We start from the raw sequence: 72,089 nt of genomic DNA, 5'->3' as shown, positions 1-72,089 counted from the left end.
TACATGAGAATAAGCCATATTTAACAAGAATTTTTTTTATTATAAATTAAAAAAAATATTTCTTCAATATTCTTGTGTACTCCTATGTACTCTGGACAATGATAATGGTTGCCGTTGTCTATGAAGTTTAAGAATTTGAGTTAGCCATTTTTTTTTTTAGAATTTGAAGTGAAGTTCGTTGGGGTTAGGTGAACTCTATAAAAATTATAGTGCCACGAACTTGTTTTGCATAAAAAAACTCGTATTTGGGGAATTAAAGTTGAAAAATGGGGTTATCGAAAATAATAATTTAGTGAGAGGGTAACAGAACCAATCGATTGAATTAGTTAAACCCAGATTACTTTTATGATTTCAATCGATTGGATAATATGACCAATCGATTGAATAAGAAAAACCCCACATGCCTTGCGAAATTCAATCGATTGTGTATCAATTCCAATCGATTGAAGTTTGGGAAGCCTGAATTTCAATCAATTGGTTTGTGCATCCAATCGATTGAATTTCTAACAAACACGATTTTTCCAACCCAATACGTATGTAATTGGATCAATGATAAAATTATGATCGATTACGATTGCAAAATATTTATTAGGATTAATGGAAGATCTAATTTATTATTGTTTTAATTTTTTATTCTCAATAAACATGATAGATGAATGATAAAAAAATAATTTATAAAATAAAAAATAGATTTTATAATTAAATAATATATAAAGGACTAATTTATAATTAAAATTTGATGAGTTTGGAAAACTCTAAATTAAATTAGTGATGACTAAACATTATTAATATGATTAATTGTAAAATTATTAATTTAATTTTAGCTCATATGTGTTAATTAAATAATTTTGCAGTGCAGATTTTGCTATTGGGCCGAATATTAGCAAGCCTAATATGTTGAAGAATTTAAGCCTAGTGTAAAAATGTTTAAGTTGTTATGGCTGAAGCAATAATTTGTTAATTGGGCTAGAATTATGTTGAACAAGCCCAAAACAATTGTTGCCCCAAGACCATTAAAGCTTGGTCCAAAAATTTGATGAAGAGAAAGCAAATCTGCATGCTTTGTTCGGTCACCTCTTTCTCTTTTTAGTTGGAATTCAAATTTTTATGAAATAGCCTTAATTGCCTTGGTAATATGAGAGAGAAAATGCAAATGTGATTTGATAGCAATTAAATGTGAGCTACACGTTACAAGGCAGAAAAGAAAGGGAAGTGGATTTTTAATTGAATATAATTGATTTTAATTCTTTTCTTTATTTCATTTGGAAGCCATTTCTTTCTTCTCTCTCATTTCTCTTATTGCCTTCGGTCACCTCACTGTCAGAGAAGGAGATGGTAGAAGCAAGTAATCAAAAGAAAGGAAGCAGAAGCTAGGCATGGTAATGTAAACCTAACTATTTTCATTTTCTTCTTTAATTACATTGCAAGTTTTTCTCTGTTCTCTCTCCTCTCTCTTTCGGTCATATTACAGGAAAGCATGGAAGCTAAAGCTAGCTACCGAAGAGATGAAGATGCAAGTAACAAGACCATCACAATGATGGCAAGAAAAAGAAAACTAAAAGTATGTAGTGGCTGAGATTCTCACCAAGAATGGTAAGATTTGGTGAGGTAATCTCGAGCTCTTCATACCCAAAAAGAAAGAAGAAGATCTCGACCAGCAAGGAGAAGATCCTTGAAGAGGATGGCTTGTCTCTGATTCTGCTCAACCACCACAGGAGGTAGCTACAGTGGCTACGTGATGGAAGAGGCAGAGATTGGAGCAGATAAAGCTATCATCATCATGAAGCATCAAGGGCCAGAAGTTCATCTTGGAGAGCAAGGCAAGGATGAAGGGCTCGAATTGATGAAGAGTGGTGACCAAGGAAGGACTAGAGGTAATTACATATTGGGTTTTGCATGAGTTATCTCTTCTCTCTCTCTGGCCGAACCGGTTCTGACATGAAGAAGAAGAAGATTGGCTTGGTTTGTTTGGTTTCAACCTTGGAGGCTTCTCCCTATAAGTATGGATGAACAGTCAGGGTTTGATTCAAGGAGTGAGAGTGCAAAGCACAGGGTTCTCAGAGCTACCTAAGCTAATAGAATTTCTTCTCCTTTAATGTTCTCATTTTGTAATTTTTCTGTTTAATTTTGTCATGTCTTGAGTCTCATGGAGAAAGGCAAACAGTGAAGTTTGTATGAAAATATCATAGATGTCCTTAGAGTTCCTTTGTACATCTGTGTTGTATTTCATGATTCTGTGGGAATCCCCTTGTAAGTTGGGTTAGCACTTTACAGTTGAAAGCTTGGCAGTGACCAAGTCAAGTTCAGTTTGGGATTAAATTCTGGACTTGTCCCGGATAGGAAGGGTAGTTCCCAGGGAGAATTAGTGTATGTAATCAAGAATGATCATAGTGAAATTCCATCATTATTGTGATAGAGACTGGATGTAGGCTGCCTTACACTTAGCAGCTGAACCAGGATATATCTTGGTGTAATTCTCTCTCTCTTCTACTCAATTTCTGTTTCTGCTGCCCAGGAGATAAAACTGAAAATATCTCGTGCTGATCGACGAGACAAAAAGAAAAGTTTCGTGGCTAGGTACGAGACAAAAGAAAAAGTCTCGTGGCTAGGTACGAGACAAAAGAAAAAGTCTCGTGGCTAGGTACGAGACAAAAAGGCAAATAGTTTCCAAAAGCTTTTTCAAGACCAGCAAGTGTTATTGAGTAAAAAAGGGGGCTAAGATTCAACCCCCCTTCTCTTAGCCACTGAAAACCATCAATTGGTATCAGAGCTTGGTCTCAAAGAGATCAAGCTTTGCAGCTTGGAGAAAAGATCCAGATGGCAAAAAACAATGGCTCAAATCTGCAACAGACCTCCTCTTTTCAATGGGAAAAACTACACCTATTGGAAGGAGAGAATGAAGATCTTTGTGTAAGCAGTGGATTACAGACTTTGGAAAATTATCCTAGAAGGTCCTCAATATCCAACCATCACAAGTGCTGAAGGAGTTGTCACTCCTAAACCAGAAGCAAGCTGGACCGAAGAAGATAGAAAGAAGGTGGAGCTCAATGCCAAGGCTATCAACTTATTCAACTGTGTTATCAGCTTCGAGGAGTACCGACGGGTATCACGATGCACAACAGCAAAGAAAATCTGGGACAAACTTCTAGTGATTCATGAAGGTACCACCATTGTAAAGAAGACCAAGATAGACATGTTGAACAGAGAGTATGAAATGTTTGCAATGAAGGAAGGAGAATCTATTGATGAACTGTTTGAGCGCTTCAACATCATCATTGTCAGCTTGGATGCTATGGGAATCAAGCATCCTGAATCTGTGCTAGTGAGAAGAGTGTTAAGATGTCTCACAAAAGAGTAGGAAACAAAAGCATTAATGATTTCTGAGAGTAGTGATCTTGATTCCATGACATATGATGACTTGAGAGGAAATCTTCTTGCTTTTGAAAAAAGATTCAAAAAAGAAAGAAATTGCTTTTACATTTGTGACTAACCCCCTGGATGATGAATCCAGTAATTCTAAAAATGAATTTGTGTTGTTTGCCAAAAATTCAGGAAAATGGTGAAGCTCAAGGAGAGAGGCAAATGAGGCAGTTCAAGAAAATAAAAAAAAGATCTCAGCAAGGTGACTTGCTACAACTGTAAGGAAACGAGGCACTTCAAGTCCGACTGCCCTAAGTTGAAGAAGGAAGAAAGGCCAAAGAAAGGAAAGAAAAAGGGTCTGATAGCATCATGGGAATATCTGGAAAATGATTCAGAAGACGATGAGGAATCCGAAACCTTGTCTCAACCATGTCTTATGGCTGACCATGTGAACAGGTAATCATTCCTAATCCTAACAATGAATCTCTTCATCTTATGATAGATCATCTTTCTGAAAAAAATAAGATGCTTTTTGCTGGATAATCAAGATCTTGAACAACAAATCATCATTCTTAAAGCAGAAAATAGATTTCTCAAAGAAAAACTAAGGGAGGCCAAAACTGCTTGTGACCTCGTTGAAGAAAATAAGCAGTTAAAATTCCAACTTAGAATCTGTGAAAATGACCATTCGGTTATTGCATATGTAAATTGTTTTAAAGAAAATGAAGAGTTACTTAAAGAGGTCAAAAGACTTAAAGAAGACTTAGCCAAGTTCACTCAAAGTTCTGAAAATCTGAATCAAATCTTGCCTAGTCAAAAACCTCTTTATGATAAAGCTGGCTTGGGATTCTATAAATATGTTGAGAAACCACATTTTGAAAACATTGCTTCATCTTCAAATGATACAAGATTTCAAAACCCAACAAGCTTTAACAAAACAGCGACTCCAAGATTTTGTAGATTATGTAAGCGAAATGGACACTTTCCCATTCAATATTTTTTTGGTGAAAGGATGATAGGTGATAAGGTTTATAAAGTTATTTTTTATTATAATGGCTTAGGACATAAGAGATGGTTTAACGTAAAAGGATCCAAGAAAATTTGGATACCTAAGGTCACTTAAGCTTGTTTTGTAGGTATTCCTAGCATCCAAACGGAAGGAGAATATGTGGTATATGGACAGCAGATGCTCTAGGCATATGACCGGAAAGACAACCTTCTTCATAAAGCTTGATGAATATGATGGAGGATTTGTCACTTTTGGTGATGATGCTAAAGGAAAGATAGTGGCTGTTGGAAAAGTTGGTAAAAGCTTTTCATCTTGTATAAATGATGTTCTTCTTGTAAATGGTTTGAAATATAATTTACTTAGTGTAAGCCAACTGTGTGATCTAGGTTTTGAAGTTACTTTTAGAAAGTTTGTGTGTTTGGTTGTTTGTGAAAAATTTGGGGATATTTTATTTGAAGCTAAAAGGTGCAATAATATGTATGGATTGACTCTTGAGGACTTGAAAGAACAAAATGTAACATGTTTTACTTCTATTGAATCTGAAAAATGGCTATGGCATAGAAAGTTAGGTCATGCTAGCATGTACCAAATTTCTAAGCTAGTTAAGAAAAATCTGGTTAGAGGAATTCCAAATATCAAATTTGATAAGGATCTTACTTGTGATGCTTGCCAATTGGGCAAACAAGTAAAATCTTCTTTTAAACCAAAAGATGGAATCTCAACCAAAATGCCATTAGAGATGTTACACATTGATCTTTTTGGTCCAACAAGAACTTAAAGTTTAGGAGGTAAACACTATGGTCTAGTGGTGGTAGATGATTACTCTAGATTTGGTTGGGTACTTTTTCTTGCTCATAAAAATGATGCTTTTCATGCTTTCTCAACCCTTTTCAAGAAAATTCAGAATGAAAAAGATTTAAAAATTGCCCATTTGAGAAGTGATAACGGAAGAGAATTTAAAAACCAAGACTTTGAAAAATTCTGTGATGACTTTGGAATTGCTCATAACTTTTCATGCCCTAGAACCCCTCAACAAAATGGGGTGATTGAGAGAAGGAATAGAAGCCTTCAAGAGATGACTAGGGCCATACTTTGTGAGAATGAGATTCCTAAATTTCTATGGGCTGAAGCTGTAAATACAGCGTGTTACATTTTGAATAGGACAATTATTAGAAAAAGGTTGAAGAAAACCCCCTATGAGCTATGGAAAGGAACCCCTCCCAATCTTAAGTATTTTCATGTTTTTGGATGCAAATGATTTGTACTTAACAATAAAGAAAATCTTGGTAAATTTGATCCAAAATCCTATGAAGGGATGTTTGTTGGATACTCCACCACTAGCAAGGCCTATAGGATTTATCTCAAAGAACATAGGACCATAGAGGAATCCATACATGTTACTTTTTGTGATTCTAATTTAATTCCCAGTACTGTGATAGATAATGATTCAGATTGTGAAGAAGTTGTCAACAAGAGAACAAGTGAAGAAAATCCCAAGTCTGCTCAAAATGAAGAATCTGCCAGTCCAGTTTTGTCTCGTCAAATTGGAGGAGACATTTCCATTTTGTCTCCTGAGCCAGCACGAGAAACTGAAACAGTGAGACCCCCAGAAACTCATCAAAGCATAACACCACTCCAGAAGCCCAGGGAATGGAAGTCTATGAGGGGTTATCCTCATGACTTTATCATTGGTGATCCCTCTCAAGGTGTAACAACAAGATCCTCAACCAAAAAGCAATCCGAACCAAGCAATTTTGCCCTCTTGTCACAAATGGAGCCCAACAATGTCAAACAAGCTCTTGAAGATCTCTCATGGGTCAAAGCAATGCAAGAAGAGCTTGCTCAATTCGACAAGAATGAGGTTTAGACACTAGTACCTCATCCGGATGGTAAGAAAGTTACGGGTACTAAGTGGGTCTTTAAAAATAAACTTGGCGAGGATGGACAAATTGTTCGTAACAAGGCTAGATTAGTGGCCCAAGGTTACGATCAAGAAGAGGGTATAGATTTTGATGAGTCTTTTGCTCCGGTAGCTAGAATGGAAGCAATTAGGTTGCTTCTTGCCTATGCTGCCCATAAGGGTTTCAAAATATTTCAAATGGATGTTAAATGTGCTTGTCTTAATGGTTTTATTGATAGAGAAGTGTTTGTAGCACAACCCCCGGTTTTAAAGATAAAGAATTTTCAAACCATGTTTTCAAGCTTTCTAAGGCTCTTTATGGTCTTAGACAAGCTCCAAGAGCTTGGTATGAAAGGCTTAGTGCCTTCTTGTTAGAAAATCAATTTCAAAGGGGTACCACCGACACTACTTTATTTATTAAAGCATCTAATGATGATATCCTCCTAGTTCAAGTTTATGTGGATGACATTGTGTTTGGATCGGCCAATGAGTCATTGTGTGAAGAGTTTGGAAAACTCATGACTAGTGAGTTTGAGATGAGTTTAATGGGAGAGCTAACTTTCTTTCTTGGCCTCCAAATTAAGCAAACTCCTAGTGGTACCTTTATTCACCAAGGAAAGTATGCAAAGGAACTTATAAAAAAATTTGGCCTAGAAAGTTCCAAACCAATGGGAACACCTATGCATCCAAACACAAAACTTGAAAAGGATAATGATGGCAAAGATGTGGATGAAACAAGATATAGAGGAATGATAGGTTCACTTATGTACCTTACCTCCTCTAGACCGGATATTGTTCAAAGTGTGGGTGTATGCTCAAGGTTTCAATCTCACCCAAAAGAATCTCATCTTTCAACTGTTAAACGCATCATTAGATACATTAAGGAAACTAGTGATTATGGCTTATGGTATCCTAAATTTGATGATTTTTGTGCAGTAGGGTTTTGTGATGCAGATTATGCGGGAGATAGGGTGGATAGACGAAGCACATCAGGCATGTGTTGCTTCCTTGGAAGCTCACTCAACATGTGGTCAAGCAAAAAGCAAGCCACAGTGGCTCTATCCACAGCTGAAGCTGAATATATTTCTACATTTGCATGTTGTGCTCAATTAATTTGGTTAAAAACGCAGTTGGAAGATTACAAATTAAAGATCAATAGTATACCCTTATTTTGGATAATATGAGTGCTATTAACATCTCAAAAAATCCTGTTTTACACTCAAGAACCAAGCACATTGAAATTAAATATCATTTCATTAGAGAACATGTGCAAAAGGGTACTATTGATATTCAATTTTTAAAATTTGAAGACCAACTTGCTGACATTTTTACAAAACCCCTCTGTGAAGACAGATTCTGTACTTTGAGAAATAGTTTGGGAATGATAGAATTAAGTTCTGTTGAAAATTTGTGAACTTTTTGATTCTGTTTGATTTTGTCTCGTAGGAAAGCAGGAGACAAATTTCAGGATGGGTTGAACGGGCCATGATACATGGGGAGACTGCGCTGACATTAATTATCTTATCTTTTCAAGTCTTTTCAAATGGTGATGTAGTTGCATGTTTTGTGAAAAACTTCCTTGGGTACGGTTACCAACACTTCCTCTCTTCCCTCCATTAACTTCTCCTCAACTCCTCAGTTTCCTCCACTATCTTTACTGTTTCTCTTCCCTCAAAAGCCTGAAACTAACCAAATGAGGAAGAAAACTATTGCTAAAAGGCCTCCTCGTGAAAAAGTGTACAAGCTTCCCACAAAGCCTTCCACTCGCTCCCAAGACCGGACCTTTACCCCATCTCCTTCTCCTCCTACCTCTCCTCCTCGTTGTGACCCCATGGCTCGGACCAAAAATACTCCAAGATACCCTGCCTCTGCCAAGCCAACGCCACCACCAAAGACAACGCCCTTCAAACCAGGCTCCTCAAAACCTGGTTCTTCAAAGCCAAGCTCCTCCAAAGGCAAATGTCCGGCGGCTGAGGAACCAGTTCCCGAACCAACACAACCCAAATCCAAGTCGGTTCCTGTGCACTCTCAACGAGGTAACACTCGAGTCCCTCTCAAAAATGTTAAAGAACCAGACATTGGACCTTTTGATCACAAAGCCCATTTTTTGACCTCTCACTCGAACTATAATCCCTATAGATTCAAATCTGCCATGAATAATGACTTTTATGATGGGGTTATCAAGTATCGTACTCTGTGTCCCTCTTTTCTTGCTGATTTGCCATCTTTGAAAAGAAAATGTTTTCCATTTGTTGATAACTTGATTTTTCTGGACTGGAATCATCTTTTTGACATCAAAAAGCCTGTTTATCCCTTGTTGGTCAAAGAATTTTATGCAAACATGACTTATCATGAAGGCACTGTTCACTCATATGTAAAGGGCAGAGATATTGTACTAAATAATGAAACCATCAGTGATTCATTGAAGTATACTGATGTTGGTCCTTGTGCTTACACCTCGGTTAAGTGGGATGAAGGAGTTGGTATTTTTTACAATGATGCTTTGGCTAATATTTGTGAACATGTCTCCTTGATTGATGGCATTACACCCACTCACAAAGCCCTTGGATATGAACGTGCTCAGTTGCACAGAATTGTCAACCACATCTTACTTTCTCAAAGTGGTTCATATCAAAGGGTTTCCTACACTGATACTCTTGTTTTATATGCCCTTCTTACCAAAACTGAAATTTCATTTGCATACTTGATGGTTAGATATATGTTTGACTCTGTTAGGAGTGAAAAGGACAAAGTACTTCCTTATGGCATATTTCTAACTTGCATATTTGAGTATTTTGGTGTTGACTTGACCAATGAGAAATATCAAAATAGACATTCATACCTAAAAGGGGGTGGTTCAATGAAACAGCAAAAAGGACCTACTAGATCTGAAAGAGTTGTCCTAGATGATAAAGATGATGACTTTGTCCTTGAGGATTCTCCTGCTCCTTCCACTGAGGGTACATCCATCTCTACTGGAAAGAAATCTATCTTGCTGAATGTGGTCAAAGATGTTGTTCAGGAGTTTGTTTCTCAATCAAATCACTTGATTGCTATGAGCAAAGAGCAAAGGAAGCTGGCTAGCAATCATGAGAACTTCCTAAAGAAATCAAGGGATAGAGTAACTGTGTTCATATCCTTCATCGATAACCTTCAAGAGGATGAAGACCCTGCCACTGATGTTGAAGAGGAAGCTAATTCGGAGGAGAATGGTTCTGATGCCTAGAATTTGTCTCATGAATTTTGTTCATTTTGCTACTATTGAATTGTTTTTCTTCTTTTATTTTGGATGACTGTAATAACTCTAAATACTATTGCACCTTTGGTAGTTTAGTTCATACTTTGCACTGTGAACTGACTCTTTTCTATAGGTTTCAAGACATTCTTTTTGTTGATAATGCTTATTGTCCGCCCTTGATGACAAAATAGGGAGTAATATTGAAATCACATGATGAATCTTTTGGCTGCCAATATTAGTTTGATATTGGGCTGATTATGTGGTGTTGCTTATTTGATATCCCTTAGGCAAGATAAATATGTATAGCTCTTTATTGTGCTCTCTTTAAGTGTAATGTAAAACAGGAACAAAGAGGAAAGCACAAATCCAGGGGGAGCTAATCTTGAAAAGGAAAGGGGGAGCAACATAAAAAGCAAATGACAAAAAAAATCAAAGGGAGTTTCTAAACCTTACTCAAATTCATTTCCTTTTGATTATTGCTTAAATCATGTTTTTCATCAAGGGGGAGATTGTTGAGTTAAGAAATTAATTAATAAAATTGATGATGACAAACATTTGATTAGTGGGCTAATCACCCAATTAGTTTTGATTATTTTTGATAAGTGATGCAGGCCAAAAACAAGTGTTGCAGCAGCCCAACATCAAACAAAAGATATCTGCTAATGGGCTGAATGGTAAGTAAAAATAAAAACAAGCCCAAGTCATTCATCTCAAGCAAAATTCTTCAAAGAAGCAAAGGCAAGGCAACAACGGGCTGAACTTGAGTAGAACCCGATCCAAGCCCAAATTGAATTTCAATTCCCTCTCACTTGCTTTCACCAAATCAACGTTCCTTTCTTCTCTGTCTCAGTCAAATCAGAAAATCAGAAAAGTGAGAAAGAAAGAAAGAGAGCTTAGTTCCTAAGCTAGTCATCAAAGAAGAAAGAAAGAGAAAGACTAAGTTTGAAAGGCAGAAGTCTAATCATCCATTTCAAACCAAATCAAGCTTAGGTAAAGGTTAAAGGTAACCTATTTCTTTTTACATGCATAAGATCTTCTTCTCTTCATCTTCAACGTTCTGCCACTCCACTTTGGGTTATATGGAAAAGAGGATTTCTGTTCTTCACTGCTGTGCATCAACGGTTGAAAATATGTCTTGGGGACCAAGTTGTGTTTCAATGGTCAAGATTTGGGTTTACCATTGAAGAAATCTTTTTCTGGTGATAATGTGGCTTTCGGTCAAGATAGGGAAGTCAGAAGCAAAGTTTCCATTGTGAGGATTAATGGGAAAAAGTGAGCTTGTGGGTTAGTGAAGCATAGTGCTCAAGGAGTTGACCTAGGAAGAAGAACCAAGCAACATGCAAGGAGATAAAAGAAGCCCGCTGTTCATTCAGAAGGCAAGGAGAGATAACCAGAGTATTGAGGTTTTGTTCTGAGAAGTGTTCTTTGAAGAAGTTCATCTAGCTGGACAGTGTTTCCTAGTAAAAGGAGCATTCCGCCAGTATGAAGGACTGAATCAGAGACTTGCAAATCTGGTTTATCACATAGCAAAGAGGTTGTTGATGAAGTCAATCTCCTTCATGTTTTACAGATTGTAATGTACTTTTCAATGTTTATCTTTCTGTAATTTCTTGTGAGAAAATGCATTGTGAGGAAACTCAAGTAAAAGCCATGAGTGGAAAAAGGTTGAGTGAAACACTTGAGAGAAAAGCCTCGAGTTATTTTCTGATTTCTTTAGGTATGTCTATGTCTTGTATCTTGTACCTGTGAGGTATCCCTTTCTTAGTTGGGTTAGCACTAAGAGTGAATAGTTAGGTATTAGCATAGCCAATGTCAAGTTAGGTTAGAACTTGAGTGTGAAAGGATTGGGTCAATCCTGTGAAATTGGTGTATGTAATACGGTTAACTATAGTGGAAATTTCTCCATAGTTGTGGAGGAGACTGGATGTAGGTTGCATAGCACAAGGCAACCGAACCAGGATATATGCTGGTATTAGCTTTTCTCTTCTCTGCACTGTTCTATTTTCTGATATTCATGAGACAAAAATAAATTGTCTCATAAATTTCCGCTGCTGAGTTCAAACAGAATCAGAATTAAAAGTTTGATTAAAAAGGGTCATAACAGCAACTAAAAGAAAGGCATAGATTCAACCCTCTTCTCTAAGCCTACCACAACCTTCAAGGATATATCTTGGTATAATTCTCTCTCTCTTCTACTCAATTTATGTTTCTGCTGCCCAGGAGATAAAACTGAAAATATCTCGTGCTGATCGACGAGACAAAAAGAAAAGTCTCGTGGCTAGGTACGAGACAAAAGAAAAAGTCTCGTGATTGGGTACGAGACAAAAAGGCAAATAGTTTCCAGAAGCTTTTTCAAGACCAGCAAGTGTTATTGAGTAAAAAAGGGGGCTAAGATTCAACTCTCATTCTCTTAGCCACTGAAAACTATCAAAATTAAATAAGAACTATTTAACAGTTATTAAAAAAATTTAAAAAATATGTTTTGTTATAGGACCATGCATTTAATGGTCCAAACGTTCTGGGACCATCGAATCCTTTGCCTACCTTTGGTTTTTTTTTTTAATCAACTCTTTTCATTTTAAAAAAGTTTGATAAGTTAAATTGTTACTCTCCCTTAAATGAGCTTCTTTAAAAAAAAAACAACTGTAAACTCTAATCCCGATTTCTTATTTCCTAATCTCAATTCTCAAGCCATTTTATTTATGGATAATACTAAAGAGACAAAAAAAATCAAAACTTAATTTATTTAACATTCATTAATTATTTTTTGATTACTAAACATTTTCGTTTATTTATTTGGTTGTGATGAATATTCGACCAAACTTGGTCAATCGAACTCCACTAGAAAGCCTCTTGATAGAAAACGATAGATTTGACCATTGAAAAGTAAGATTCTCATAAGAAAGCCATCTTAATTAAAAACCAATTGATTTATTTATTTATTTATTTATTTATTTCAGTGGTACTTAAATGACTAAGCTTAAATTAAAGTCGAATCAATTGAAGGTTTCATCCTTCTTTTAGGTATAGAAAAATTTTAAAATTTTGGAACAGTAGTTTTCTCACGCATTGTAATGTCTACAACCCAGCTAAATATTAGTTGAATCAATTCTTTTTAATGAAATAGCATTATGCCCTTTTTATTAGAAAAAGAAAGAGTATATTTAAGTATTTATAACCAAAGAAAAATTATTACGTGATTTGAGGCCAATTTTTTAGATATAAAGAAGGATTGCGTGTAATTCATGGTAATGGTTAATTAGTGTGTTTTTCTTTGATATGAATTTTAGTTTTTTTATTTTAAATAATAAATTGAACCCTTAGTTTATAGAAAAATAAATTTTGTAAAGATATTTGAGAATTAAATTTTTTAAGTTCCCAAATTGAAGGGTCTTATTTGTGTTAAAATATATTTTTTTATTGTAAAACAAATTGGAGGTTTTGATTTGCATATTTAAAATTTTTTTAATACTAAAATAAAAATCTAAGAGTTAGATTTGTATGTTCAAAATAAATTTTAAAAAAAAATAAGTCCAACTCTCAAATTTACATGTTAAACAAAAAAATAATTAATAAAAAGAATTAAAAGTCGCAAATCTTACCCTTAGATTTGTGCTCCAACACCAAAATTAAAAAGTGGTGATTTGATAGGTCTAATTTGAATCTTTTGGCAAACTAGGGTTTACCAAGTCATCTAAGTATTTATTAATACCAATTGACATGGGGTGCTTTGGACTAAGCGCGTATATGTATAATTTTCATTCTTTTGATTTGTAAAATTCATTTATTAATATACAATATATTATATTCTCTTAGCTTGTTGAGACATTTATATAAACCAATTAAACAAGTTACAACTCCATCTTGACATAGACACTTGCTGAATTAGAATCTTCAGAAAGAGAGACACAAATAGATTGAAGAATTTGTACTTTGAAGGTCATGGCAATTGGGTTCATGGAGGTGCAGCTTCTCAAAGCAAATGACCTCAAAGTCACTGATTTTTTTGGTATATGATTGATTGCTAGTTCCTTTATTTTCCTACTTTAATTGCTTCAATATATCTGCTTTAATTGCTTCTGTGTGTTCTTCATCTCTATTCCTTATATATAGATAATTGGAATATGATCAATTGTTCTACTTAGGGACTTAATTGGTTGTTTTTAACCAAATTATATATACCTCACATGTTAATGTAGTGTTCCTAATTTCTTTTTTGTGCTAATTCTTTCCCTTTTAATACTCAAATGGATGGTATTATTTAATAAACATTCTGACTATGTTCAAGTTGTGAAATTCTAACTATGTTAATAAACATTCTAACAAGTTCTTTAAATTTATTTTGTGTGTTTAATAGGCAAAATAGATCCATATGTTGTGATACAATACAAAGGACAAGAGCAAAGGAGCACAGTTGCTAATGGTTAGTTAGATGGCATATTCAAGTTCATTTTAACTTCATGCCTAAAAATCTTAAACAATTGCTATTTCAAATAATGAAAGTATATTCTAATTTTATGATATGAATGTATTATAATTCTATGTGCAATTTCTAATAATGGTTTGTTTGGAACAGGGCAAGGAAGAAATCCAACATGGAATGAGAAATTTATGTTCAGAGCAGAGTACCCAACTGGATCTGGAGATCAATACAAGCTCATTCTCAAAATCATGGACAAGGACACTTTTTCTAAGGATGATTCTCTTGGCCAAGCCATGTAATATTTCTATCACTTAATTGGAAAACTATCATTTCTATGGCTTTATTTCTTGTGTATCAATTTTTACATTGTTATTCAGTTATATTTTTGTAGTTAATTAGCGGTAAGTTTGTCAAATACTTCTTATTCGATACAACAAAATAGCATCATGATAAGGCTCACAAATAACTATTTTCAGGTTTGACTAAGTTGTTTTAGGAGTTAATTATATTAATTTCTTGCTTTGGGAGGGTGTTTTTATCTTAATTGTGTTTATTGTGGTCTATATATACCTATATTTAAAATAGGTTTAATTATTTTATTGGTCCTTATAGTTTCGTAAAATTTTCAATTAGGTTCCTATATTTTTTCCTTTTAATTGGGTTCTTGCACAATTTTTTTTTTTTAATTTTAGTGCAAGGACTTAATTAAAAAAAAATACAGAAATTTAATTAAAAATTTTGCAAAACTATAAGGAACAACAAAGTAATTAAACCAATATTATGTTTGTTTTGACAATTTCTACTAACCTGACTTTTTTAAGTGTAGTTTGTGAATCTTTAACTATTAAGAAAAGATGACGTGATATTCTAAACTTTTTATGTTTGTGTGAAAAAATTTTACATTAGAAAAACCCTACTTATGCTATATTATTCATTATTTAAAAGAAAAATTTGTTACTCTATGCAGAATCTATGTTAAAGATTTATTGGCCCAAGGGATAGAGAATGGAGGTGCTAAGCTACAAGCTCTCAAGTATAGAGTAATTGATGAAAACAACTCATATTGTGGTGAAGTTGATGTTGCCATAACTTTTACCCCAAAGGTAAATTAAACCTCAAATTCACTTGAAATAATCAAATTTAAAAGCATGTGTAACGATATTAGTTATTTTTATTATTTTATGGTAATGGAATTGATGGTATTTTCTTATTAGCTTGACTTTTTTTTTTTTTTGATGATCTTTTGGCATAGGTGGAAGAGAAATTTATTGGTGAAGATATTGGAGGATGGAAAGAAAGTTCCTACTAGCAAGTAGCAAGGCTTAAAAAGTTCCTAACTTAGATGTTCTTAATTCTAGAATGGTTATTTATGTAATAATATAAGATCGTTCACTTTCTAATACCATGTTGTTTTCATTCTTTTTGACAAGCACGGACATGATAGATAGATTAAACTGTTTGTATATGTATCATTTCTCTAATTAATTTATTCTTGTCATTTGTCATTTCGTTTCTTTGGTATTATTTTCAACTACCTATTCAAAACCCCCTCAATTAGCGACAAACCTTAATATATTATTATATATTCCTTTATTTTTAAAACAATTGTCAAAGTTGTTTAAAAGCACATATTTTAAGAAAAAGAATAAATATTCGCATAAAAAGAAATGAAACAAATGAGTTTTACTAAAGTTTGTATGGATAAACAAATATTTTTCTCTAATAAATGAAATTATGTAATTTTTTTGTCCAATTATCACAATTCAAGAAAGTTCGTTAGTAGGGAATTAAAAATATTATGGTGCATTTAGTTTGTGTTTTTATTTTTTTCTTAATAAAATACTGAAAAAAGCATGTTAAAATGAAAACATATGTAATAGCTGTTTTCCTTTTTCCAAATTAATTATCATAACTTAATTATATTAAGTACTATGCAAATTTAAAAGCACAAGCCGTCTTAGCTCAGCGGTAGAGCGCGTGGCTTTTAACCACGTGGTCGTGGGTTCGATCCCCACAGATAGCGCTTAATATATTTGAATATTTTATTTATTCAAAACTGGCTCTTACATTAATGGATTTCATGTTCATATCACCACCACCACTTCATTCATGGCTATCATGTCACTACCTCCAACTTTGAATTGCAAAAAGTGTTCATGGGATTGCCATGCAATGCAAAATCTTAAACCCTAATATGCTTGTTATTATTCCCAACTGTCCCAATCCACCGAACAATCTTTTTAATTTTCTTTCTCTCTTTTTTATTTATTTAATTTTTCAACCACTTTGAAGCAAGTATATCCTCTCCAATTTTATACCTAACAACCAATACTTTAATGGCAACAACTAAAGAAATGATATAAATCACTTAGCACCCATTTCATTTATATAAAAGCTTCTTGATAGTGACCAACATTACACCAAAGAATACCCACCTAAAGTAAAAGTCAAAGCTATCTGCGTTGACTTTTTTTCCCCCTTTATTGATGTTAGCAAATGAAATTCGAAGACTATCTAATGGAGAAAAGCCAAGAGCCCCAGAAAAGAAAAGAGCTTGAGAAAGAGGTTAGCAAGTTCTTCAATATGTAGCATCTCTTTATTTGTTATTAATAAAAGGATTTCGCTAACCAAAGTGATTAAGAATTCTAGCAAGGGAAAATTTGTTAATTAACTAGTATCCTTAGTAAAACCTTTTAATAAAATGCATGAAAAAGAAAGGAACAAATAAAAAACAAAGATTGAAATTCATTTGAACATTTTTTTTCTTTTTCTTTGATCAATTAATTGATAATTACATTCACACCCTTCTAGGTTGTGATATTGCAAGCTCAGTTGAAGGGAGAACAAGCAATGAATAGGGTCTTGCGTTGTGCTCTTCAAGGACCTGTTTTCTCTCTTCCACTCATTCCCTCTGTTTTTCCACCTCAGGTAATTAAAAAAAATCAATATATATTAATTAATGTACACTAATTAATAGAAATATTGTTTTAATTTATTTTTTTAAAGATTTATTTTGGAGAGAAAACAAATACTATATGCAGGTTCATGAGCTTCTTGAAGAATTGGCAATGGTTGAGGAGGAGATAGTTTTGCTTGAAAGAAAAGTTAAGGAACTAAAACTAAGATTGTACCAAGAGAGAGAATTGGAAACAATGCAACATAGAAGGAAGCTTAATAATAAAATATATAAGAAGCAGTTCCAAGGGTCATCAGAATATGAACCAATGATTACTGAGCATAGATGCAGTTCACATAATTATGAAGTCTTCACCAAAGGGAGAAAATCAAGAGCCTCTCTAAGTTCATCATGGGATATACATAGCCTACTTTCCATGCCAAGAAGGTCAAATGGTAAAAAAAAAAATAATAAAAAATCACAACTAATGACCTCTTTAATTTGCATGTATGTATGGGGATATGGAGAGGATTAAACTTATACATGGATAATCGAAATTAAAAATCATTAAAGTTTAGGGTTATATAATCATTTAAAAAAGTCGCACAATTCTTGTGTAGACACAAATCTAACATGTCATTCTTAGGTACGTTTAAATAAATTTTTTTAAATAAAGTTTACTTTACAAGTGGCTAAAAATAATGTTAAACTTGTGGTTGTGCAAAGCACCTCAACATTTATAATCTTCTAATGCATAAAATTTATTTTTCTAGAAGCAAAATTCATGTTTTTTTTTTTTTAATTATCTTTAGTATTGATGTAAGACTTTATAGGCCAAAATTTGTTATATTATCTTTACTTTTTTTTTTTATCAAATTTCTGACCATATTGTTTGGGATATGGTGGTGCTGTAAACAGAATATGAAGCAGCAAGAAGGAGCACTCAAAAGATTCCAAGACAGTATCCTATACAAATACAAACATCCATTGAGAAACCAAATGAATTGTCAGAAGAACTTGTGAAATGTCTCATAGGAATTTTTCTTGAATTGAACCGGGCATCATCATTGGACAGAAACAGAATAGAAGAATCTGAAACTGTGCCAAGACTCATTACTCTTTCATGTATGAAATCTACAGGGTTCATTTCAAAGACCTCATTCAGCTGCAAGACACCTTCATTCCATTCAAATGGCAATGCTTCTTATTATGATCCTTATGGAACTTCTTCAGATTTAGATTGCACTGCAAGGGATGTTGGACCTTACAAGGACTTGATTCAAATCACTACCACTTCATTGGATATTGAACGTTTCACTCACTGCTTACCAGCATTCAAAAAATTGAGGTTGGTTTTGAGTTTTCTTGGCTTTTCAGTAATCACAAAAATTTTGAGTTAATTATACGCAACAAATTAGCTTCATTTGATAAATTGATTTCATTTTTCATGGTTGTTTGATAAATTCATTAATCAATCATGTATTCATTAAGGTAAACACAAATAAAATCAACCACCCGAATAGAATATATATGAAAATAAGTTATACAACACATATTTATATACAAATATATCGCTTTCATTGATAGAATTGTTTGTGTCACCTTGTCATTAAGACATGTGAGCAACTTTGTCAATGAAAAGGAAGTCTAGTAACAACTTAATGAATAAGTCTAATGGAGCAAATTTTTTTGGATATATTGGATAAATATTCAATCTTTCAAGAACTATTTTGTTAACGAAATGATCTCTCAAGGGCTATTTTGGTACTTCACTTTCTCTTTTTTTTTTTTCCTTCTAATCTATCCTTCCTCTTTCAGGACCTTGATGCACAAGTTATGTGATGTGGATTTAAGTTTCTTGACCTACAAGCAGAAATTGGCATTCTGGATAAACATATACAATGCCTGCATAATGAATGTACTGTAAGGCATTTCAAGCCTATATTGAACTTACACTTTACATAACATCTTTGTGGTAAATCTTAGAATCTTTCTGTTTATGATATAATTTCAGGCATTTTTGGATCATGGCCTTCCTTCTACAAATGATAAACTGTTGTCTCTTATGAATAAGGTACACATCAAATAGTAATAATAATAAATGGTAATTGAGAATTTTCTTTTCCTTTTTTTTTTGGCAAGTTATCAAGCAAATGTTAATTATCTAGCTACATGTTGTTGATTCAGGCAGCAATGAATGTAAGTGGGATAGTACTCAATGCTCTGGCTATCGAACACTTTATTCTTCGACATCCGTATGAATCAAAACAGGTAAATTTATAAACCCTAAATCCTAAAATCAATTTTTCTGGTCACTAAATACTCTACTAATGGAATATGCAAATAATAATGAAAGGAGAAACAGAGAAAGTGTGTAATAGATTTTAAATTAACAAGCCAACCCCTCCCCCACCTCATTTTAAAGAATATCATTTTCATAAAATAAGATCAATACAAGAAAATTAAACACTATTATATAGAAAAAATAACATTACTCCAACAACGAGTTAAATCTCAATTTGCCCTTGAAATTTACCCCGATACTCAGATAACCCCCACAATTTCGTTGACTCCAATTAGAACTCCCAAATTTGTAATTGTGGCTCCAATTTGCCCCTGCGATTATCTCTGTCACCAGAATGCTGATTTGATGTAATTGCATGACACGGTGGACACTACTTAAATGATGACGCATTGGTTTCGCGCCCAAACTCTTTGGAAACCACGACGTTTCAGTCTTTTGTGGGTTAAAATTCTCTTTCTTTCCACTACGACGATCATAAGTTGTCAAACATCAAGAAAACCCTTACACTACGTGGTTTTCAAAGGGTTTGCGTCCGAAACCAATGCGCCGTCGTTTAAGTAGTGTCCACCATGTCATGCAATTACGCTAGATCAGCATGGAAATGATCGCAGGGGCAAACTCGAGCCATAATTGTAAATTTGGGGGTTCTAATTGGGGCCAACGAAATTGTGAGGGTCATTGTCAGGCCAAATTTTAGGGACTAAATTGAGAATGTAAAGTAGCAACCAATATTTTATTTTTAAATTATTAGAATGTAAAGTTGGGTTTAGTTCTGAGAATAGGACAAGACAAGATATTGATAACAAGATACAAAAAAACAGAGACATAAAAATTAGTATTTTTATATTTTATTTGATAATAAATTAGAATAAATTATGAAAGTTTAATTTATTCTCATATTTTATTCAAAAAATTTAAAAAAATATAATAATAAAAAATATAATTATAAAAAATATAATTATAAAAAATTAATAAAATAATAAAAAATAAAAATAAATTGTATTTTTTGTTAGTGTCTCTGTCAGGATAGATACAAAATATGAAGACCACCTCGACAAAGACATTAAAAATGTCTTTTTCTTAAAGACATTTATATGTGTCATGATATTATTGGACATCTTTATTAAACCAATTAATAATTTATTTTTTAATAAATCAGGACAAAAATTGATTTATTATAACAACAATAATAAATCCAATTGTCCGCATTATAATTTTTAGACCCAATTTGATCCGATCGATTTACACAATCTAAACCGAATCATGTTTAAATTTTTTGATAAAAAAATAAATATATCCCTGATTTTTGTTTTTAAACAAAACAAAAAAAACCATGATCCAGTGGGTTATATAAATTAGTCGATTCAACCGGATCTAATAACAATTGAGTTTATTGTTATTATTATAAAAAAATCGATTTTATTTTAATTTGTTAAGAAATTCAAAAATAACCAGTTCATTAATACCTCTAATAATAATGTGACACATAAGTGTGTTTACAAAAAGATGTTTTATGCGTCTTTATAGCAGCATCCTCCTACGAAATATACTAATTCAAATGTCTCTGCACACCATATTTCTGTATGTCTCTTTTTCAATGTCCTGTATATGTTAATAAACTCAACTTCAAAAATTTTACCGAATTGGTAGTTAATCCTACTTTTAAACAATTAGGATTTAAGATATTGGTCTCTATAGTTAACAGAAAGATTAGCAGGGTCCCGTGGACGAGAAGGAAGTGTTATTGCGACATGCTTATGGTCTGGGGTATCCAGAGCCCAACATAACTTTTGCTCTTTGTCGCGGCACTTGGTCGTCACCGGCGGTAAGATTATGGTTGTCCCCGTCCATTATTTGAATAAGATTGAATGAAAGAAAAATGTGATGTTTGTTGTAGCTAAGGGTGTACACAGCAGAGGAAGTGGTGAACGAACTGGGGAGGGCAAAAGTGGAATACTTGGAAGCTGCAGTGGGAATAACAAGCAAGAGGAAGATAATAGTGCCAAAGCTATTGCAGTGGCATATGGAAGATTTTGCGGATGACATGGAATCACTAATAGAATGGATATACAGCCAATTGCCACGTTCAGGATCATTGAAGAGAGCCATGATGGAGTGTCTAATAAGAGAAACAAAGTACCCCATTTCTAAAATGGTAGAAGTCCAATCATATGAATCTCAATTCCGATATCTCCTACCCATTTAATGTAATGTATCATATCGCTTAAATACAACCAACTAACCTTATGCAAATAAAAAACTCGTTTGCATGCCAACTATATTTATTTATTTTCAGACGTTAAATCAACTAGAGAATGAACCTAACTAAATCTAACTTGAGTAAAAATTAGGTTTGTATCATATAGGATTTGGTTAAATTCTAAGAAAATTGGTGATTGTAATCTTTAAAAAAAAAGGTAAAAATTTTATCACTGTTATAGTAGAGACTGGATGTAGGTCACATAGTACATAGTAACTGAGCCAGAATACATGGCTATGTAATTCTTTCTTCTCTACTCTTCTTTTGTTGTCCATCAAGACAAAATAAAATTATCTCCTATTTTATTAATATCACAGAAGTCACAGCAACCAAAAGTAAAGAGTTTACTTTGTTTCTAATCAATCATGAAGAGACAAATTAAAATTATCTTCTAAAATATTAACTTCGATAGACTCACCAACAAATAAGTTTTATATCCAGTTTGAAGTCAAATTAAACAAAGAGGAATGCTAGGGGCCAGCAACTTTTGGGATTTATAGTCATCAAATAGCCATTAATGAGGCTTTTAATGGTGTGAGATTAATGTGAGATTTCATCCAATGACTCATTCTTCTTTACTGGTTACATGCTGGCCAAAATTTGATAAAATTGCTAACCCCTAGACTTTTCCTTAAACAAAATTTAAAAAATGACCATAAATTCAACTTTGTTTCTCAAAACCATTAACATACCTTTAATTATTATTATTATTATTATTATTATTATTATTATTATTATTATTATTATTGAGCTGTATTTTATTATTGTAACTATTTTGTGTTTTCTAGCTATTCATTGTAACTATGTCCTAGCTTTTTTATTATTATTATTATTATTATTATTATTATTATTATTTACAAGGAAAAATTTGAGATACTTATTCAAATCCAGCAAGATAGAGTAAATATTTATGAACATATATTCTGGTGAAGAGAATTGCATAGTTGCCACTTAAGGGGGCACTGTGTAAACCACCTCATTGTTTTTGATGCAGCAATATTTCATACAGTCAAAAAGATTGAATGCGCAGCATGGACAACCATGAACTGTAACATAAAAATTACGTAGTTAATTTCACCTTATATCTATATATTAGTGACATTTTATGTGTATTTGGACATTCTCTCTAATCTACTAGACAAAAATATAGAAATAACAGTCTTTATACTTTCATCAAATTTTTAATTAAATTTTTATAATTTAAAAATTTGTAATTAATTTTTTATAATAGATTAAATCTTTTAATTATGTCATTCCTAACTATTTTTTGGTTAAAATTGTAATTATTTTTTTGAAATATTTATTTCTATGTTTGATATAAGATGAACTATAAAATACTTTTATATTCTAGCTAGAATTATTTTGATTTTTTGAAAATAAAAAATTAATAAATTTCTAATTATAAATTTTTATTTAGTATAAAGATCGAATTACAAACTTTTAAATTATAAAGACTTAATAAAAAATTTGATAAACTATAAGAGCTAACAAACTAATTAAATCACAAACTCATTTTTTATTTTGGAAATAGTGACAAGAAAAATATAAATTAAGATTTTGGTTTTTAAATTTTGTAAAAGAAACAATGAAAAAATAAAATAAAAAAGAAAATATTTTTTCATAAAATTTAAAAATATAGAATGTTGAAAGAAAATATTTTCCAAACTAAATATGCCATAATGTTTTCTGTATTTTGTAGAAGTGGTTATAGAAAATATCTATTTTGTAGATTTTTATCTCAGAATAATAATGAATCTAAAATTAAGAACACATATTAAGACTTTACCTCCATCAATATCATGAATTACACGAGCCTCTACAATTGCCTTATTCAAAATAACTATGAATACAAAATGTAAGAGACATGAGATAGTAGAACCAAAGCTTCATTCGTTTTTAACCATCATGTTGATCGGACGCAATTTCTTCTCTTTGTAAACCTTTGATATTTATAATTTGGTCATTCCATTATTTCAATGTAACTGTCCAGCATATTAAAATATTTTATGAGCAATAACGCATCTCTGAGTTCGTGATGGACTTTTAATAAGTTTTAAACAATACGGATGCTTGTTTTTTCTTTTTGATAAAAATAGTTTATGAGAATTTTATGGAATAATTAAGTAATGTTTTTATGATGCATGCATATAGTTGAGCTCGTGATGGTATGTTTAAAAAATGGGGATATCTTTATTGAGAAACTTCTCTTATGAAAGATTTCTTCAGTTATGTCAGCTATTATAACTTATTATCGTTATGTTTGTTAGCTAATTATAATTTTAATTAGTATGATAGTATGATACCAAACATAATTTAATGATTAAGTAATTGTTTCGGGTTATTATAATTGGTATGTTGAAAAACTGGATTTGGGTTGGAAGTATGTATGATGGAACTATGAGTGAGTACTTTATGTTTTATTTAACAAAATATGTTTTGCCTTATTCAAAATAACTATGAGTGTTAGTATATATATACGAGGTCACTGTGACAAAAGCTTATTGTTAAGTGAACTTGTGATTAGTGAGAGTGAGGAATTAGCTTGTGTTAGCTCTTGAAATCAGATGTGCCAACAAAGTGGTTATTCGCCACATGATCTCCAGCCTTCAGGTTCGCAACTCCTTCACTCTCCGCAATTCTGTTGAAATAAGTAATAAACTCATCAATTAGAAGTTGGCCAGACTTAATCACAGAGTTGCTGCTATATTCAATGTTTAAGTGATATTAAGAAAGGTTGGATTTGACTCCTCTAGAGAGCAGCTTTTGGATATAACAAAATGCAAATCCCTTCATGGATACACGCCTCTAAATTGTAGATGAGAAGATCTGAGGTTTTATATTTAAGATGCGAATACATGTATAAACTATTTATAAATCTAAACTGATAAAATTTTGGACATCTTAAGCAGTCAGGGATCCATTTATTTGTGGGTAACTGCGTTTAATTGAGTGTGCAGTGAGATGAGAATAGAAGAGAAGGAAGCTTAGCTGCTTAGGTAGGGAAAAGAAGAAAAACCAAACAAAAAAGAGAGTTTATATTATGCATGAGGTTGATGCAAAAATAGGAGGAAAGGGTGGAAGGAAATGAGTAAGAAAAGAGATAGAGTTTTGGGAATTGAGGTTCATTAGGAATGGTTGCATCTATGTTAAGAAGAGATAAGAGAGAAAGCATATAGAGCAGAGGGAAGCACTACACTATGCAGGAAACAGTGAATCAAATAATGGTTCCTTGTAAACAAAAGTAACACAACATAATCTTCTACAGGTTTCTGAAATGAGCGCTTAACAGTTTCCTTCTCTATTGGCCAATTTTATTTAGCTGCTTTCATAGGAAGCTATTATTCTTTCTCTATTGGCCAATTTTATTTAGCTGCTTTCATAGGAAGCTATTATTCTTTCTGGAACAGAAGAAGAACAAAGAAGAAAGAAAAAGTTGAACAAAAGGGTTAAGAGTATAAAAAACTAGCCAGGGACTCTTCTATTTAGTGTTCTCATCGTAACCTTGTTGTGTATTTCTGTAAAACTTTCCTTATTTATATAAAGTAAGGAACAGATTCTGTGAATTGTTCATCTTTTCAAATATTTTGTTATCAAGGAATTTTGTTGTCTTTCAACCATTCAATTATGTTATAACCACTACATATATTTCATGCATGAGTTTAATAATCACTATAACTATTAATTAACTAGTTTCTCATTAGAGCAATGCTAGGGGCCAGCAACTTTTGGGATTGGTAGCCATCAAATAGCCATCAATGATGATTTAATGGTGTGAGATTGGTGTGAGATTTCATCCAATGGCTCACCTTTCTCTGCTGGTTACATGCTGGCCAAAATTCAATAAAATTGCTGGCCCTTTAGACTTTTCCTTCTCATTATTTGAAAAACCATATATAAAGTACTTATTTATTGTATATTTTCTCATCTTTGAGTCTTTTTCTTTCCTCTTAAAGACTAAAAGATATTCTGTCCGGTATTTGTGTCCCACACTTATATTTTTCATTTTTCACAATTTTGTAACATCATATCATGTATTCAACATTACACATGATTCTTCCCAAAATCAAACATGTGAAAATTTACCCATGATAAAGGAAGGAGACACATGGGACAGAACAATTGTTTTCCCTCAACAAAGCACAGTTCAACTATAGCAAATTAGACAATTTAACTCATATCAACTATCCTTAAATAGAATGAAATGATGAAGACATGAAAACTCTTAAAAAATAGATATCTGGCTGACTGCCCAATGTTAATAAAAAATATATAACCAAGTTTTCCCTTCCTTTTTTTTAACGTTGCATATCTTAACAAACTCCATCGACTAGTAAATAGAATACGGACATGGTACCAAAATCAAGTCCATTTTGTTGACAGAGACACAAATGCAACATAAACATTGTTGCTACCATAACCACTGCCTCTGCATCAATGCAGGAATTGCAGCAATGTCAACCAATTTTTCCAACAAGTTTCTGCAATTACAGTTATATCTGCCAATTTTTCAGTTATCCACAAAATGCAGTCATTACAAGCCATATATACTCAATTATTATTATTATTATTATTGAACTGTATTGGAAAATTTTGTAAGAGCAATGATAATAGAAGATACAGTTCACTTAATTGGCCAAAAAAACGAATCAAATTCTGTTTTCTTTTCCTTTGTTCTACAAAGATACACTATCTCTATGAAATCAGTTTTAAGCCTGAGATTTGAATATGTTTTTTTTTTCTTCTCTTTAATTTATCTTATTTGTAATATTTTCAAATCTTGAAATTAACTTACCTTTTTTAAAATCAGAAGATACTGATTGATTGAAAGATTTAATTTGAATTTGTCAAACAAATTAACATAATATAAGAAGAGGTGCTTGATTGAATGAAGTATACACATTAACGTACACTTTCCAAAACTTGTGCCCACTCACTTTCTCTTCAATCTTCATTGCTAAAGAAAAGAATGGAAACGCATAGAGCCAAACTACGCTGCCAATGGTTCCCATGCAGACCACGTTCTTCATGCAGCGCAAAGAACAAGCTGAAAGAGCTAACTCCTTTGGTTACTGTTGATTCTGATGATTCTACAGTTGAGTTGGTGAAGAATTTCTTTAATACAGCATTTGCTATTTCCTATTAATGTTGTATTTGTATACTCTTACCATGTTTATATCTTGCTTAGTTTTCTCCCCTTTGTTTTGGTCCACTGTGCAATTCCTTTTTTCTTTCTCTTTTTTCAAAAGAAATTTTAGATTCTATTCGCACAAAACATTTTGTTTCTACAGTGAATCTCAAGTCAATGAAACACCCACTAACACCACAAGCACAAAAGATGTAAGTCAATTGCATTCTTGAAGTTGATCTTAGCAAATTATCACAAAAATCACAAAGAAATAAGATTTTTACTTTGATAAGGAATTAATAAATTGAAAGCTTTCAACCTATTTTTATACATCTAATGTGCTGAATGTAAAATTTCTTCTTAAGATTCCACTGATGGGAGCAGAATTTTGGGACTTGAAGATTGGAGTTCATGGAAATGGCAATCCATTGGGAAGCTTGATCTGTATATTGCAGCTGCTGGGATAAATTCTAAAGGGTATATGTGCAACATTTTCCATTTATTATTTCTTTCAAACTGTTCAAATTTTGATAAATATATTGAGGTATCTGATTTGTTTGATAAACTGAATTTGGCCAGATTACAAAAATTTAGGCTAGAGCGGTTATCCTTGTTTGATACTGTTTTCAGCAGGTTAATTTCTTTTCATTTCTTTGCTTTACATGAGCTTTGGTTGTTGCTTCGGTACCAAGGTTGTCTTGCCATGTAATGTACTCTCTTGCTGCTAATCTTCATTCCTTGAGTAATGGAAATTGATGAATTATTGCTGCTATATAGGCCATGTAATTGCAGTGCTAGTGAGGGAGAACCATCAAGTAGTGCTGCACAGGCAACCATTCAAGGACACACTGTACTTGAAGCTCTATGAGGATGTAGCAAAGAAACACTGTGAAATTGATCAACTGTGTATATATTACCATTAATAAATGCATTTGAAATTCAGAAGTAAACAACCCCCCCCCCCCTTCTCTTCTTTTCTCTCTCTCCATTTGAAAATTCATGATAATAGTCATAATATCATTACAAGGTTGAAATATAATCATACTATTAATGTATGTACTTATTTCCCCCCTTAATGCCATATCATTTATATACTTGCATTATGTAGCACTGCAGCATACTATACAAGCTGTACTGTTATTTTAATATGAATTTTGAAGTGATCACATAAATTGACATGAGCCACAATTTAAGGTTGGGATGCAACAATGATGAGAAAATGTATTAAAAGATCATCATATCGCCCTCATGAAGCTATTATTTGAAGAAAAGATGCTTCCTGCTTTTCCAAAGAAACTTTGACCTTGTCCTGACTTGTGTTCATCCTCGCCAAATAAAATCTGGACCACATAAAGGTCAATGAACTATAATTATACTCGCAGGTCACATTGCATTAAAATTGAATTCTTTGTATATTACTGCACAGAAAAACTCTTAAGAAACTTCTGGTTTTGTATTATTTAATGCATGTATAACATCTTTTGGTTCAGGTTTTTATTTTTTTATTTTTCACTATGAATTAGTCATCATCATTTCCTTGTCCTTCCTCTTTCCAATAATTTATGCTTCTCCGAATCTCCCTCTATTTTATATAGAAAGTGGTTGTATCCATAAGATCTGGCAATTTAATCTGGAACTAAAGCTACTAACCTCAAGATCTGCATAATCGGGACGGTTGATGAATTCCTTTGCAAGCAAATATCTGTCTGGCCTATCCTTGTCATCACTGAACACTTTCCACATTCTGAGTGTGATCAAAACGCCACAGGAATCAAACAGCAGATCAATGTGGTTAACCAAACAATTTAACATATTGCCTACAGCATGAAATTTGACCAAATTTGAATAAACAAAAATGACAGAATTGGAATATCTTCACATAAGTATCCTGCAGCACATATATTACAGCCCTGTTAAGAAGAACTAAGAAAAGGAAAATACAAAAGGACATAAATATAAGTATATTTTCATGTATTTATGACAGAAAAAACTAAATAAGAGGATGAAGCTTTCTGTATGTATTCATAAAGTTCTGTTTCAGTTTGCACTCAAAAGATTTCTCACAAACACAAAGGATAATGATGAGTTTGGAAAAACTCCAAATTAATATTTATGATGACCAAACATTATGAATATAATTTATTACAAAATTAACTTTGGATTAAATGTTGATTAAAATAATTTTACAATACAGGTTTATAAATGGGCCGAAATAAAAAGGAAATGTTGCTAGCCCAATGATTAAAATATTCAGCATTAATATGAAGTTAGTTTCTTATGGCTGAATGAAAAATATATCACTTGGGCCAGAATGAATTCTTGTTGATCCAAGCCCAATTGTGATATATGCTACAGATCCAATGCTTAATCCAAAATCCATCAGGAAAGCAAATGTTATCATTTGCCTTATGCCTTTCATCGAATTTCATGGATGAAATAATTTTTGGGCCAGTTGTGATTATCAATGTTACAAGCCCAAAATAAAAATGATTGAAGGGAAGCATGTTAAGTCCGAAACCATGAAGCAAAGAAAACAAAGCTTCGTTTGCTCCCAACGGATCCAAGAATTTTACCATGCAATGGATTCCAAAACTCATTAAATTGTCATTTATTGCATGGGAAATATGAGAGAGAAATTTGCAGCTGAATTGATTGATTGCTATAGTGCTACATGCCACTCTAGCAAGGGAAGTAAAAGCAACTCATTTTAATTAATTTATTCAAACACACTTGATTGCTTTTCTTCATACTTTCTTCTCTCTCATCTCTTTCTTCTCTTCGGTCATTAACCAGGAAACCATGGAAGCAAAAATGAGCTACCAAAGTAAAGGAAGAACTCTCTACAAGACCATCATGATGATGGCAAAAAAACATAACAAAATAAAAGTATGCTGTGGCTGAGATATTCATCAAAAATGGTAAGATTTGGTGAGGTAATCTCGAGCTCCTCATACCCAAAAAGAAGAAGAAGATTTCGGCCAGCAAGGAAGAGATTCTTGGAGGCATGACTTGTCTTTGATTCTGCTCAACCACCACAGGAAGTAGCTAGAGTGGCGAAGTGATGGAAGAGGCAGAGATTGAAGCAGATGAAGTCATCATCATCATGAAGCATCAAGGGCCAGAAATCCATCTTAGAGAGCAAGTCAAGGATGGAGAGCCCGGATTGATGAAGAGTGATGACCAAGGAAGAACTAGAGGTAATTGCATGTTGGGTTTTGCATGGTTATCTCTTCTCTCTCTATGTGGCCGAACCGGTTTTGTTTCTTGGAGAAGAAGGAGTTGGCTTGGGTTTTTGGCTTCAAAAGTGGAGGCTTCCCTCTTCTATAAAAAGAGAGAACAGCCACTGTTTGGAGCAAGGAGAAAGTTTGAGAGTGCAAGGCACAGAATTCTCAGAGCTACCTAAGCTAATAGTTTTCTCTTCTCCTTCAATGTTCTCATTTTGTAATTTTTTTGTTTAATTTTGTCATGTCTTGAGTCTCATAGAAAAAGGCAAACAAGTGAGGTTTGTATGAAAAAGCCATAGAGCGGAAAAAGGCAGAGAGTGCAAAATTAAAAGAAAAAGCTATAGATGTCCTTAGAGTTCCTTTGTACATCTGTGTTGTGTTTCATGATTCTATGAGAATCCCCTTGTAAGTTGGGTTAGCACTTTACAGCTTGTAATCAGGATTGATTATAGTGAAATTCCATCATAGTTGTGATGGAGACTGGATGTAGGCTACACTACACTTAGCAGCTGAACCAGGATATATCTGGGTGTAATTCTCTTTCTCTACTACTCCATTTCTGTTTCTACTGCACAGGAGCTAAAACCAAAATATCTCGTGCCAAGTGACGAGACAAAAATAAAAAGTCTCGTGGCTAGGGACGAGACAAAAACAGAAAAGTCTCCTTAAGGACCGAAAAGTGTAATCAAGCAAAAAAGGGGCTAAGATTCAACCCCCCTTCTCTTAGCCACTGAAACCATCAGATAAGTATATAGTACTATGCTGCAACATAGAAAATTGAATGGAAACGCTATAACGCAACTAACCTATAATGGCCATAACAGAATTACCTAACTCAGCCTAATCATCCCTTATTACTAAAATGCAAAAGTACCTGCTACCACAATATTTGCCATATGCACTTCATATTTTTAACATAGTAATTGTTGTTACCATAACCACTGCGACTGCATCAATGCAGCAATTGAAGCCATGTCAACCAATTTTTCCAACAAGTTTCTGCAATTACAGTTATATCTGCCAATTTTTCAGTTATCCACAAACTGCAGTCATTACAAGCCATATATACTCAATTATAATAATAATAATAATAATAATAATAATAATAATAATAATAATAATAATAATATATTATTATTATTATTATTGAGCTGTATTGTTTTATTGAAATATCGAAAATTTTGTAAGAGACATGATTCTCCTCCTAAAACCAATGGTTAATTAAAAGGGGGAAAATATCAGTTACTCAAAACGACCATGTGTTGTTCAAAACTCTAATTTCAGTGACAATTGATGTCTCTGCTATCATCAACAGTGGAGTATATATGATTTTGAACCTTTGTGTATAAATCTTTCACCTATTGACAAACACAATTTTTAGCTTCACCTATTGTTGTTCAAAAAACTCTAATATCAGATTTGATTGAGTTTAAATTACATTCCAACCCTTGAATTTGTTCCCCAGTTAACTATTGTTCGTTGAATTATGGAATTAATCATTTTCTTTTCACCTAAGTTCACAGGGTTTACCAAGATGCATGAGATGGCAAAAATCAGAGTCTCAGCATGAACGCCCAGTTAAAATACATATATATATAAAAGAAAAAAAAAAAGAAGGGGCATGGTAAATGGCCCTCTTTCATTGTTAGTTTTTACGAACAATTCCTGCATTCCGAATCTTCAAGAGGATTAATTTAAAACAAACCATTTACATGATGGAAAAAATTAGCCACTTTTTTTTTCTTTCATAAAATCACCAAAATCATATTTTGTTCTTGTCTAGTACATATTGTAATCAATATTTTCCATTCTTCAAAAAAAAGAAAAGGAACAGGAACAAAGGCTCTAAACAGGTTTCCACAATTGCAATAATAACAAACTATAAGAGCAATGATAATAGAAGATGCAGTTCATTTAATTGGCCAAAAAACCGAATCAAATTCTGTTTTCTTTTCCTTTGTTCTACAAAGATACACTATCTCTATGAAATCAATTTTAAACCTGAGATTTGATTATTCTTTTTTTTTTCTTCTACTATATGATTTAATTTATCTTATTTGTAATCTTTTCAAATCTTGAAATTAACTTATCATTGAGGTCCCTGAGGGTGTCACTCCTAGAATTACTCTGCAGGGCTGGAATTACAGTGAAGGACACACTGTACTTGAAGCTCTATGAGGATGTCGCAGAGAAACACTGTGAAATTGATCAACTGTGTATATACTACCATTAATAACGAATCAAATTGGCCAAAAAAAAAAAAATAGTTCTACAGAGATATACTATCTCTATGAAATCAATTTTAAATCTAAGATTTGATTATCTTTTGTTCTTCTCACTATTTGATTTAATTGATCTTATTTGTAATCTTTTCAAATCTTTAAATTAACTTACCTTTTTTAAAATCAGAAGATATTGAATGATTGAAAGATTTAATTTTAATTTGTCAAACAAATTAACATAATATAAGAAGAGGTGCTTGATTGAATGAAGTAGACACATTAACGTTACTTTCCAAAACTAGTGCTCAACTCACGTTAATCTTCATTGCAGACTACGTTCTTTATTGCTTAAGAAAAGAATGGAAACTCATAGAGCCAAACTAAGCTGCCAATGGTTGCAATGCAAACCGCGTTCTTCATCCAGCGGCCATTCTACAGTTGTGGTGCCGTTCTCAAGCAAGAGGAAGGCAGCAAATGTCTCTGGTTACTGTCTTGAATCTGAGGGGACAAGTCACGGCATGAGAGAAGGGGCTAACGAGGAGGAGAAGAGGATGATCAAGAAAACAAAAGCAGACTGTTTTATTCAAAATAAACAGTTTGATTTCAAGGATGATGAACTTGAAGTTGTTGATATTCTCTTTAACCTCCCCAGGAACTTCTTAGAGAGAGTTAATTTAGAGACTTCAAGCAGTGCTGCGAATTCAAGCCCCAGTGCCGACCAAGAACAGGTTTCAAAGGAGTCTTCCAAGAAACCAGTCAACCAAGCAAGAAACAGCCCCAGTGCCGATCAAGAACGGGTTTCTAACAAGAATTCCAAGAAGACCGTTAGCTCATTGGATTCTCGGTCCATGAAAGAATCAAAGAAACCAGTCAACCAAAACCAAGAACTCTCTGAACTGCCACAAAACTTCAAGAACTTGATAAGTGATATGGGTGGCAGCAAGATCACTCTGCTTATCGAAAAAACTCTCTATCAGTCTGATTTGAATCCGCAACAAAATCGGCTTTCGATACCGTCACAGCAGGTCAAGGACAAAGATTTCTTGCTTCCCACGGAACTAGAAATTCTGGAGGAGAAAAAGGGAATAAAAGTGAAATTGATCCAACCCTCTCTGGAAATCACTGAGTTGACTTTGATTAAGTGGTTCATGCACAAGGGACCAGAGTCAGAGAAAGTAAGCATTTCCTATGTTCTGAGATCAAATTGGGTCAAAGTTGCAAAGGCTAACAATCTAGAAAAGGATGATGTTGTTCAAGTTTGGTCATTCCGAGTTGACGAGAAATTATGCATGGCAATTGTCAAGCTTTGATTTTGTTTAATTCTGTTTTTCTGTAATCATTTTTAGCCTAATTTGCTAATTGCGGGAACTATGTCAGATAGATCCCAAATGAACTTTGTTAGTTTTTTCTTCTTTTTGGCTGGAATGGTTAATAAAATTATCTTTATTACAGTTGGAAGAATCAATTACATGTTTTTATGTTTTTTTTTTAATTCTAAAGTTTATTTGTTTTACATTTTCAATGTACTGTTATATATACACTCAAACTACATTGATTATAATGGGTGTGGTTTAAGTCTAGGATTATTGATCAATTCGATGGTTGAGAATCAGGAAAGGATATGTGATTTCATGATTAATATGGGAGTTTATTCGGAGATTTGATTTTTGTTTTCCTTTAAAATATGATTTTATGTACGTTATCTTTAATATTCTCAACTGTTGGTATTAAATTGTCAAATTTTAAATTAGAAGATTAGATAGAACTGATTGATAGATAAATTTGAATTTAATTTCCTAGAGACGTATATTTAGTGTTTATATAAGAGGTGCTGGATCCAATTAAATATACACTTTTCCTTTCTAAAATTTTTGTTCAATTCACTTTCACTTTATTGCTAAATAAACGAATGAAAAACCATAGAGCAAAGTTGCAAGAGGTGCTAAAAAGTACAAGTTTTAGATTTAACAAAATACAAATACATTCATGGATACAAGCATCTAAACTGTGGACAAGAAGATCAGTAGTTTTATATTTAAGATGCAAATACATGTATAACTACTTTTAACAAGAATAAGGAGTCAGTTATGACAGTTATAACAGATTTCCTGTTATTCTGTTTTTCGCTAACAGAGTAACAGTTACAACTCACGTTCTCTTCATTGCTAAAGAAAAGAATGGAAAAGCATAGAGCCGCACTACTTTATACAGATTCAGTGACTTAAACCACAAGTAAACAGTCTAACAATATAACATAATGTGTAACAAATTCGTAACTAACAATCTTGATTTTCTTTAACTACAAGCCTAACCACATTCTTTTTTATCTATTACTCTATGATCCAAACAGGGTTTAACAAAATACAAATACCTTCATGGAAACAAGCATCTAAACTGTAGACAAGCAGATTAGTAGTATAAATATCTATTTAAGATGCAAATATATGTATAAATACATTTGAATCTAATGACGTTAATTTATTTATTTATTTATCAATGGTTCAAATGCTACAATTTAGTAGTGAAAAGAGAAAAGGAGTAGTTACAACATATAAGGAATAACGAGTTAGAAGGGTAGGAGTCAGTTATGAACTTATGACAGTTCTAACAAATTTTCTGTTACTCTGTTTTTGGCAAACAGTGTACACACACTTTTTCTCTGCCTTTTACCTCTGTTATTTACTGTTATCCCCCCTTCTTTTTTCATCAAGAATTCTCATTCAAAACTCAAAAGTTCCGTAACAAAGTGCATTTCACAAATTAAATAAAGAATCCTAATAATTAATGGAGAAATAGAATCCACGACTTGACAAAATAAGAAATCAAAGTTAAAGCCATATATACTCAATTTTTATTATTATTTTGTTTGTGCTGTATTTCTTATTGAAATATAAAAAAAAATACATGATTCTCCTCCTACAACCAATGGTTAATTTTAAAGGGAAAAATAAATATCTGTTCTAATCGACAATGTGCTGTTTAAAAGATAAAATTTCAAAGACACAAAAAACTAACTAAATTTTGTTTTTTATTTTCTCCTTTGTTCTACAGAGATGCAATATCTCTATGAAATCCTATTTAAATTTATATTTGCTTATCTATTTTTTTTATCTTCTCATATTTGATTTAATTATCTTATTTGTACTCTTTTTCAAATCTTGAAATTAACTTATCTTTCTTTAAATCAGAAGACAATGATTAATTGATAGATTTAATTTTAATTTGTCAAACAAATTAACGTATAGAAGTATATATAAGAAGAGGTGCATGATTGAATTAAGTATACACATTAACATTAGCTTTCCAAAACTTGTGTCCAACTCACGTTCTCTTTGCTAATGAAAAGAATGGAAAACCATAATAATGATAAATCCTCCTAATTAATTAAATTTAATATCTATTCACTACAAGAAAACATCTCTATTGTTAAAAGCGTGGCAAAAAGTAAAAAAAAAACGTAATAACTTTTCGTCACGCTTTTTGAGCTACCAGCACGCTTTTGAAAGGGTCACATCTATAAGCGTGCCGGTATTCATTGCCACGCTTTTGGTGACCTATCATTACACTTTATTTTTTGCCACGTTTTTACAGATTGCCACGCTTAAAAACGTGACTGTATGTGAGAGATATGGCCACGCTTTTAAAGCGTGACTGATTTGATGATTACTGTACAATATGACCACTCTTTTAAAGCATGGTTATAAATTTATTCAGTAACCTATTATTCTTTTTTTAATATTCGTAATAAAACTTTACAAAATTCATAAATAATTTTGAAATTTCGGCAATGACGAGTAATTTTAAATCAATTAATCCAACCTTCATAAAGTTGTCACCAAAAAAAAGTGTTTAATCACATGACATGCTCTAACAAAATACCAAAAATCAAAATCATAACAATTACCCATAAATTCTTAATACATAAATTACAATTCCAACTATTACATTATCTACTTCCTTTATATATACTTCATTATAAAATATGAAACTTCATGATTTCTGATCATCCATTGTGAGCGAAAAGCTTCAACTCTTCCAAAAGAATATTATTTGCATTGTTACTAGACACAACTTCATTATTTGCAGTAGTGGCTGAAGCAGATCGAGGAACTTTCTTAGATTTTAAGTCTGAAGCATGCTCTTTATTTTCCTCTCGAACTTGATCCACTTCTGTAGTATCCTCATTATCAATATCAACAACTACAGGGCATGGACTTTTTCCCTGTATTGATGAGTTAACAAAGATAGAATAAAACTTCAATATAAAATAAAAGATCAATGAATTTCTAAATTCCTACATTTTAATGATGATCAAAGAAATAAAAACCAAAAAGGACAAATAATGTTGAACACAGTTGCAAGTAATGAGGGTAAAGTTCTGCAAATCTGGTCCAAAAAAAGAACCACATGAGTACGACCTTCAGTCACAATAATACTAATTTAAGTCAAATCATCCTCCTAAATAATTCAACAAAATAGTTTAACAGAAAAATTATATATGAACATTTTAGCACAAGTTTCAAGGCAGATTAGGCCCCTCGTTCCAGCACAACTTCACAATATGGCAATAATGTGTTTATAAAAACACCAAAACTTTTCATGATTTTATGTCCAGTTACCAGTACGCATAAAGAAATATGGAAGAATTCTGTTTGCAAATCAACATTATCATCAACAAGGATTAAAAAGCCTTTCTTGACTAAGAGGAGTTGACTCCATAGATTGAAGAATGTCTCCAATTACAAAGCATGTCCATAGGCAAGCATTTAAAAATAAGGAATTCTTAATAATTTTATTTAATCTCCTGCTAACATGACCAAACCATGATAATTTTTCATGACTTTATACTGGCACACATCAGGTAAACTAACATACATCATACTTATATGATTTTCTTGTAATTCTTCTTGAATGGCGGACTGGGACCATTTACTTTGTATCTTTTGAATTCATTTCACTATCTGATAAATCATTATCAATTGGTGTCTTTTGTGAATTTGGTTCTGCACATCGAATTTGCACCTGTGCACCCCCTTTAAAGTCATATTTCAGCTTGCTGTCCCTGAAATAGAAAGAAATTCCAAACAGTTAGATAAATATTAGATATAAACCAAAAACTAGGAAGGGCAGACTTAAAATTTAAACAGGGAAAATGAAAAGGCCAATGCAGACTTAATAAGAAGCATAAACCAAGAATCTGCTATGAACCATCCCTATATATGCCATTTCCAAGAATTGCAAACAATATCCAAATATTTAGAGTATAAAGGTTGATGAGTTTCCAATAGCAACAGAAAGTGACCTTTTTCTTTCTCTATAGATATTGCGGAGGCTGGACGGCAGCTACAACCAATCAAGAGAAAGTGATGATATCAAGGGTGTGCCACTCCATCCACAAGCAGATAAAGTAGTTCAATCCAACTTCTGATAATTCTTATGAAAATAAATCTGCAATGCAAAACAAAATAACAACTAATCATGAAGAAGTACGACAACTATTCTTACAAATCCACAAATAATTGAAATAAACATACATGGACAATGCAAAAAGCCTAAAAGCGAAGATGTTCACTGAAAAAAAAAAAAGCAATTACTCCGTGTTAAAAGAAAAAGAAAACTCCCACTAGCACATTTAAAGATTGGTTTTGACTTTATATATTTTTGTTTCCAGTTCTATATGCCATATATATAAATTTATGGAGTAAAACAACTTTACATATTAGTTGTGATTAGTAGAATTTTTGAAGGCACCAAATAAGGGTATGAAATTATTAATGCCTTGAAACAAGTAGCGATACATAATCAGCATTGAAGGCTTCATGTTTGAATCATACCAAGGCAACCAATCCCTATACAGCTCTTTGTGAATGACGTCAATGTGACCATCTACGTGCTCAACCACACTGCCTTTGTAGAAACAGACATCCCATCTGCAAGTCAATAAATAATAGGCATAGAAATAAACTCAATTATACCATAATGCAAATGGCAACAGTAATCGTGGCTAGTAAAATTGCACTTTTCGAAAGGCTCTGACCTATCCGATTACAATTCTTATTTGAAGACAATGAGTCTTTATTTAATGTTGAGGCCTAGATTTTCAAACAAAGCATCCAATAAGAAGATATGACCTTCCTAAAGGAAAATGGGAACAACATAAAAAGTCTACTATAAGAATGCCATGTTCACTTAATGGACTTACGCTGATCTTGAAGGACCAAGTGACATAAGAGTCTGGAAAATGGCTTCGGAACTTCCATCAACCACACCAACAGCCATGATTGCAAGGTGATCATCCCACTTCTGATGATGTGACCATATGCAAAAAATTCAAATTCAACCATAAATATTGTTTGAATGATATAAAAGGAATCTCACAGGGATAGAACATCAGCAGAGAGGGTTCTCATTAGAATATCACAAGCTTATTATGTCAATGAATCAGCAGCAAAGCAAGCTCAAATTCATCACACAGAACCAATCATGAATTAATCACTGATTACTACAGGATTAACATTTCACCCGTAGTTTTTATTCCAAGTCTAGAGACATAGTAATACATCAAATGGATGCTTTTTGAAAACTGGAAACGTTTCAATTAAACATCATAAACTAGCATAATGGAATTTTCTTTTGTTTGTTTTTATGCCTAAAATGCAAAATGCAGAATCATAATGAAGCAAAATGCAAAATCAATAAAACCTAACAAAGAAGGATACAAAATCATAAGCAAATTGCAATAATAAAAAAGTAAACACTGAACCCTCGTGAAAAAACAGAATAATAAAATTAGTAAATTCAGAAAGCCCAACCTTCCACCTAAAACTGCACAGAACTAGATAAAAAATCTTTCTCTATTCGGTGCTATTGGAGTACTGTCTTAGTTTGCCATCGCCAGCTTGTCATCCTTTTCCGTTCTTCAAAACTAAAATATTTTAAAGTGTATTATTATTTTCAAAATTATTATTATTATCTAAAGTGTATACTATTTGATCTACTTAAATATTTTAATATCTCTCTTGCTACTAATCTCTCAATAAATTGTCCAAACTATATTCAAACACATTTAAGTATTTAATTTTGACAAATAACATCTTACTAGATATATATACGTTTTAATACATCATGATTAATAAAATTTATTTATAATTCTATACTAAATTTTTTGTATTTTTATTTTCAATTTTTTTTCAATTTTTTTAAATTATCTCTAAAAATACTAAAAGAAAATTTTAAAATTACACTATAAATTAAAACACCATCTACTGAAAGATATAAGCAAAGAAATATAGTTTGTTTTTTATGATTTATTTTTGAAAAACATTCACACCAATAAATAAAGAGAAACCTATTTTTTTAGAATAGATTATATTATATGATAAAGTATATAAGAAAATTTTCTGTTATACAAAAATACTAGGAAGCACAAGTCAATATTTATGAAAGATACCAACTTTACAAGATTTTATTGATGTTGTATATTTTCTTTTGTTTTTTTAATAATTATATTGAATTATATACAAATTATAAAAGAATTATAAATAATTTTTTAAATTTAATATTAATTTATATATTATCTAATTAATTTTTGAACAATACAATATTTTTTAAATTTATACTATATAGTATAACTTGTATAATTAATTTAACTTTTTGTGTTTTAATCTAGTTATATTATATATATATATATATATATATATATATATATATATATATATATAAGGAGAACTATACTCATAAACTATACAAAATAACATTTTATATACTTTTTTTATATACTAAAGGAAAAACTTTCTACAACAGTGAGAGTTAGAATCCAAGAATAAACTTGGTTAAGATTTAGGAGTAGTACCATAACTCTATCTATTTCCCTATTAAATCTATTCTCACCTTCTAAGCTATTATCCCCAAATACTCAAAACTATTTGGGAGTGGATCCTCTCCAGTGGAAATTAAACTGGATGGTGTCCAATGTTAAATCTAATCCTTTATTCTTCTCTCTCTCATATTTATTTTTTGTTCCACTTATAGAATTAAAGGTGAGAGATCACACTTTATTCTCTCAAGTGTTAAAAAAACTGGAGAAGATCCATTTCTAAACTATTTATCTACACAAATACATTATTAACAACCAACTAAATCAACTAATTAGAGAAAATAGAAAAAGAACAACCAGAAAAGAAAAAACAAAAGGGGACGCAGGCGGCAAATGAAACAGTCGCGTGCAGAGGAACTAGAGGCGTGGCAGCAGTGACAATGACAAGGTGGTAGAGGTGACGATGCGGTGGTAGAAGTGACGATGTGGTTGCAAACAAGTTTACTATGTTCTGTTCATTTAATTTGATAAGGATATATCAGGATTTTTTTTATTATGATAAGGATATAGCCACGCTTTAAAAGCGTGGTCGTATCTCTCGCTATTGCCACGCTTTAAAAGCATGGTCATATCTCTCACATATGGCCACGTTTTAAGCGTGGCAATCTGTAAAAGCATGGCAAAAAATAAAACGTGGTGACAGAGCAATTGGTACGTTTGCAGATATGACCCTTTCAAAAGCGTGCCGGTAGCTAAAAAAGCATGGCGAAAAGCTATTGCTACACTTTCGATGTTGCACACACTATCCGTTGTTTTGGGTAGCTGCCAATTAAAAACTAATCATCTAGAATCACATACTGCATGATAATGATGTAAAACTAGGGTACTGTGCCGGTTAAACCTTGTTTTGATGATTAAATTACTCTGGCTTCCGTGCCTTGCTTACAAATGATAAGGTATTTGATAATCTCATATAATGCTCAAAAAAATGTTTTGAGACTAAATTACATTCCTCCCATGAGCTGATGATTAATTTTCATCACTCATACTATTGACTATTTGGTACCTTGGAAGACAATATGATGTTTTGAGCATGATTTATCATTGTTTATTAGGTATTGGAATTAAGAAAATTACCCTTTTAATAATATTTTTAATTGATCAAAATATTCTTAGTACAGCAATGTTATGTCAACAATTATAAATAATAACTCCTATTAACAATTATAAATTACACTCCTCCCACGAACTGCTGATTAGTTTTCATCACTCGTACATTATTTAGTTTTGGATTCCACCCTCAAATCTTTATTTTTTTCTTATAAAGTTCCAAAGTCTATAGTAGTGTTGTATGCATGATCCAAACTGGCTGTTGATGCGAGTCTCAGAAATAGGAAAATCATATGTAAACTAGGACAAGAAATAGGAAAGTCTCCGGATCGTACACATTTTCATCTTTGAAGTGTGCAATTTTTAAAAAATAATGGGGATGAAAGTGTAGTTTGAGCCTCCCAAGGGAGAAGAGAGTGTACCTAGACTTGGAAACAACTTTTTTTACTATCTTATACCGGCAGCATCATTTCATTCATGAGCATCTGGTTGACCATTTTGATTTATGTGTAGGTGGAAGATCTCTCTAGAGTCTATAGGCTTTTACAGCAAATACCTGGATGCTTGAGACTTCTTGCCATTTTATTCAACAAGGTTGGTTTCTTTGGTTTTATTGTTTGGGATCAAAGTCAACTATTTTTTCAGAGTCTTGTTGCAATGATAGCATTGTTGATTATGCTTCCATTGCAGCATATTACAGCTGAAGGTATGGTATTGATCCAACAGGAAGAAGAAGTTGCTAACAATCAGGTTTATATGCATTCCCTTTATGTGTTGGGGTACCTGCAGTAGTTATGCATCTTATTCTGACTTTAGTCATTGATTATCTAAATGCCGACAAAAAATTTTTTTCTTCACTTCAGACTGCAAGAGGGTCTAGCATCCGCGGACATGTTAGTTTCCATGCCTTTTTCTTTTAATTTTTTGTAGTAATAGCTGTAAGGCTGTAAGTATAATCATGTCATGTAGCAGGTACTAATCAGAAAAATTATCGAGGCCCATGACAAGTATATGGCATATGTCAATGATTGCTTTATGATTGATACTAAGTTTCACAAGGTTTGAGGCAATTTTGATATTCTGTTAGTTTCTTTGAAGAACAAATACTCTAAATATCATAAAAAAAAATTAGTTATTAAATGATATATTTGATTTTGGTTGTCTCAACAGGCACTGAAGGAAGCATTTGTGATATTTTGCAATAAAAGTGTTGCTGGCTGTACCACTGCAGAACTATTAGCTGCATTTTGTGATAATATCGGCTGAGTGATGAAGCAATTGAAGAAAATCTTGACAAGGTAATTTTTATATTTTCTTCACCAGATTCCCATTGCTATGAATTGTGTTGACAAATTTGTTTAGTCTCCTGTAGGTAGTTAAGTTGCTTGTTTATATCAATGATAAGGATCATTTTGCAAAATATTGCAGGTCAAACTTTTATCATCGTAAATTTTTACATTTGTTTTAGCCTCCATATTGTAGTACAAGAACTATTTATTTATTTATTTGTGCATTCTATAATTGCAGGAAGAATCTTGCCCGCAGATTACTTTTTACCCCGGATACTAATGAGGAGCAGGAGAGGATTCTTTTATCAATGCTAAAGCAACAGTTTGGGGGAAATTTCACATTGAACATGGAGAGAATGGAAGTATGTACATAACAATCATTAGTTCATTACTCATGTTTATGAACAGAAAATTTTGTACTTTACAGGCTGCTATTCAACAATGCAGATAGATTGAGCTATTCAGAGATTATGACTCGGTTGAACTTGAGCCACGAAGATGCCGGTAGATTACTCCACTCGCTGTCCTGTTCGAAGTATAAGATACTTAACAAGGAGCCCAAAACAAAGTCTACATCTCCAAATGACATCTAGTACAACTCTAAATTTACTGACAAAATGAGGAGGATCAAGGTTTGTTCTTAGTTTTATCCATAGGTCACATTTGATTTGCAATCTCATAGCTAGTTTTCAGACATGAGGACAAAAGGAAGATGGTTGAAGATCTCGACAAGGATAGGCAGTATACCATTGACGCTGCAATTGTGCGCATTATGAAGAGCAGGAAGGTTTTGGGCTATCAGCAACTGCTTTCGAAGTGTGTCGAGATGTTAAGCCCCTTGTTCAAGGTATAGCAATATGCATGCATCTCCTAATTTGAGTGAATTTGTATTGGCTGAATTATTTTCTGATCTTAATTTGCAAATGTTGGTATTTGATTTGCAGCCTGAAATAAAAACAATCAAGAAACGCATTGAACATCTCATTGCAACGGGACAGAGATAACCAAAATATATTCAAATATGTGGCATAATGGAAGCAACTAATGCGCAGTGGCCAATGTCTATTGTCTAGTAGTTAAATGTAGTATCCATGCCTTTTTGGTTTGATAGAATGATTGCTCCATGCTTCTTTGTCGATTGTTGTAGACAATAGAGGCTATAAATATTTGGAAAGGAAGAATTACTGAAAATAAATTGTTAAAATACGTGAAGATATAATACATTTTTTTCATCTTAGTCTATAAGGAATTTGGACAATCTGTTTTTAAAATTTTAAGAAAATGACAAGGAGATCTTGCATCAAGCGATATGTCATGCAAAGTCCGGAGATTGGAGAAGGGCAGCATCTCAGCATCTGACAGTAACAGCGTTCATTCACTGGAAAATACTAGGACTATCTCACATTCTAGAAGAGACAAAATTAAGAATGAGTGCGTTAGAGAATTGTGACAATGGAAGGACATCCATTAACATCCATTAGGCTAAGTTTAAGAACTCTACAAGAGGAAAGAGAGGTGGTACTCTCCAGTCTTTTTATTCAACATCAAAATTTGCTTTACAATGAGTTCAGCATGCCTTCTTATACTAACTGCTCAGGCAACTACCCTTATTCCCATCAATTACATTCCCAATTCCATTATTTTAGTAACTAACCTGTAAAATCCCTATAATACCCTTCTCTTTTTTTTTTTTTTTCCAAACCAAAATTCTAACCCTAACTTTGACATAACACACACCCTCACACACTCACCAAAACCCTAGCCACCCTTACCCCTTCCAACAGCAGAACAAAAGAACAGAAAGGGAAAAGAGAAGAGGGGGAGAACCGGAGAGGGAAGAGAAGAGGAAGGAAGGGAGGTGGCGCCGGTGGGCATCACTGCCACCGTCGCCGCCGTGGTGTCATCGCGAGGAAGGCCAGAACCGAGGGAGAGAGAGCCGTGCAAGGAGAAGGAGGCGTCACCGTCTCGTGTCGCCGTCATCACCGTCGAGGTCTTCATCGTTGTCGTCCATGGAGGTTTGCAAACAGAGGGAAGACGCGCCGTTCTACCCAGAGCCGCCACGGGAAGGGTCGTCGCCGTCAAGCCCAGCCACCATCGCGGCCGTTCGTGCCTCCGTTTCGCGCCGCCAGATCTGTCGCTGGGAGAGAAACAGAACGCGCGTGGAGAGAGAAGTGGTCGCAGGGAGGTTCTGCCGCCGTTGGAACTCCGCTGCTGCTGCTGCTATGGCCGCCGCGCCTCTGCCACCAAGAAACTCCAAGGAGGGACATCCGCTGCTGCGTTGTTCCTGTCGCCGTTTGGATGTACCTGAACCAAGTCGTCGTTGCCACTGGAGTTGAACTGTTCCTGTCATTATCCCGGTCCAGCCTTTTTCCTTGATTCTGCTCTAGCTTTCATGTCCTATTATGCCACCAATTAATCTGTCTTGTCCTTGTTTTAATTCGATTTTAGTTTTGCCTGTTTTAGATTTTTGGGACTATCGTCAGCTCCATTTTGTCGCTACTCCGGTCCAAATTCTGCGCTCATTCGTTTTATTCTACTTCAATCCTCCTTATCTTGAATTCGACACTCTGGGTTTGGTCTCTTCGGTCCGTTAGGACCATGCTGTGAGTAGGCTTTACATTTATAACCGTTAAGCTTTTGGTTTATGCTATTTAGAGTTTTTAATTATATTTATAAAACTGTTATTGAAGAACTTTGATTTGATTAGAATAATTGATTTATTATAGCTGAATAATTATTTTTATAAAATTCATACTTTAGAAATTTACATGAGACTATATATATATGTTTGATAAAGCCTTATCTTATTTTAAAATATTAATTTTATTCGAATATATACTTTTGAAACATTAAAGTATTTGTTGGCACTCACTTTAAAATTATGAAATATGTTTTTATGATTGAGAAAGTATGATTTGAAAAGATTTCTGATAAAAAAATATTATCTGATTGATTTGATTCGATACCTTATATGTTTGAGAGATTGAAGATTCATTGTATTTGAAACTATATGTTTTGAATTGGTTTGGGAGGCTCGTATTAGAAAACCGTAGTTAACGGCGGTTATGACGTTAACTTAGATGCATCTGACTCAGACTCCAGCTAGCAGGGGTGTTGCTAGCCTAACGTGTAGGCCACACGTTAGATCTGTTATTCTGTTAGGACACACAAGAGGAAAGGGCTACCCATAGAGGTGGAGCCGCCCATGTGTGGACTTTTGATTTGATTTCTGTATGAGAACTCCCTTATTGATTCACTTATTATTATCAACTGCTATTTTCTAATTTAAATTACTTTGATAATAATGTTTATATGGTCTCATGTGGATTATAGATGTATTGTCTAGTCACTGAGTTGCAAAACTCACCCCTTTTTTTCTGAAAATATTTTTCAGGAACAAATACTTGACTATGTGAGATTTTCTAATCAAGAGTCACGATCTGCAATGAGTATCTATTTTTGTCGAGTTCCTAGATGTATATGCTCCATATGTCACAGGCAGGATCCATCCATATTTATTTATTTTATCTTTTATTAAGAATATGTAATTATTCATTTTAGAAACTGTAATTTTCTATTTCAAATATTTGTTATTTTTTTTTTTAATTTATCGTTGAGTCGGTTAGGCTTGCTAGGGATTATTTTCCTGAGCGCTGGTCATGGCTCGTTTTGGGCCATGACAAAGTGGTATCAGAGCTTAGGTTTAATCTGTGTAATATGGAGCAAGTGTCCTATGGTAGGATCACAATTGTATAAATAGAAGCGCGCCTATTTGTACAAGTTGTGGCACTATCAAAGGCCTATAGGAATGTCCTCTTTGTCCTCTATGTCATTGTTATCTTCTGATTACTGTGATCATCTGGCCTCTGCCACTTCTTACTACTCTTGTCCTTTTGTACCCAATCTTGCCCTATCCTTTGCTAGATTTTCTCGAACGTGTTTTTTGCAATAGTTTCAGTTTCGGTTCCAGTTCGCGATTCCTGCCTTGTAGCTAGTTCTAATCTTTCCCCTTTTTGTGAATGCATGCTTTAATCTTTTTCGTCTTTGTGTTGTTCTCTATGATTCCTGATGTTAATATTTCATGAAATACTTAGAAGATCCGATTGGTGTTTGTTTTGAATTACTATCTAATTCCTTTACAGAGCTGTATTTGAAATTTTGTATTGCATGAATTCACTGAGTTACTAAATGAGATGCTTTGTTTTGGACTTGATAAGCGATATCTGAATTTTTATTTTTATGTTGATAATCTTTGGAGTTATGACTAAATTTTGAGTTGCTTGTGATCCTTTCTTTTAAATTAAGAATTTTGAAAACTGTTATTCAGTTTTTCAAGGAGAAGAACTCTGTGATGAACATATAATGGAGTGTTATTGTTGTTTGACGAACGAAGTGAAGATTGCTATGTACATCTGAGCTGTCAAGAAAATGTGAGTCGGTGAATGTCAACCGCATATTTTTAACAAAAACCTATCTTGTAACTTTTGCATCTCTTTATACTTCTTTCACATATTTGGTAAAGTGCTAAAACCAAATAAAGTCTTGCAGATTATATCAATTTTCGAGGGCGAAAATTTTTTTTAAGGAGGGTAGAATGTAAAATCCCTATAATACCCTTCTCTTTTTTTTTTTTTCCAAACCAAAATTCTAACCCTAACTTTGACATAACACACACCCTCACACACTCACCAAAACCCTAGCCACCCTTACCCCTTCCAACAGCAGAACAAAAGAACAGAAAGGGAAAAGAGAAGAGGGGGAGAACCGGAGAGGGAAGAGAAGAGGAAGGAAGGGAGGTGGCGCCGGTGGGCATCACTGCCACCGTCGCCGCCGTGGTGTCATCGCGAGGAAGGCCAGAACCGAGGGAGAGAGAGCCGTGCAAGGAGAAGGAGGCGTCACCGTCTCGTGTCGCCGTCATCACCGTCGAGGTCTTCATCGTTGTCGTCCATGGAGGTTTGCAAACAGAGGGAAGACGCGCCGTTCTACCCAGAGCCGCCACGGGAAGGGTCGTCGCCGTCAAGCCCAGCCACCATCGCGGCCGTTCGTGCCTCCGTTTCGCGCCGCCAGATCTGTCGCTGGGAGAGAAACAGAACGCGCGTGGAGAGAGAAGTGGTCGCAGGGAGGTTCTGCCGCCGTTGGAACTCCGCTGCTGCTGCTGCTATGGCCGCCGCGCCTCTGCCACCAAGAAACTCCAAGGAGGGACATCCGCTGCTGCGTTGTTCCTGTCGCCGTTTGGATGTACCTGAACCAAGTCGTCGTTGCCACTGGAGTTGAACTGTTCCTGTCATTATCCCGGTCCAGCCTTTTTCCTTGATTCTGCTCTAGCTTTCATGTCCTATTATGCCACCAATTAATCTGTCTTGTCCTTGTTTTAATTCGATTTTAGTTTTGCCTGTTTTAGATTTTTGGGACTATCGTCAGCTCCATTTTGTCGCTACTCCGGTCCAAATTCTGCGCTCATTCGTTTTATTCTACTTCAATCCTCCTTATCTTGAATTCGACACTCTGGGTTTGGTCTCTTCGGTCCGTTAGGACCATGCTGTGAGTAGGCTTTACATTTATAACCGTTAAGCTTTTGGTTTATGCTATTTAGAGTTTTTAATTATATTTATAAAACTGTTATTGAAGAACTTTGATTTGATTAGAATAATTGATTTATTATAGCTGAATAATTATTTTTATAAAATTCATACTTTAGAAATTTACATGAGACTATATATATATGTTTGATAAAGCCTTATCTTATTTTAAAATATTAATTTTATTCGAATATATACTTTTGAAACATTAAAGTATTTGTTGGCACTCACTTTAAAATTATGAAATATGTTTTTATGATTGAGAAAGTATGATTTGAAAAGATTTCTGATAAAAAAATATTATCTGATTGATTTGATTCGATACCTTATATGTTTGAGAGATTGAAGATTCATTGTATTTGAAACTATATGTTTTGAATTGGTTTGGGAGGCTCGTATTAGAAAACCGTAGTTAACGGCGGTTATGACGTTAACTTAGATGCATCTGACTCAGACTCCAGCTAGCAGGGGTGTTGCTAGCCTAACGTGTAGGCCACACGTTAGATCTGTTATTCTGTTAGGACACACAAGAGGAAAGGGCTACCCATAGAGGTGGAGCCGCCCATGTGTGGACTTTTGATTTGATTTCTGTATGAGAACTCCCTTATTGATTCACTTATTATTATCAACTGCTATTTTCTAATTTAAATTACTTTGATAATAATGTTTATATGGTCTCATGTGGATTATAGATGTATTGTCTAGTCACTGAGTTGCAAAACTCACCCCTTTTTTTCTGAAAATATTTTTCAGGAACAAATACTTGACTATGTGAGATTTTCTAATCAAGAGTCACGATCTGCAATGAGTATCTATTTTTGTCGAGTTCCTAGATGTATATGCTCCATATGTCACAGGCAGGATCCATCCATATTTATTTATTTTATCTTTTATTAAGAATATGTAATTATTCATTTTAGAAACTGTAATTTTCTATTTCAAATATTTGTTATTTTTTTTTTAATTTATCGTTGAGTCGGTTAGGCTTGCTAGGGATTATTTTCCTGAGCGCTGGTCATGGCTCGTTTTGGGCCATGACAAAGTGGTATCAGAGCTTAGGTTTAATCTGTGTAATATGGAGCAAGTGTCCTATGGTAGGATCACAATTGTATAAATAGAAGCGCGCCTATTTGTACAAGTTGTGGCACTATCAAAGGCCTATAGGAATGTCCTCTTTGTCCTCTATGTCATTGTTATCTTCTGATTACTGTGATCATCTGGCCTCTGCCACTTCTTACTACTCTTGTCCTTTTGTACCCAATCTTGCCCTATCCTTTGCTAGATTTTCTCGAACGTGTTTTTTGCAATAGTTTCAGTTTCGGTTCCAGTTCGCGATTCCTGCCTTGTAGCTAGTTCTAATCTTTCCCCTTTTTGTGAATGCATGCTTTAATCTTTTTCGTCTTTGTGTTGTTCTCTATGATTCCTGATGTTAATATTTCATGAAATACTTAGAAGATCCGATTGGTGTTTGTTTTGAATTACTATCTAATTCCTTTACAGAGCTGTATTTGAAATTTTGTATTGCATGAATTCACTGAGTTACTAAATGAGATGCTTTGTTTTGGACTTGATAAGCGATATCTGAATTTTTATTTTTATGTTGATAATCTTTGGAGTTATGACTAAATTTTGAGTTGCTTGTGATCCTTTCTTTTAAATTAAGAATTTTGAAAACTGTTATTCAGTTTTTCAAGGAGAAGAACTCTGTGATGAACATATAATGGAGTGTTATTGTTGTTTGACGAACGAAGTGAAGATTGCTATGTACATCTGAGCTGTCAAGAAAATGTGAGTCGGTGAATGTCAACCGCATATTTTTAACAAAAACCTATCTTGTAACTTTTGCATCTCTTTATACTTCTTTCACATATTTGGTAAAGTGCTAAAACCAAATAAAGTCTTGCAGATTATATCAATTTTCGAGGGCGAAAATTTTTTTTAAGGAGGGTAGAATGTAAAATCCCTATAATACCCTTCTCTTTTTTTTTTTTTCCAAACCAAAATTCTAACCCTAACTTTGACATAACACACACCCTCACACACTCACCAAAACCCTAGCCACCCTTACCCCTTCCAACAGCAGAACAAAAGAACAGAAAGGGAAAAGAGAAGAGGGGGAGAACCGGAGAGGGAAGAGAAGAGGAAGGAAGGGAGGTGGCGCCGGTGGGCATCACTGCCACCGTCGCCGCCGTGGTGTCATCGCGAGGAAGGCCAGAACCGAGGGAGAGAGAGCCGTGCAAGGAGAAGGAGGCGTCACCGTCTCGTGTCGCCGTCATCACCGTCGAGGTCTTCATCGTTGTCGTCCATGGAGGTTTGCAAACAGAGGGAAGACGCGCCGTTCTACCCAGAGCCGCCACGGGAAGGGTCGTCGCCGTCAAGCCCAGCCACCATCGCGGCCGTTCGTGCCTCCGTTTCGCGCCGCCAGATCTGTCGCTGGGAGAGAAACAGAACGCGCGTGGAGAGAGAAGTGGTCGCAGGGAGGTTCTGCCGCCGTTGGAACTCCGCTGCTGCTGCTGCTATGGCCGCCGCGCCTCTGCCACCAAGAAACTCCAAGGAGGGACATCCGCTGCTGCGTTGTTCCTGTCGCCGTTTGGATGTACCTGAACCAAGTCGTCGTTGCCACTGGAGTTGAACTGTTCCTGTCATTATCCCGGTCCAGCCTTTTTCCTTGATTCTGCTCTAGCTTTCATGTCCTATTATGCCACCAATTAATCTGTCTTGTCCTTGTTTTAATTCGATTTTAGTTTTGCCTGTTTTAGATTTTTGGGACTATCGTCAGCTCCATTTTGTCGCTACTCCGGTCCAAATTCTGCGCTCATTCGTTTTATTCTACTTCAATCCTCCTTATCTTGAATTCGACACTCTGGGTTTGGTCTCTTCGGTCCGTTAGGACCATGCTGTGAGTAGGCTTTACATTTATAACCGTTAAGCTTTTGGTTTATGCTATTTAGAGTTTTTAATTATATTTATAAAACTGTTATTGAAGAACTTTGATTTGATTAGAATAATTGATTTATTATAGCTGAATAATTATTTTTATAAAATTCATACTTTAGAAATTTACATGAGACTATATATATATGTTTGATAAAGCCTTATCTTATTTTAAAATATTAATTTTATTCGAATATATACTTTTGAAACATTAAAGTATTTGTTGGCACTCACTTTAAAATTATGAAATATGTTTTTATGATTGAGAAAGTATGATTTGAAAAGATTTCTGATAAAAAAATATTATCTGATTGATTTGATTCGATACCTTATATGTTTGAGAGATTGAAGATTCATTGTATTTGAAACTATATGTTTTGAATTGGTTTGGGAGGCTCGTATTAGAAAACCGTAGTTAACGGCGGTTATGACGTTAACTTAGATGCATCTGACTCAGACTCCAGCTAGCAGGGGTGTTGCTAGCCTAACGTGTAGGCCACACGTTAGATCTGTTATTCTGTTAGGACACACAAGAGGAAAGGGCTACCCATAGAGGTGGAGCCGCCCATGTGTGGACTTTTGATTTGATTTCTGTATGAGAACTCCCTTATTGATTCACTTATTATTATCAACTGCTATTTTCTAATTTAAATTACTTTGATAATAATGTTTATATGGTCTCATGTGGATTATAGATGTATTGTCTAGTCACTGAGTTGCAAAACTCACCCCTTTTTTTCTGAAAATATTTTTCAGGAACAAATACTTGACTATGTGAGATTTTCTAATCAAGAGTCACGATCTGCAATGAGTATCTATTTTTGTCGAGTTCCTAGATGTATATGCTCCATATGTCACAGGCAGGATCCATCCATATTTATTTATTTTATCTTTTATTAAGAATATGTAATTATTCATTTTAGAAACTGTAATTTTCTATTTCAAATATTTGTTATTTTTTTATTCAATTTATCGTTGAGTCGGTTAGGCTTGCTAGGGATTATTTTCCTGAGCGCTGGTCATGGCTCGTTTTGGGCCATGACATAACCTAACAACTACTACTTTACCTAAATGGCCTTAACAGCTTTCTAAAAGGAGCCTGCTTCCCTCGTTTCCAATTGTATGCAACTTTGTTTATATCCTAAGGATGAGTAACATAATCCATCGGCCCATCTTGGAGCTCCGGGAACTCTGAGCGGTTCCAAAGATTTCTGAATAGATAGAGCCATGGTGGAGCTAATGACATGTTTGATGTACCCTAGAAATCTGAAGAACATGTCCAATTAGATTAATATTATATTGCTAGAGTATATTTCTTCCATTTTATTTATATTTATACAAAGAAGGAAGCAATAATGTATATGTTAGTTCACATTACGAAGAAGAAAACTGAAGCAGATATGGATAAGCAAAGAGCAAGAGGAAGCCCAAAAAGCTGTTACCACAACAAAAGCAAGAAAGTGATTAGGATTTAGGATTGTGTTGGAGCAAATCAAGTACATAAATATTTGTTTCTGACAATAGACATACCTTTTTATCCTGAAATCACAAAAAGAGACCAAAAGTTCTTTACTATTTTGTTGTGCAATAGTCCTATCATCAGAAGAAGCTTAAAAAGTGGAAGTAACAGAGTGATACCGTAGAAGATGGGCCAATTGAATCATGAGTTATGATACACCAACAGCCACATAATGCTACTCAAAAGCGAAAAGTCAAATCTAAATTTGCATCGACCACGTCTGTAGTGGTGATTAAGGAAGTATTGTAGAAGCACAGAGCATCATCTCTTTTCTCATGTATTACACTTAAAATTTAATTTTCTGTCTTAAGCTAGGTGAGAAATTTACATTATGAATTTCAGTTTATGTGAAAAAGGCTAAGTGTTAGTATATATATATATATATATATATATATATATATATATATATATATATATATATATATATATATATATACGAGGTCACTGTGGTAAAAGCTTATTGATTAAGTGAACTTGTGATTAGTGAGAGTGAGGAATTAGCTTGTGTTAGGTCTTGAAATCAGACGTGCCAACAAAGTGGTTATTCACCACATTCACCGGTGAATACTGGAAGCACATGATCTCCGGCCTTCAGGTTCGCGACTCCTTTGCCAATACTCTCCACAATTCTGTTGAAATAAGTAGTAAACTCAGCAATTAGTAGTTGGCCAGGCTTTATAACAGAGTTGCTGCTATATTCAATGTTTAAGTGACACTAAGAAATGTTGGATTTGACTCCTCTAAAGTGCAGCTTTTGGATTTAACAAAATACAATTAGCTTCATGGATATACGCCTCTAAATTGTAGATGAGATGATCTGAGGTTTTATATTTAAGATGCGAATACATGTTTAAGTGACCATGATGTTTTCTTGTTTTGTGTAAGAGACACAATCAAACTTTTAAGAAATCATGCTAGTCTTGCACTTTGGGTTGGTGGAAATGAACAGATTCCACCAAAAGATATAAATGCTGCTCTGAAACTTCATCCATTTTTTAATCATGTAAATGAAAATGGAAAACCTGTAGTAATTCAAGGATAGTTTCTACTGTAGGAATGCCAGTTGCTGCTACCATAAGAGCCACAATGCCTCCAGAAGGATGGCAGATACCATTATTTAATGAACTTTCCAATGGTTATGTAGAAGTAGTTCCAAATCCCATTTGGAAATACCTTAAATACATTCCATACTCAAAACCAACCAAGGTTCATGATCAGATTCAGCTCTATGGTATAGCGAAGGATCTTGATGATTTTTGTTTTAAGGTATGAGAAACTTTTATCTGGTAGCCACTCATTCATGTTGAGTTTTCCATGATCTTATCTTTGTTGTGCAGTTGCGGGGTGTTTTTTTTCTAACTGATCTTTTCAGGCTCAACTTGTAAACTACATATAATACAGGTGTATTGATTTTGAAAACACAAAATCCTTGGACTTGTCTGAGAGGTCAATTTTATGGTCATCTTCTCGACTATGGCTGTCGATGCACTGCAGAGCCAATTCATGTACAGCTTAATCTAGATACATACTTTATAGAAGTAAGTAACTAAGAGACTAAGACTAAAGTTGTCCTTTCAATAAGATGAGAAAGAAAATAACACATTATTAACAAAAACAAAAATACTCCCTTGTCTCTTAAATGAAAATTGAGATAGGAAGCAAATGGGAACAAGCTAAAAGGATATATCTGCAAATCATCAAGATTTTTCAGTTCTGAATAGTTTCTGGAAGGTCTTGCTTTAATTTTTCTTATATTTTTCTTCTTTAAACAGGCTGTTAATACTACATCAGAGAAATTGTCTAATATGGCTATCGAAGCTTCAGTGTGGGATCTAGATGGAATGTGTTCATACTACAAAGTTCATGAAAGCTTCACTATGCTTCCTAAAACAGTAACACCTATTTTCAAGATGGACTATCCCAAGTCAGAACACGCAAAGCCGGTCTACTTTCTTTTGCTCAAACTCTACAACAAATCGAATAACAGAGTTTTATGAAGAAACTTATATTGGTTGCACCTTCCTGGTGGAGACTACAAGCTACCGGAGCCATATAGGAAGAAGAAAATACCACTCAAGATAACATCAGAGATTTTTGTCAAAGGGTCCACTTATAGATTTAAAATGAATGTGAAAACATATCTAAAGGACCAAACACCGAAAACAGTTCAACAGAACATGAACTGGGTTGGTTTAAGAGATTACACAGATGGATTGGTGGTAAAAATAATGGTTTGAAGGTATCTGAAATTAAGGGAAATGGTATAGGTGTTGCTTTCTTTCTTCAGTTTTCTGTGCATGCTTCAAATAAGGACCACAAGGAGGGAGAAGACACAAGATAATAGTCATAATATCATTACAAGGTTGAAATATAATCATACTTGATGAGTTTGGAAAACTCTAAACTAATTTGATGATGATCAAACATTATTAACAGCAAAATTATTAATCTAATCATGTGTTAATTAAGTTAATTTTGCTGTGCAGGATTTTTTATTGGGCCGGAAAATAAAATGTTGCAAGCCCAAATTAAAAATCAGCCGAGCTATATGTTTCCTATCAAATGGCTGAATTAATTATTGGGCCAAATTCAATGTTATTATAAGCCCATATCTAGTTTTGATGAATGCTTCCTATGCTTGATCCGTTACAAAATTTATCAGGAAAGCAAATGTTGACTATTGGGCCAGAACCTAAATATTATCATTAATCCCAAGTTATTTTGCATGCATGGTCCGAAAGAAAAATAGAATTGGGAAACAATGATGAAAACCCAACTCATTGAATCAGGTGGCATGCTTCCAACGGACTTCACTCTCTTAACTTGTAATGGAATTCAAATTTTATCAAGTAAGGTTAATGCAGTCCTTGGAAATATGAAAGAGAAAAAGTCAAGTGATTTGATGGCAATCAAAAGTAGCTTACACGCTACTTCACAAGCTTGGAGAAATGCACCTAATTAATTTATCTTTCATAACTCTCATAGCTTTGCTTTTCTCTTTCTTCTTTCAATTTGCTTCTCTTCTTTCTTCGGTCCTTGTCCAGGAAATAATAGAAGAAATGTTCTTCAACCAACAGAAGGAAGAAGCTGCATGCATCAAGACCATCAAGCTAATGATGGCAAGAAAATATACTAAAATAAAAATGAGCTGTGGCTAAGATACTTACCAAATATGGTCAGATTTGGTGAGGTTATCTTGAGCTTTGCATGCTCAAAAAGGAAGAAGAAGATCTCGGCCAGCAAGGGAGATTCTTGAAGCATGGCTTGTCTTTGATTCTGCTCAACCACCACAGGGAGTAGCTAGAGTGGCGAAGTGATGGTTGAAGGCAGAGATTGAAGCAGATAAAGTCATCATCATCATGAAGCATCAAGGGCCAGAATTCCATCTTGGAGAGCAAGCCAAGGATGGAGAGCTCGGATTGATGAAGGGTGATGATCAAGAAAGGACTAGAGGTAATTGCATGTTGGTTAATGCATGGTTATCTCTTCTCTCTCTCTATGTGGCCGAACCGGTTTTGTTGAAGGAGGAAGAAGTTGGTTCGGTTTTGGCTTCAATAAGTGGAGGCTCCCCTCTTCTATATTAAGGGTTGACAGCCACTGTTTGAAGCAAGGAGAAAATTTGAGAGTGCAAGGCACAGTGTTCTCAGAGCTACCTGAGCTAACAGTTTTCTCTTCTCCTTCAATGTATTCTGTTTTGTATTTTTCTGTTTAATTTTGTCATGTCTTGAGTCTCATGGTAAAAGACAAACAGTGAGGTTTGTAATGAAAAAGCCATAGAGCGGAAAAAGGCAGAGAGTGCAAAATTAAAAGAAAAAGCCATAGATGTCTTAGAGTTCCTTTGTTCATCTATGTTGTGTTTCATGATTCTGTAGGAATCCCCTTGTAAGTTGGGTTAGCACTTTACAAGTTGTAATCAGATTGATTATAGTGAAATTCCATCATGTTTGTGATGGAGACTGGATGTAGGCTGCATTGCACTTAGCAGCTGAACCAGGATATATCTGGGTGTAATCTTCAACTCTTCTCTCCTACATTTCTATTTCTACTGCACAGGAGCAAAAAAACTAATATTATCTCGTGCCAAGTGACGAGACAAAAAGAAAAGTCTCGTGGCTAGGGACGAGACAAAACAAAGTTGCTCGTGTCCAGTGACGAGCAAAAACAGAAAAGTCTCCTCTGAGTTCAGCAAGTGTTAGCAACGTAAAAAAGGGGGCTAAGATTCAACCCCCCTTCTCTTAGCCACTGAAACCATCAATTGGTATCAGAGCTTGGTCTCAAAGAGATCAAGCTTTGCAGCTTGGAGTAAAGATCCTCATGGCAGAAAACAGTGGCGCAAATGTGGTGTCTTATAATCTAACTGAAGGACAATCAAGCCACAGACCCCCTCTTTTCAATGGGAAAAATTATACCTATTGGAAGGAGAGGATGAAGATATTCGTACAAGCAGTGGATTACAGACTTTGGAAGATTATTCTCGAAGGGCCTCAATTTCCAACTACCACAAGTGCAGAAGGAGTTGTTTCTCTCAAACCAGAAGCAAGATGGACCGAGGAAGATAGTAAGAAGGTGGAGTTAAATGCCAAGGCAATAAATCTGCTCAATTGTGCTATCAGCTTCGAGGAGTACCGACGGGTATCAAGATGCACAACGGCAAAGGAAATCTGGGACAAATTGCAAATCACCCATGAAGGAACCACCATTGTCAAGAAGACTCGGACAGATATGCTAAATAGAGAATATGAAATGTTTGCAATGAAGGAAGGAGAGTCCATTGATGAACTGTTCGAACGGTTCAATGCTATCATTGTTGGCTTAGATGCTCTGGGAATTACACATTCTGATTCTGTGCTAGTAAGAAGAGTGTTGAGATGTCTCACAAAAGAGTGGGAGACTAAAGCTTTAATTATTTCTGAGAGCAGTAGCCTAGACTCCATGACACTTGATGATTTGAGAGGAAATCTTCTTGCTTTTGAAAATACCTATTTGAAAAAGGATACAAAAAAGAAAGGAATTGCATTTTCTTCTGTGACTAACCCTCTGGATGATGAATCCAGTGATAACTCTTCTGAAAATGAGTTTGTTTTATTTGCAAAAAAATTCAGGAAAATGGCTAAGCTCAGAGGCAAAGGCAGCAGCACAAGGAGAATAAAGAAAGACCTTAGCAAGGTAGCTATAATTGCAAGGAAATGGGGCATTTCAAATCTGATTGTCCCAAGCTGAAAAAGGAGGAAAAGCCGAAAAGAGGAAAGAAGAAAGGACTGATGGCCACATGGGAAGACTTGGAGAATGACTCTGATGATGATGATGAAGAAACCGAGACCAAGTCACAAACATGTCTCATGGCAGACCACATAGATCAGGTAGTCTTTCATAACCCTAACACTGAAGATCTCCATCTTATGATAGACCACCTTTCTGAAAAAATAAGATGTTTTCTGCTGGAAAATCAAGAACTTGAACAGCAAATTACCATTCTTAAGGCCGAAAATAGTTTTCTAAAAGAAAAAGTGAGAGAGGCCGAAACTGCTTGTGATCTTGTTGAAGAAAATAAGCAGTTAAGAGCCCAAGTTAGGAGCTGTGAAAGTAACCATTGTGTTCTTGCATATGTGGACTGTTTTAAACAAAATGAAGAGTTGCTTAAAAAGGTTAAAAGACTTGAGGAAGACTTGGCCAAATTTACACAAAGTTCTAAAAGTTTAAATCACATCTTGGCTAGTCAAAAACCTCTTTATGATAAGGCTGGGTTGGGGTTTCATAAATCTGAAAATTCACATTTTGAAAATATTGCTTCATCTTCTAATGACACAAGATTTCAAGATCCCACCTACTTTAACAAAAAGGCAACTCCAAGGTTTTGTAGACTATGCAATCGGAATGGACACTTTCCCATTCAATGCTTTTTCGGTGAAAGAATGGTTGGTGACAAAGTTTATAAAATTGTTTTTGATTACAATGGCTTAGGACATAGAAGATGGTTTAACGTAAAAGGATCCAAAAAGATTTGGATACCTAAGGTTACTTAAGCATTGTTTTGTAGGTGTGCCTAGCATCCAAAAGGAAGGAAAATGTGTGGTATATGGACAGCGGATGCTCTAGGCATATGACCGGAAAGGCAACCTTCTTCATAAAGCTTGATGACTATGATGGAGGACTTGTCACTTTCGGTGATGATGCAAAAGGAAAAATTGTGGCTGTTGGGAAAGTTGGTAAAAACTTTTCTTCTTGTATAAATGATGTTCTCCTTGTACATGGCTTGAAACATAATTTGCTTAGTGTTAGTCAACTTTGTGATTTGGGTTTTGAAGTTATCTTTAAGAAATCTGTTTGTTTAGTTGTGTGTGAAAAAACTGGGAATGTTCTACTTGAAGCTAAAAGATGCAACAATGTGTATGGATTAACTCTTGAGGATTTAAAGGAACAAAATGTAACATGCTTCGCATCTTTTGAATCTGAAAAATGGCTTTGGCATAGAAAGTTGGGACATGCTAGCATGTATCAAATTTCTAAGCTAGTCAAAAGAAATTTGGTTAGAGGGATCCCAAACATCAAGTTTGATAAGGATCTTACTTGTGACGCTTGCCAATTAGGCAAACAAGTAAAATCCTCTTTTAAATCAAAAGATGGAATCTCAACCAAAAGGCCATTGGAAATGTTACATATTGATCTTTTTGGTCCTACTAGAACTCAAAGTTTAGGAGGTAAACATTATGGTCTTGTGGTGGTAGATGATTACTCTAGATTTGGTTGGGTACTTTTCCTTACTCATAAGAATGATGCCTTTCATGCTTTTTCCACCCTTTGTAAGAAAATTCAAAATGAAAAGGATTTGAAAATTGCCCATTTGAGAAGTGATCATGGAAGAGAATTTGAAAATCAAGATTTTGAAAAATTCTGTGATGACTTAGGGATTTCTCATAACTTTTCATGTCCTAGAACCCCCCAACAAAATGGGGTGGTTGAAAGAAGGAATAGAAGCCTTCAAGAAATGACTAGGGCTATGTTATGTGAGAGTGAAATTCCTAAATTCTTATGGACTGAGGCTGTGAACACAGCATGTTATATTTTGAATAGAACAATCATTAGAAAAGGGTTAAAGAAAACACCTTATGAGCTATGGAAAGGAACCCCTCCAAATCTTAAGTACTTTCATATTTTTGGATGCAAATGTTTTGTGCTGAATAATAAGGAAAACCTTGGAAAATTTGATCCAAAATCATATGAAGGAATGTTTGTTGGATATTCCACCACAAGCAAGGCCTATAGAGTTTATCTCAAGGAGCATAGGACAATAGAGGAATCCATACATGTTACTTTTTGTGATTCTAACCTAATTCCCAGTATTGTAAAGGATATTGATTCAGATTGTGAAGAGGCTGCAACAAGTAAAGAAAATCCCAAATCTGTGCAAAATGAAGAATCTGTCAGCCCGGTTTTATCTCGTCAGATTGTAGGAGAAACTTCCATTTTATCTCCTGAGCAGACACGAGAAACTGAAACAGTGAGACCACCAGAAGTTCATCAAAGTTCAACACCTGGCCGAAAACCTAGAGAATGGAAGTCTATGAGGGGTTATCCTCATGACTTCATCATTGGTGATCCCTCTCATGGTGTAACAACAAGATCCTCCACCAAAAGGCAAACCGAACCTAGCAACTTTGCTCTCTTGTCACAAATGGAGCCCAACAATGTCAAACAAGCTCTTGAAGATCCATCATGGGTCAAGGCCATGCAAGAGGAGCTAGCTCAATTTGACAAGAATGAGGTTTGGACATTAGTACCTTATTCGGATGGTATGAAGGTAACGGGTACTAAGTGGGTCTTTAAAAATAAACTTGGTGAGGATGGACAAGTTGTTCGTAACAAGGTTAGATTAGTGGCCCAAGGTTACGATCAAGAAGAGGGTATAGATTTTGATGAGTCTTTTGCTCCGGTAGCTAGAATGGAAGCAATTCGGTTGCTTCTTGCCTATGCTGCCCATAAAGGTTTCAAAATGTTTCAAATGGATGTTAAGTGTGCTTTCCTTAATGGCTTTATTGATAGAGAAGTGTATGTGGCACAACCCCCCGGTTTTGAACATAAAGAGTTTCCAAATCATGTTTTTAAATTATCTAAGGCTCTTTATGGGCTTAGACAAGCTCCAAGAGCTTGGTATGAAAGGCTTAGTGCCTTCTTGTTGGAAAATGAATTTCAAAGGGGTACCACCGACACTACTTTATTCATTAAAGCATCTAATGATGATATACTTCTTGTTCAAGTTTATGTTGATGACATTGTATTTGGTTCGGCCAACATTTCCTTGTGTGAAGAGTTTGGAAAACTCATGACTAGTGAGTTTGAAATGAGTTTAATGGGAGAGCTTACTTTCTTTCTTGGCCTCCAAATTAAACAAACTCCTAGTGGCACTTTTATTTACCAAGGAAAATATGCAAAAGAACTTATTAAAAAGTTTGGCCTAGAAAATTTCAAAGCAATGGGCACTCCGATGCATCCTAATACAAAACTTGAAAAAGATGACGATGGCCAAGATGTGGATGAAACAAGGTATAGAGGAATGATAGGTTCACTCATGTACCTTACCTCCTCTAGACCGGATATTGTTCAAAGTGTGGGTGTATGTTCAAGATTTCAATCTCACCCAAAAGAATCCCATCTTACGGCTGTTAAACGCATCATTAGATACATTAAGGGAACTTGTGATTATGGCTTGTGGTATCCTAAATCTGATGAATTTTGTGCAGTAGGGTTTTGTGATGCAGATTATGCGGGAGATAGAGTGGATAGAAGAAGCACGTCCGGCATGTGTTGCTTCCTTGGAAGCTCACTCAACATGTGGTCAAGCAAGAAACAAGCCACAGTGGCTTTATCCACCGTTGAAGCAGAATATATTTCGGCATCTGCATGTTGCACTCAATTAATTTGGTTAAAAACACAATTGGAAGATTACAAGTTAAAAATCAATAGTATACCCCTATTTTGTGATAATATGAGTGCAATAAATATTTCAAAAAATCCTGTTTTGCACTCAAGAACCAAGCACATTAAGATAAAGTATCATTTTATTAGGGAACATGTGCAAAAGGGTACTATTGATATTCAATTTGTAAAATCAGAAGATCAAATTGCTGATATTTTTACGAAACCCCTCTGTGAAGACAGATTCTGTACCTTGAGAAAAAGTTTGGGAATGTTTGATTTAAGTTTCATTGAAAATTTGTGAATATTTGATTCTGATCAGTTTTTGCTCGTAGGTTTGGACGAGAAACAATAAATGGCAGAATGGAAAAGTTGTGGTCAAGGGGGAGGCAACGCAGAATTCGAATTTTATGGGCCCCACCAAAAATTCTTTGACCCCACCATGACAGTTTTGTTAGTTTCATTTCTTTTGAAAAATTAAATCAACAAAATCCCTTGGTTGTCTCATCAAATCTTGTTGGAAGAAGCATGTTGTCAAATCAAATCTTTCCCTCCAACTAATCCCTTGATTTAGGGAAACCTCTTTTCAGTTTTTGAAACCCCCATGGATAATAACCGCTCTCTTAATGGGTAATAACTTCTCTCATTCTCTCTCCAATTAAGCATTTAATGCTTCTCTAACCTCCCATCACTCACCTCACTATTCGGCCACCCTTTCATCTCCAACTTCCATCTCCGTTGATCTCTTTCATTATGAAAAAGAAAACAGCCCCAAGGAAGAGTGAGAGAATTCGCCAATCTCAAAAACCTTCTACACCCCAATCACACACCCACATTCACATCCATTCCACCTCCTCCTCTTCTCTTTCACCCCCCTCCAAGAGAACCGAGACTATGAGGCGCAAATTTATTGCTCAAAAATCTTCTGGAAGAAGGAAGAGCGAGAAGGCGAAGGAGCCCAGCATTGAAGAGGAAGTAGAGGAGTCTCATACCTCACCTTCTCCATCATCGCCGAAAAGAACTTCTCCACATGCATCCGGAAAGAGTTCCAAGAAGACGAAGGGTTTCGAGTTCCATGAGACCAGAGAACCCGCAAACCTTGGGTCAATGGAGTTCAAGAACAAGTTTCACAAACAACACTCACATTTCGATCCTTCCAGGTTCTCTACGTGTGCTGCTTTTGAATTCCACAATGACGTCCTAGAGAAACGGCATTTGTGTCTCTCTTATCTAGTAAATCTAAAATCTCTGGCATCCAAAGGACTCGATTTACAGCCCATGTTTGAAGGTCTTAAATGGTCACCTCTGCTTCATATTCATAAAATGGTGTACCCAGGGCTGGTTAGGCAGTTCTATGCAAATCTAAGGTTTATTGATGGCAGCCTTCACTCTTATGTGAAACGGGTTCAAATCATATTGGATTCTGAAATAATCTCTTCTGCCCTTGGATACATTGATGAAGGGCCAAAGGTTTATATGAGTGATAAATGGGACTCACATGTAGGAGTTACATACAAGCAAGTGATTCATCAAATCTGTGAAAATCTGTCTGGCCTAGATGGAACTGTTCTGACTCATAAGGCTTTGGGTCCAACCAACTCTCTGCTGCACCGCATCATAACTCACATTCTCACTCCTCAAAGTGGTTCTCACAACAGGGTAACTGTATCTGATTGTCTCATAATATTTGCTTTAGTTACTTCAACTCCTATTTCATTTAGCTATATTATGATTCGTCACATATGGGAGTCTGTGAAAAGTACAAAAAAGGCCAATCTACCTTATGGAATGTTTCTTACATGCATTTTTGAGTACTTTAAAGTAGATTTAACCAATGAGGATGTAGAGAACCGTGTTTCCATGATCAGAGCAGGCGGAGCTGCAAAAAGAGGAAAGAAATCTGATGATGACTTTGAAGGCCGCCCAGAATCCTCAAAGACGACTGGTTCCCTCAGAGAAATTCTCACAGAATTCACCAATATGTCCGATCTCATGGTTCAATTTCACAAGTCTGCCCGCAAACTTGCTTATGAGAATGAATTGGCATGGAAGAAATGTCAAGAGAGGGTCGGTCTAATATTGGAAAGCCTTGAAAAAGAAGCTGGCAGTGATGGCGCCGAGGAGGAACCTTACTTTAATCTTTTCGATGATTAACTCTCTGGTTACTATTTGATATTGGCACAATTTGGCTCAATTAGCTCTTTTGTTTTTTTAAGGTTGCAATTGACAATAGCTACCTAGGTGATACTTTGATGACACCATTTGGTTATGTTTTGAACTGTTATATGGCATATTTTGTTTTCTATAACAATGCTTTGTGCAGGTGCCCCCATGATGACAAAAGGGGGAGGAAATTTAGGTTCCAAAATTGAAATTGGAACGAAACAGGGGATGAAAGGAAAACAGGGGAACAGGGGATGAAATTTTCAAAATTGAAAATTCATGATCACCCTTGTTCAAAGAATGCATGTTGTTATTGCATTCACTATGGTTGCTGCTTAGTTTATCAGGATTAATTAATGATAATTTGGCATTTGGTTTATAATGATGGTTGAATTATTTTAATGCCTGATTACTGATTCATCATTGATAAACTTTTTGGATTAAAAACTTATTTTTGGCAGTTCCTTTAAACTATGTAATAAAACTGCCCTGTTTGTTTGCTCAAATACTTTTCCATCATGTTGTTTTGCTCTGATATTTTTAACAGGAAAGGATTTGAAAAACATTTTGATAACTTTTGTATGAAATTGTTTGAGCAGTAAAATCAGTTTATGATATCGAATAAGTTTTTTGATTATCAATTAAAACTGCTCATAAATCAAGCATTTAGCATTATAAAATATGCTAAATAACATTACTACTTGAAGCTTGATTTAAAAATGTTACAGGTTGAGTGCTTCCCTTGGTAACATAAGCATACATCAAGGGGGAGCATTGTGACATTTTGAAAGGGGGAGAAATTCAAATCAAAGGGAGTATTCTTTACTCATTTTCTAAATTTTTCCCATTTCAATTTTAATAATGTTTGTCATCAAGGGGGAGATTGATGAGTTTGGAAAACTCTAAACTAATTTGATGATGATCAAACATTATTAACATCAAAATTATTAATCTAATCATGTGTTAATTAAGTTAATTTTGCTGTGCAGGATTTTTTTATTGGGCCGGAAAATAAAATGTTGCAAGCCCAAATTAAAAATCAGCCGAGCTATATGTTTCCTATCAAATGGCTGAATTAATTATTGGGCCAAATTCAATGTTATTATAAGCCCATATCTAGTTTTGATGAATGCTTCCTATGCTTGATCCGTTACAAAATTTATCAGGAAAGCAAATGTTGACTATTGGGCCAGAACCTAAATATTATCATTAAGCCCAAGTTGTTTTGCATGCATGGTCCGAAAGAAAAATAGAATTGGGAAACAATGATGAAAACCCAACTCATTGAATCAGGTGGCATGCTTCCAACGGACTTCACTCTCTTAACTTGTAATGGAATTCAAATTTTATCAAGTAAGGTTAATGCAGTCCTTGGAAATATGAAAGAGAAAAAGTCAAGTGATTTGATGGCAATCAAAAGTAGCTTACACGCTACTTCACAAGCTTGGAGAAATGCACCTAATTAATTTATCTTTCATAACTCTCATAGCTTTGCTTTTCTCTTTCTTCTTTCAATTTGCTTCTCTTCTTTCTTCGGTCCTTGTCCAGGAAATAATGGAAGAAATGTTCTTCAACCAACAGAAGGAAGAAGCTGCATGCATCAAGACCATCAAGCTAATGATGGCAAGAAAACATACTAAAATAAAAATGAGTTGTGGCTAAGATACTTACCAAATATGGTCAGATTTGGTGAGGTTATCTTGAGCTTTGCATGCTCAAAAAGGAAGAAGAAGATCTCGGCCAGCAAGGGAGATTCTTGAAGCATGGCTTGTCTTTGATTCTGCTCAACCACCACAGGGAGTAGCTATTATGGCGAAGTGATGGTTGAAGGCAGAGATTGAAGCAGATGAAGTCATCATCATCATGAAGCATCAAGGGCCAGAATTCCATCTTGGAGAGCAAGCCAAGGATGGAGAGCTCGGATTGATGAAGGGTGATGATCAAGAAAGGACTAGAGGTAATTGCATGTTGGTTAATGCATGGTTATCTCTTCTCTCTCTATGTGGCCGAACCGGTTTTGTTGAAGGAGGAAGAAGTTGGTTCGGTTTTGGCTTCAATAAGTGGAGGCTCCCCTCTTCTATATTAAGGGTGGGCAGCCACTGTTTGAAGCAAGGAGAAAATTTGAGAGTGCGAAGCACAGTGTTCTCAGAGCTACCTGAGCTAACAGTTTTCTCTTCTCCTTCAATGTATTCTGTTTTGTATTTTTCTGTTTAATTTTGTCATGTCTTGAGTCTCATGGTAAAAGGCAAACAGTGAGGTTTGTAATGAAAAAGCCATAGAGCGGAAAAAGGCAGAGAGTGCAAAATTAAAAGAAAAAGCCATAGATGTCTTAGAGTTCCTTTGTTCATCTATGTTGTGTTTCATGATTCTGTGGGAATCCCCTTGTAAGTTGGGTTAGCACTTTACAAATTGTAATCAGATTGATTATAGTGAAATTCCATCATGTTTGTGATGGAGACTGGATGTAGGCTGCATTGCACTTAGCAGCTGAACCAGGATATATCTGGGTGTAATCTTCAACTCTTCTCTCCTACATTTCTATTTCTACTGCACAGGAGCAAAAAAACTAATATTATCTCGTGCCAAGTGACGAGACAAAAAGAAAAGTCTCGTGGCTAGGGACGAGACAAAACAAAGTTGCTCGTGTCCAGTGACGAGCAAAAACAGAAAAGTCTCCTCTGAGTTCAGCAAGTGTTAGCAACGTAAAAAAGGGGGCTAAGATTCAATCCCCCCTTCTCTTAGCCACTGAAACCATCAATACTATTAATGTATGTACTTATTTCCCCCCTTAATGCCATATCATTTATATACTTGCATTATGTAGCACTGTAGCATACTATACAAGCTGTACTGTTATTTTAATATGAATTTTGAAGTGATCACAAAAATTGACATGAGCCACAATTTAAGGTTGGGATGCAACAATGATGAGAAAATGTATTAAAAGATCATCATAACGCCTTCATGAAGCTATTATTTGAAGAAAAGATGCTTGCTGCTTTTCCAAATAAACTTTGACGTTGTCCTGACTTGTGTTCATCCTCGCCAAATAAAATCTGGACCACATAAAGGTCAATGAACTATAATTATACTCGCAGGTCACATTGCATTAAAATTGAATTCTTTGTATATCACTGCACAGAAAAACTCTTAAGAAACTTCTGGAACTAAAGCTACTAACCTCAAGATCTGCATAATCAGGACGGTTGATGAATTCCTTGGCAATTTTTCCAACAAGTTTCTGCAATTACAGTTATATCCGCCAATTTTTCAGTTATCCAGAAAATGCAGTCATTACAAGCCATATATATACTCAATTATGATTATTATTTAATAATAATAATAATAATAATAATAATAATAATAATAATAATAATAATATTTATTATTATTATTATTATTATTATTATTATTATTATTATTATTATTATTGAGCTGTATTTTTTTATTGAAATCTCGAAAATTTTGTAAGAGACATGATTCTCCTCCTAAAACCAATGGTTAATTAAAAGGGGAAAAATATCAGTTACTATAAACGACCATCTGTTGCTCAAAAACTCTAATTTCAGTGACAATTGATGTCTCGGCTATCATCAACCGTGGAGTATATATGATTTTGAACCTTTGTGTATAAATCTTTCACCTATTGACAAACACAATTGTTTAGCTTCACCTATTGTTGTTCAAAAAACTCTAATATCAGATTTTATTGAGTTTAAATTACAATCAAACCCTTGAATTTGTTCCCCAGTTAACTATTGTTCGTTGAATTATGGAATTAATCATTTTCTTTTCACCTAAATTCACAGGGTTTACCAAGATGCATGAGATGGCAAAAATCAGAGTCAGCATGAACGCCCAGTTAAAATACATATATATAAAAAAAGAAAAAAAAAAGAAGGGGCATGGTAAATGGCCCTCTTTCATTGTTAGTTTTTATGAATAATTCCTGCATTCCGAATCTTCAAGAGGATTAATTTAAAACAAACCATTGACATGATGGAAAAAATTAGCCACTTTTTTTTTCTTTCATAAAATCACCAAAATAATATTTTGTTCTTGTCTAGTACATATTGTAATCAATATTTTCCATTCTTCAAAAAAAAGAAAAGGAACAGGAACAAAAGCTCTAAACAGGTTTCCACAATTGCAATAATAACAAACTATAAGAGCAATGATAATAGAAGATGCAGTTCATTTAATTGGCCAAAAAACCGAATCAAATTCTGTTTTCTTTTCCTTTGTTCTACAAAGATACACTATCTCTATGAAATCAATTTTAAACCTGAGATTTGATTATCTTCTTTTTTCTTCTCACTATTTTATTTAATTTATCTTATTTGTAATCTTTTCAAATCTTGAAATTAACTTATCTTTGGGGTCCCTCGGGGTGTCACTCTTAGAATGGAAAATGTTTAGAATTACTCTGCAGGACTGGAATTATAGTGAAGGACACACTGTACTTGAAGCTCTATGAGGATGTCGCAGAGAAACATTGTGAAATTGATCAACTGTGTATATATTACCATTAATAATGAATCAAATTGGCCAAAAAAAAAATAGTTCTACAGAGATATACTATCTCTATGAAATCAATTTTAAATCTTAGATTTGATTATCTTTGATTTAATTTATCTTATTTGTAATCTTTTCAAATCTTGAAATTAACTTACCTTTTTTTAAATCAGAAGATATTGATTGATTGAAAGATTTAATTTTAATTTGTAAATCAGAAGATACTGATTAATTGAAAGATTTAATTTTAATCTGTCAAACAAATTAACATACTATAAGAAGAGGTGCTTGATTGAATGAAGTATACACATTAACGTTACTTTCCAAACTTGTGCCAAATTCACGTTCTCTTCAATCTTCATTGCTAAAGAAAATAATGGAAACGCATAAAGCCAAACTACGCTGCCAATGGTTACAATGCAAACCACGATCTTCATCCAACAAGAGGAATTCTGATGATTCTACAGTTGAGGTGCCCTTCTCAAGCAAGAGGAAGGCAAGAACGGCAGCAAACGCCTTTGGTTACTGTCTTGAAGGGGCTAACGAGGAGGAGGACAAGAGGATGATTATCAAGGAAACAAAAACAGACTGTTCTATTCAAAATAAACAGTTTGATTTCAACGATAATGAACTTGAAGTTGTTAATATTCTGTTTAACCTCCCCGGGAACTTCTTAGAGAGAGTTAATTTAGAGACTTCAAGTAGTGCTGCAAATTCAAGCCCCAGTGCCGACCAAGAACAGGTTTCAAAGGAGTCTTCCAAGAAACCAGTCAACCAAGAAAGAAACAGCCCCAGTGCCGATCAAGAACGGGTTTCGAACAAGAATTCCAAGAAGACCGTTAGCTCAATGGATTCTTGGTCCAAGAGAGAATCAAAGAAACCTGTCAACCAAAACCAAGAACCCTCTGAACTGCCACAAAATTTCAAGAACTTGATAAGTGATATGGGTGGCAGCAGGATTACTCTGCTCATTCAAAAAACTCTATATCCTTCTGATTTGAATCCGCAACAAAACCGGCTTTCGATACCGTTACAGCAGGTCAAGGACAAAGATTTCTTGCTTCCCACGGAACTAGAAATTCTGGAGGAGAAAAAGGGAATAAAGGTGAAATTGATCCAACCCTCGCTGGAAATCACTGAGTTGACTTTGATTAAGTGGTTCATGCACAAGGGACCAGAGTCAGAGAAAGTTAGCATGTCCTATATTCTGAGATCAAATTGGGTCAAAGTTGCAGAGGCTAACAATTTAGAAAAGGATGATGTTGTTCAAGTTTGGTCATTCCGAGTTGACGAGAAATTATGCATGGCAATTGTCAAGCTTTGATTTATTGTTTAATTCTGTTTTTCTTTTATCATTTTTAGCCTAATTTGCTAATTGCGGGAACTATGTGAGATAGATCCCAAATGAACTTTGTTAGTTTTTTCTTCTTTTTGTCTGGAATTGTTGATAAAATTATCTTAATTACAGTTGGAAGAATCAATGACATGTTTTTATGTTTCTTTTTTTAATTCTAAAGTTTATTTGTTTTACATTTTCAATGTACTATTATATATACACTCAGTACATTGGCATTACAAAATCAGTCATCATCGACAAGCCTATTTACAATGCAATTTATAGTAACTAGTCAGCACTGTGGAAGGGTGTTGATTATCAAACTATAGAAATTACTAATTAGAGTGTATTGGCCTCGAGTAAGGTTAAATGTATATTACTGAGAATGAATTCAATGGAAAAGTACCATCGAAAGAAACAAATAGTGCAGTAAATGAAGTTACAAGCGTAGCAGAGAAGAAATAAATGGAAGCTGGCAAGAAGAAAGCATAAAGTAAGAGAATTGATAGAAAACTAACTTCTGAGGCAGCACAAAGTGTAAACTATTGCTCCTCAAATATCTACAGAATAATGAGTTATTTGTGGTGGTTGCATAGCTTTTGCTAGCAACTTTTCTAAAACCAGTCAAATATATTGAGTGTTAAAATTAAATAATTTCTTTTTGAGTACTTGTGTTGTTGGAAGTTATTGGCCGCATTAACTAATTATCATGTTTTTTTATGTGAAGTTAGTTTAATTGTTGTAATATCTGTTCAGTTTGCTGATTTCTTCTCGTTCATTTTGAAGCTATTTCTTTTTTCCAACTACTGCTGTTAACTAATTGATATTGCTTTATTGATTTGTTTTCTCCTCCATAGTGTTGTTTGATATGCATCACTGTCCTCCATCACTGTTAACTAATTGCTATTGCTTTATTTGTTTGATTCTGGGGGATGGGGGGTTCTTAATCCGTTTTCATTTATATCAGTTTCATTTTGTGAAAAACTAAAGTAGACAACTAACTGAGACTTGGGCTAGATGTTTTACTGTGAATTCTTATCCAGTTATGTATTACATGTTTACACACAATAGACAATAGTATAAAGAGAAACTATTTTGATATCAGGATTTATTTGTGTTCATCAGGAATATAGGCACCTTACTGACATATCATTGGGTCAGCTCCAAATCCAAGTCAATTTGCAATTCTGGTCCGAGGAATACCCTGGTCTCAAGAAAGCACATATTGTGACAGTGAAAAAGTTTTTTTTTTCATATTATTATGAATCAACATATTTGTCTCACTCTCGTGTAGTTCAGAAATTGAAGGGTATGCTTTTTACTTTTGTAGGCTATTTAGCATTATATATTTTCGAGTAAATGTCCTTTTAGGTCTCTAAACATTTGTTTCAAGGATGAAATATCTTTTCACTATTCGAAAATCCCTTACCTAGTTTCAAGGATGAAGTATCTTTTCTTATTACTGGTCTTATTACAGAAACCGCTTAAATCAATAATAGGAATCGCTTAGACCAATTATTTAAAAAGTTAGAAACTAATTAAAAATTTTCGAATCATAAAAAAGCAATGTCTTTTGAACAAATGGTAAATTGAGAAGATATTTATTCTGTTTTCTCTAGGGTTAACCACCAAAAAGGCCCCCAAATTATTTAAACGCCGACAAAAATATACTCGAATTTTACTATCGACAAAAATGCCTTCAAATAATTTAAAAACACAACAACAATACCAAACAGTAAATATATATTTTCAAAAAATACCTTAGAGATTAAATTTTGATACAATTTTCTGCAAGCATGATTATAAAAATAAGATATTATTATATATAAAAATTGGTGATTTTTTGTTAAGTATATATTTTTTTATAATTTTTTTGTTAACAACCAATAATACTTTTAAAAAATCACAAAACAATATATACTTAACAAAAAATCACCAAATTTTAAGAATAATAATATCTCATTTTTCTAATCATGTTTGCGAAAAATTGCATCAAAATTTAATTTCTAATGTATTTTTTGAGAAATACATATTTAATGTTAGTTTTTTTTTTGCAAGGTTATCTAACATTAAATATATATTTCTCGAAATATACATTAGAGATTGAATTTTGATACAATTTATTGCAAGCATGATTAAAAAAATGAGATATTATTATCCTTAAAATTTGGTGATTTTTCGTTGAGTATATTTTTTTGTAATTTTTTTGTTAATAACTAATAATACTTTTAAAAAATCACAAAAAAATATATACTTAGAAAAAATTACCAAATTTTAAGAATAATAATATCTCATTTTTTTTAATTATGCTGGTAAAAAATCACATCAAAATTCAATCTCTATGACATTTTTTGAAAATATATATTTACTGTTGGGTATTGTTATTGTGTTTTTAAATTATTTAAAGGCATTTTTGTCGATAGTAAAATTCGGATACATTTTTGTCAGCATTTGAATAATTTGAGGGCATTTTTAGTGATTAACTCTTCTCTTTAATTTGTCCACTTAATAATATTTTGTACTATTTAAAGAATTTCATTTTTTGTTGTTAGTTGGTAGATGAGAAGCATAGAATTCATTATATATAATGTGACTTATAATTTTAAACTTTTGAATTTCTTTCGTTCTGTTATCCATTTAAAAAGAGTGCCCTAACGTTTTCTTTTTGGGTGGGACTAATATATAGAGATGATGTATTGGCTATTTGATTATTTCTATGCTTTTATGCTTAGGTTGAGAAGCTTGTTGAGAAATCAAAGTTTTGAACTCGAAATTTATTTTGTATTTGAGTATCAATGTATAAAACAATTATAGAAAAATTATATATGTCACTAATTACTGTTTGATTTGTCTTGTAATAAAAATTGCATACTAAAAAAGACTAAAAATTTATATTGTGCAATGATAAAGGTAAAATCAGAAAAATAATTTTTTTTTTAAATTTGATAAGGCT

At 34.0% G+C, this 72,089-nt stretch overlaps 2 protein-coding genes, 4 long non-coding RNA genes, 1 other non-coding gene and 2 pseudogenes across 11 annotated transcripts; 8 read left to right on the top strand and 1 right to left on the bottom strand.

Moving 5' to 3' along the window:
* Nucleotides 1–13,239: 13,239 nt before the first annotated feature.
* LOC112765253 (16 kDa phloem protein 1) lies at nt 13,240–15,435 on the top strand. The gene is made up of 5 exons (XM_025811170.3): nt 13,240–13,516; nt 13,865–13,930; nt 14,084–14,225; nt 14,898–15,033; nt 15,183–15,435. Exons 1-5 carry the CDS (start codon nt 13,450–13,452, stop codon nt 15,237–15,239), a joined length of 468 nt encoding a protein of 155 aa, XP_025666955.1. The 5' UTR covers nt 13,240–13,449; the 3' UTR covers nt 15,240–15,435.
* Nucleotides 15,436–15,881: 446 nt separating this feature from the next.
* TRNAK-UUU (transfer RNA lysine (anticodon UUU)) lies at nt 15,882–15,953 on the top strand. Its single transcript has one exon. It is a non-coding gene; the product is annotated as a tRNA-Lys (tRNA).
* Nucleotides 15,954–16,289: 336 nt separating this feature from the next.
* LOC112767368 (uncharacterized) lies at nt 16,290–21,407 on the top strand. 4 transcript variants are annotated; one of them, XM_025813230.2, is made up of 10 exons: nt 16,290–16,495; nt 16,742–16,858; nt 16,972–17,281; nt 17,745–17,951; nt 18,060–18,174; nt 18,645–18,744; nt 18,841–18,900; nt 19,014–19,097; nt 20,849–20,956; nt 21,029–21,407. In XM_025813230.2, the coding sequence occupies exons 1-10, from the start codon at nt 16,427–16,429 to the stop codon at nt 21,335–21,337; spliced, it is 1,479 nt and encodes a 492-aa protein (XP_025669015.1). In that variant the 5' UTR covers nt 16,290–16,426; the 3' UTR covers nt 21,338–21,407. The 4 variants fall into 4 exon arrangements, with proteins under 4 accessions (XP_025669015.1, XP_072078560.1, XP_025669014.1 ...); XM_072222459.1 differs by having other exon boundaries at nt 20,846–20,956; XM_025813229.2 differs by having other exon boundaries at nt 17,745–18,174.
* A 14,350-nt stretch (nt 21,408–35,757) lies between these two features.
* LOC114925708 (uncharacterized) lies at nt 35,758–38,937 on the bottom strand. Of its 2 annotated transcripts, none has more exons than XR_003815278.2 (6): nt 38,775–38,937; nt 38,165–38,265; nt 37,797–37,892; nt 37,265–37,410; nt 36,838–37,024; nt 35,758–36,184 (listed from the first exon to the last, which is right to left on the bottom strand). It is a non-coding gene; the product is annotated as an uncharacterized lncRNA (long non-coding RNA). The 2 variants fall into 2 exon arrangements; XR_003815277.2 differs by having other exon boundaries at nt 36,845–37,024.
* A 1,603-nt stretch (nt 38,938–40,540) lies between these two features.
* LOC112762861 (cullin-1-like) lies at nt 40,541–43,106 on the top strand (annotated as a pseudogene).
* A 588-nt stretch (nt 43,107–43,694) lies between these two features.
* LOC112764046 (uncharacterized) lies at nt 43,695–45,761 on the top strand. Its single transcript, XR_003182986.3, has 3 exons — nt 43,695–44,534; nt 44,641–44,780; nt 45,572–45,761. It is a non-coding gene; the product is annotated as an uncharacterized lncRNA (long non-coding RNA).
* Nucleotides 45,762–46,772: 1,011 nt separating this feature from the next.
* Nucleotides 46,773–48,699, top strand: LOC140180898 (uncharacterized). Its single transcript, XR_011875005.1, has 3 exons — nt 46,773–47,472; nt 47,579–47,718; nt 48,510–48,699. It is a non-coding gene; the product is annotated as an uncharacterized lncRNA (long non-coding RNA).
* A 1,010-nt stretch (nt 48,700–49,709) lies between these two features.
* Nucleotides 49,710–51,658, top strand: LOC140180899 (uncharacterized). The gene is made up of 3 exons (XR_011875006.1): nt 49,710–50,409; nt 50,516–50,655; nt 51,447–51,658. It is a non-coding gene; the product is annotated as an uncharacterized lncRNA (long non-coding RNA).
* A 1,562-nt stretch (nt 51,659–53,220) lies between these two features.
* LOC112762860 (mannosylglycoprotein endo-beta-mannosidase-like) lies at nt 53,221–54,674 on the top strand (annotated as a pseudogene).
* The last annotated feature ends 17,415 nt before the right edge of the window (nt 54,675–72,089 follow it).

Source organism: Arachis hypogaea, chromosome 17, assembly GCF_003086295.3.
Source record: "Arachis hypogaea cultivar Tifrunner chromosome 17, arahy.Tifrunner.gnm2.J5K5, whole genome shotgun sequence".
Classification (NCBI taxonomy): domain Eukaryota; kingdom Viridiplantae; phylum Streptophyta; class Magnoliopsida; order Fabales; family Fabaceae; genus Arachis; species Arachis hypogaea.
The sequence above is the reverse complement of the archived record's forward strand: the minus strand, read 5'-3'. Positions and strand labels throughout refer to the sequence as shown.

Bases quoted from the DNA above. Each gene is read 5' to 3' on its own strand.
- LOC112765253 (XM_025811170.3), top strand. From the start codon at position 13,450: ATGGCAATTGGGTTCATGGAGGTGCAGCTTCTCAAAGCAAATGACCTC. The intron at 13,931-14,083 runs GTTAGTTAGATG...TGTTTGGAACAG, and splicing joins AAGGAGCACAGTTGCTAATG to GGCAAGGAAGAAATCCAACA. The intron at 14,226-14,897 runs GTAATATTTCTA...TACTCTATGCAG, and splicing joins GATTCTCTTGGCCAAGCCAT to AATCTATGTTAAAGATTTAT.
- LOC112767368 (XM_072222458.1), top strand. From the start codon at position 16,427: ATGAAATTCGAAGACTATCTAATGGAGAAAAGCCAAGAGCCCCAGAAA. The intron at 18,745-18,840 runs GTACTGTAAGGC...ATATAATTTCAG, and splicing joins ACAATGCCTGCATAATGAAT to GCATTTTTGGATCATGGCCT. The intron at 18,901-19,013 runs GTACACATCAAA...TTGTTGATTCAG, and splicing joins TGTTGTCTCTTATGAATAAG to GCAGCAATGAATGTAAGTGG.